The sequence below is a fragment of the Equus asinus genome, chromosome 13 (assembly GCF_041296235.1).
Source record: "Equus asinus isolate D_3611 breed Donkey chromosome 13, EquAss-T2T_v2, whole genome shotgun sequence".
Taxonomy (NCBI): domain Eukaryota; kingdom Metazoa; phylum Chordata; class Mammalia; order Perissodactyla; family Equidae; genus Equus; species Equus asinus.
The window spans coordinates 40,472,691-40,544,779 of NC_091802.1; the positions used below are offsets into that span (position 1 = coordinate 40,472,691).

Here is a 72,089-nt window from a genome sequence, read left to right on the forward strand (position 1 = left end):
TTGGGTTTTTTTTTTTTTACAAATATCTTTTTTCTAAAATAAGGTAAGACTATATTACTTCTCTCTTATAAATAGTATGCTTTTAAATAACACTTTGTATGGGACTTTGCTTCAGCTATATTATGAAAGAAAAAAATTGCCAGAGAGAGTTAAACCTACTTCGTGCGCTATATGGTTTATGTGTGGACAGGGGAGATTGGCCTTGAGCTAGCATCTGTTGCCAATTTTCCCCTTTTTTCTTTTTTTCTTCCCCAAACCCCAGTACATAGTTGTATATCCTAGCTGTAAGTCATTCTAGCTCTGCTATGTGGGATGCTGCCACAGCACGGCTTGATGAGCAGTGTGCAGTGTGCAGCGTGTACCCAGGACCGGAACCAGCGAACCCTGGGCCACTGAAGCGGAGCACACAAGCCCAACCACTTGGCCACTGGGCCGGCCCCAACTCTTACTTTTATTTTTATCCATTTGCATATGCATCAGCCCACACCACCTGTGACTGGACATGTCATTAGCAGATCTTGTTATTTATCACAGAACTGTAAAGTTATTTGCAAATAGATGTCACAGCTAAAATCTACAGTGAAAAATTTTTTATAAACACATGAAGTATTCTTTTACATATGTGTATTCACAAAATTAGTGTATTTTTTGTTGTGGCTTCATGGGGGAGAAGGAGGTTCTTGGATTAAAGTCGTTGGAAAATTGTCTTGTTTACATACACAAGTTTTGCGGTGAGTTAGTTTCTGCTAAGAGTTTCTTACACCAACACACATGATCAAAGTGCGTAGAAGCATTATTTAAATCAAGAGTTAGCTTTATAACTAGAAAGGAATATAAGAATAGTTATTAAGCATGATAATTTTTGTTGTCTTTAGCACAATTCTTTCTTGTGGATGGACCCAAGTGAAAGAGTTAAAATCTCATTAAAATGATTAAAATCATTTTTAATTTTTTGGAGAAATAACTTTGTCTACATGTTATTATACCAATTTTTGGCTAATATTTTTAGGTTTTTGAGATTTCAAATTTAAACTAAAATATGATACAAGAGGGCTATTATGATGGGGTTCAGTCACCCAATCTACTCATTTGTTGGGGTAGAAAAATTTTTGTTGTGAAGACTCCCACATGTTTATGTAAGGGCAGGAGAATTTTCTGGCTCCTCCATCACATTGAGTTGTATGCTTTGGTAGATTATTATATCTTATGATGTGGCCACAGGAAATCAGGCTAGTATTTCATAGCAATTAATTTTTCTGAATTAGATCTGAGGACTAGATACAGATCCTATTGACTCTTGTTCACGCACAAGTCATGAATTTAGAGCCCATTGATGTTCCAGGCTGTTGGATGACTGCCTCTCTAAGTAAATATTTATTAGACTCCAACTTCCTTGGAACTAATAGGAGGTGCATTTTGACCTCTGAGACAGACTCTGCTGAGGGCGTTAATGATTAATATTAAGTATGGCCGGTAATTTGGAGTGTTGTCATAAGCCCTGTAGTTTTCAGAGGACTTTCAACTTTTTTCCCCACCATGGACAAGCCGTTGCAGCCCTTATGTGACACATATAGAATCTGCAGTCTCCAGGGGGATTGTCTTGCCTAGACATCTCAGTTAGGATGTGTTGCTCCCATTGGTTGAGAAGGAGGGCATATAGGAACTGTGGGTATTTGTAGGCATTGTGGTTCTAGATGCCACACAAAGTTAAGTCAGAAAAGAACCATGGCCTCTGAGCTTTAAAAACTAGTGTACTTACTGAAATAGTTACAAGTGAAATGATGTGATATCTTCGATTTGCTTCAAAATAATATGGGATGGAGAAGGAGGGTGGGAGTATAGATGAAGGAAGTGTAGCCATGAGTTATTTGTTGAAGCTGGGAAATGGGTATGTGGGGATTTACTATAATATTCTAACTATTCTAGTATTTGTTTGAAAATTTCTGTAATGAGACATTTTAAGATGCTAATGTAGTAAACTTACATTATTGTATTTTCACAGTTAATCTGGCATATTTAGGTTTTGATTTGTACTTATTTGGTAATTCTGCCCTGCTGTGTTTCACTGAGTTGGAAGATTTGCTGTCTCATAGTGGCTTGAACATAGTAGGCACTTGATATTGACTTGCCATATGAGTGATGGCTGAGTGAATGAGTAAAAGTGCTGATGCCCAGCTTCAAGGAGAGAAGAAGCATTTGTCAGTGTGGGGAGGTTCTCCATGCCCATTGACTGCTGATTCTGCTAGTCATGTTAAGAAAGTAAAAGAGTTGTCAGCCAGGAGTTCAATGTCATGGAGTATGGCAGACTAGATACCCCTAATGTCCCTACCCAAAACGTTTCCAGTGGAAACAACTAAAGTACATTATCTATCTCTCTATCTTTTCAAACTTATTGCAGACCTACTATGAAAGGAAAGATTTCTCAGAGATCAAAAAGGAAATGGGGGCTGGCCCAGTGGCATAGCAGTCAAGTTTGCATACTTCACTTCGGTGGCCTGGGGTTTGCTGGTTCAGATCTGGGCTACAGACCTATGTGCCATGCTGTGGCAGGCCTCCCACATAAAAGATAAAGGAAGATGGGCATAGATGTTAACTCAGGGCCAATCTTCCTCAAAAAAAAAAAGGGAATGGAGGGCTGGCCCTGGTGGCCTAGTAGTTAATTTCGTTGTGCTTTGCTTTGGCAGCCCAGGTTCAGTTCCTGGGTGTGGACATATTCCATTTGTCTGTCAGTGGCCAAGCTAAGGTGACAGCTTACATACAAAAAGAGGAAGATTGGCAGCGGATGTTAGCTCAGGATGAATCTTCCTCAGAAAAAAACAAAACAAAAAAAAGGAAATAGAAACAGGAACCTTAGGAGAGAAGCAAGTGGGAAAGCTGTCTTGCACCCTGTGTGTTTCTGCTCAATCATGGAGGTCTTGAGCTTCCCTTATGATGTCTGTAAGATCACAGAAGATAAGATACAGAGTCTAGGGCCTGACTAAAGTGGGAATACTAACAGGGAACATCCACATAAACCTAGTATCTCAAATAACTATGCCTTCAGAGTAAGGATACATGATAAATAAAGTCATCATGCAGAAGGGTACAGTAAGGAAAAATTTCTGTCTCCAACTTGAACTTGGTGCTTGGTGCAGAGGAAACACAAAACTTCCCTGAGAATTTGTGCCACAGCTGACCTGACACAAGTTTGTTGTCTGTATTTACCTGTGTCTGTGTGTCATCTGAAAATCTTAAGTGTAGTATTTAATTTAAGGTGATCTCTGATCAGTGATACCCTCAGCCAACTGGCATAGGGAGCTCAAATCCTCTCTAAAATAATGCAACTTCAGTCTAGGCTCAAAAAATCCCTTCAGATAAAGTTGTATGGAATGTGAGCATACCAGCACACAGTGGGATTGGACCTACAAAGACTTTAGCTGTGGAGTTATTGGAGGGAGAATATAATATACTCACATTCAAGTGTTTTACTAATCAAAGATAAAGTTGAAAATTGGAGCAAGTACTAAGAGATTATAAAACTTACCAAGAAGACATGAAAAATAAGCAAGAAGAAATAAATACTATAATTAAAATTAAAATTTCAGTGGGTGTGTCCAACAATGGATTAAGCAAGGCTAAAGGGAAAATTATTGGACAAAAATATAGCTGTGAAGACATTATCCAGAATGCAGCAAAGTGGCAAAGAGGAGTCAAAAGACGTGAAAGCTAGCAAAGGAGGTCTCAATATTTTTAATCAGAGATCCAGGAGGAGACAAGGGAAAATGAGAAGAGAAGGCATTCAATGAGATAGCATGAAATTTTCCAGAATCATTTAAAGAAACAAGTTTTCAGATTAAGGGAAACTAATGAATTCCAGGAAAAATGAATAGAAAGAAATATCTATACACATCAGAACAGAAAACTAAACAAAGAGAAGATCTTCCAAGCAGGTAGATGGAAAAGAAAGACAATAACAAAGGAATGGTGATTAGACTGACAGCTGACTCCTCAAGAGCAACAATGGACACTGGAACAATACCTTCAATGGGCTGAGAGAAAATAGCTGCCATTCTGGAATTTTCCTACTCTGTGACATTATCTTTGAAGAATGATGGTAAAATAAAGACATATTCAGGACAACAAAAGCTGTTTGCCATTGGCAGACTTTCACTAAAAGCAATCTGAAAGAATGGATTTTAAGCAGAAGGAAGATGATCCCAGATGGAAGATCTGAGATGAAAAGAGGATGATGAACAAATAAAATACTAAATGTGACCAAACCTAAATGAATATTGGCTATAAAATACTATATGTATTCTGAAGGAAAAACAACACAGAAATAAAGCTGGAAGGAGATGAATGGCGTTAAATTGTTCTAAGGTCCTTGACTGTTCAGGAAAAGGGTAAAGATACACATTAACTTTAGACATTGACAAGATGAAATGTATATTACATTTTTAATTTTACAGTTTTGCCCTTCACATGATGAGTAATGGCTTCTACATTGATCTAGAAATAAACCAATGAATCAGCACAGAGAGATCAGAAACATATCTACTGTTGATGGAAACAATTTCGAACTGGTTCAGCCTTACAAGTCAGTGTAGAAAGTAGTGGAGTATTTCCATATTTAAAAAATGGAAACTGTAGTTCTATCTCAGGCAAAATATACATTTAACATACAAAACTAAATTTCAGACTCTCTGAAGATGTGAATGTGAAAGGTAAAAACTATACAAAGTTTAGAAGAAAATACAGAATAATATCTCCAGGAATCAGGGTAAAGGAGTATTTCTTAAATAAGATACGAAAGGTGCAAACTATAAAGTACAAAACCGATACTAATTAAACAATTTTTATTTATTAAATGATATCATAATTATAATGGAAGAAGCCCCACACAGGGAGAAGATATTTATAATACATGCAACTGACAAGGAATTAGTTTCCAGAATATGAAAAGAATGCCTACAAATCAATAATAAGAAGAAAAACCACCCAGTGGGAAAGTGGGCAAAAATACAAATCGCCTTGCACAGAAGAGGTAAGCTGAATGGCCCATTTCATGCCTGCCAAATGGAATAAATTAAAAAGTTGAACAATCCCAATTGTTGTTGAAGGGAATTCTCATCCACTGATAGTGGTTTTGTAAATATGTGCAGATACTTTAGAAAACGTTTGATATAATCTCAAAAAGGTAAACATGCACATACCTATCATCCAGTAGTTCCATTCCTAGGTATATATTCCAGAGAAGCCCCTTCATCTATTTACCCAAAGACATGTACAAGGATATTCACAGAAGGATTTTTCATAATACTAAAACACACACACACACACACACACACACACACACACACACACAGGAAACTGGAAATGACCCAAATGTTCATCAACAGTAGAATGAATAAATATGTTGACATATATTCATACAATGGAATACTATGCAGCAGATACAAATGGATAAACTACGTTCTTGACATGGATGAATCTTAAAAAGCATAATGTCAAGTGAAAGAAACAAGACACTGAAGAGTATATCCAGGACAATTCCGTTGATATAAAGTACATAAACAGGCAAAAAGACATGATATATGACTAAGAGAGGTACATAGCGATGGGGTGGTGGATTACAAATGATGGTCACAGATTCACACTGTAAGCACACCCCTTTGCAAGTTCTCTTGGAGTCTGAGGGGCCTCTAGACCATTTCCATTTCTCTAGGCTCCTGATACATTAAATGAAAAAAACCCCAAAATGGGGTAACCAAAATGATCATGTTTAAAGTGTTTTTATTTCCTACATATTACTGTTTTCAACACAAAAATATCATGATACGCTATATTTTTACCAATCACAAGATTTGTAAAAAACACTAACTTATTTTAGTGCACTGTAGGCTGGGACTGGTGCACTAGTCCAGGGCTGGGGTACAGTTTGCACTGGCGGAGTGAATATCTTCTTTCAGTCCTAGAGGAGATCACTGAACCAGATAACACCACATTTGAATGTAATGTCCAAAGTCTGTGACTGGGAAGCCTGACAAGTTGCGTCGCCCTCCTCACCCCTGCCATCTGCCCCATGTCTGGATTATTTCACCTAAGTTTGTGGTTACACCAAAGACAACAAGTGGGTACTTATTTTATATCAACTTGACTAAGAGAGAGCCCAACCAAATTCTTCCCAAAACAGGGAAATAATTTGTCTCCAAGACAAATTCTAGCTTCTGTCCTTAAAGTCACAGTTAAAAAATTATTGACAATTTAAAAATAACAGCTTAGCTCCTGCTTCTAGCCATCAATGGTTCCTAAATGTCAAGGTCCAGTCTTAAAACAGCTGCCTACAGATGCAAATCTGATTATTTCACCTCTCAAAAACTCCTGACACTTATGTGGTCAAGTCCGAAACACGGCTCTCTAAGATCTAGCCCTGCCTAACCTTCCAGAGTCCCCTTCTCGCCCCTCCCTGCCTCAAACTCTGCACTTCGGTCACACGTGCTGCTGATATCCCTCTATTCCATGCCTTTGCACGCTCTGTCCCCTTCTCTTCTTCTGGCTATCATTTCTTCCAGAAAACTGTCCCTGTGCTCCCAAATCCCCTCCTTTCCAGGGTGACCAACTGTCTTGGTTTGTCTGAGACTGAGAATTTTTCCATGATGTGAGACTTTCAGTGTTGAAACAGGGACAGTCCCAGGCAAACCGGGACAGTTGGTCACCCTGTTCATCTCCCCTGTGCACTTCTGTCTCTTGGGTACAGCATGTGCACGCTCTTCAGCCTGGGTTCCTTTGTTGAATGAATGGATGTGGGTGTGAGGAATAGGATGAGATAAGGATGGCTCCCACAGTTCTGACTTGGGTGACTGGGGAGTGATGGTGGTGCATTTTACCGAGGGGGCCCTGGGACGGGGCTGGGAGAGGGTCTGGGGAGGGGTTGTTGCAAAGGGGCATGTGACGTGTTCGTTTGTGGACATGCTGAGTTTGCAGTGCCCGCATTAGACCCCAGTGAAGCATGTCTGTGTGAAGATGACTGTTGAATGCTCTGGTGTGGAGAGAACTAGGCTGGAAAGGTGTCCTCTGACCTCGTCGTTTCTCACATTATCCCTTATGTGTAAATGACAACCATAATTCTAGTTCACTCTGTCTTTCAAACTCCAGGGTCAAACCTCTGCACGGACAGACCACAGGGACTGGGGGAAGCGCCGCCTTGTGTAGACCTCATGCTGCCTAGAGGTTTTGTCTTTCTCCAGACTGCTGTGATGCTGCATGACCACATAATGCAGTATTTCGTTTATTGTGTTAACCTAAAAATGTAGTGTTTATGATGCTTGAGTGCAATTTGTGAAGGATCCAGAAAATCTTCCCAGGATTTAGCTAAGGAAATGGTTATAACCAATTAACACTGAACTTTTTGGACAATATTTTAAGGTGAGAAATGATCAGCGATTCAGTTTTATGATGTGTTTTTATGCTATTTGAACAACTCAAACTTAGTATTTTTTATTTTTATTTTTTTTTTTATTTTTTTATTAATGTTATGATAGATTACAACCTTTTGAGATTTCAGTTGTACATTTTTGTTAGTCATATTGTGGGTACACCACTTCCCCCTCCGTACCCTCCCCCCACCCCCCCTTTTCCCTGGTAACCACCGATCGGATCTCCTTCTCAATATACTAATTTCCACCTATGAGTGGAGTCATATAGAGTTCGTCTTTCTCTGACTGACTTATTTCGCTTAACATAATGCCCTCAAGGTCCATCCACGTTGTTGTGAATGGGCCAATTTCGTCTTTTTTTATGGCTGAGTAGTATTCCATTGTGTATATATACCACATCTTCTTTATCCAATCATCAGTTTCTGGGCATGTAGGCTGGTTCCACGTCTTGGCTATTGTAAATAATGCTGCGATGAACATAGGGGTGCAACGGACTCTTGAGATATCTGATATCAGGTTCTTAGGATAGATACCCAGTAATGGGATGGCTGGGTCATAGGGTATTTCTATTTTTAACTTTTTGAGAAATCTCCATACTGTTTTCCATAGTGGCTGTACCAGTTTGCATTCCCACCAACAGTGTATGAGGGTTCCTCTTTCTCCACACCCTCTCCAACATTTGTCGTTCTTGGTTTTGGATGTTTTTGCCAATCTAACGGGGGTAAGGTGATATCTTAGTGTAGTTTTGATTTGCATTTCCCTGATGATTAGCGATGATGAACATCTTTTCATGTGTCTATTGGCCATATTCATATCTTCTTTTGAGAAATGTCTGTTCATGTCCTCTGCCCATTTTTTGATCGGGTTGTTTGTTTTTTTGTTGTTAAGCCGTGTGAGTTCTTTGTATATTATGGAGATTAACCCTTTGTGGGATAAGTGGCTTGTAAATATTTTTTCCCAATTAGTGAGCTGTTTTTTTGTTTCAATTCTGTTTTCCCTTGCCTTGAAGAAGCTCTTTAGTCTGATGAAGTCCCATTTGTTTATTCTTTCTATTGTTTCCCTCAACTGAGGAGTTACAGTGTCCGAAAAGATTCTTTTGAAACTGATGTCAAAGAGTGTACTGCCTATATTCTCTTCCAAAAGACTTATTGTCTCAGGCCTAATCTTTAGGTCTTTGATCCATTTTGAGTTTATTTTGGTGTGTGGTGAAAAAGAATGGTCGATTTTCAATCTTTTGCATGTGGCTGACCAGTTTTCCCAGCACCATTTGTTGAAGAGACTTTCTTTTCTCCATTGTAGGCCCTCTGCTCCTTTGTCGAAGATTAGCTGTCCATAGATGTGTGGTTTTATCTCTGGGCTTTCAATTCTGTTCCATTGATCTGTGGACCTGTTTTTGTACCAGTACCATGCTGTTTTGATCACTGTAGCTTTGTAGTATGTTTTGAAATCGGGGATTGTGATTCCGCCGGCTTTGTTTTTCTTGCTCAGGATTGCTTTAGCAATTCGCGGTCTTTTGTTGCCCCATATGAATTTTAGGATTGTTTGTTCAATTTCTGTGAAGAATGTTCTTGGGATTCTGATTGGGATAGCATTGAATCTGTATATTGCTTTAGGTAGTATGGACATTTTAACTATGTTTATTCTTCCAATCCATGTGCAAGGAATGTCTTTCCATCTCTTTATGTCATCGTCAATTTCTTTCAAGAAAGTCTTATAGTTTTCATTGTATAGATCCTTCACTTCCTTGGTTAAGTTTATCCCAAGGTATTTTATTCTTTTCGTTTCGATTGTGAATGGGATAGAGTTCTTGAGTTCTTTTTCTGTTAGTTTATTGTTAGTGTATAGAAATGCTACTGATTTATGCACGTTAATTTTATACCCTGCTCCTTTGCTGTAGTTGTTGATTATTTCTAATAGTTTTTCTGTGGATTCTTTGGGGTTTTCTATGTATAAGATCATGTCGTCTGCAAACAACGAGAGTTTTACTTCTTCGTTACCTATTTGGATTCCTTTTATTTCTTTTTCCTGCCGAATTGCTCTGGCCAGCACCTCCAGTACTATGTTGAATAGGAGTGGTGAAAGTGGGCACCCTTGTCTTGTTCCTGTCCTCAGAGGGATGGCTTTCAGCTTTTGTCCATTGAGTATGATGTTTGCTGTGGGTCTATCATATATGGCCTTTATTATGTTGAGGTACTTTCCTTCTATACCCATTTTACTGAGGGTCTTTATCATAAATGGGTGTTGGATCTTGTCGAATGCTTTCTCTGCATCTATTGAGATGATCATGTGGTTTTTGTTTTTCATTTTGTTGATGTAGTGTATCACATTGATTGACTTGCGGATGTTGAACCATCCCTGTGTCCCTGGTATAAATCCCACTTGATCATGGTGTATAATCTTTTTGATGTATTGCTGTAATCGGTTTGCCAAAATTTTGTTGAGGATTTTTGCATCTATGTTCATCAGTGATATCGGCCTGTAGTTCTCCTTCTTTGTGTTGTCCTTGTCAGGTTTGGGGATCAGAGTGATGTTGGCTTCATAGAATGTGTTAGGGAGTTCTCCATCTTTCTCAATTTTCTGGAACAGTTTGAGGAGAATGGGTATTAAGTCTTCTTTGAATGTTTGGTAGAATTCTCCAGAGAAGCCGTCTGGTCCTGGACTCTTGTTTTTGGGGAGGTTTTTGATTACCGTTTCTATTTCCTTACTTGTGATAGGTCTATTCAGATTCTCCATTTCTTCCTGATTCAGTTTGGGGAGATTGTAGGAGTCTAGGAATTTGTCCATTTCTTCCAGGTTGTTCAATTTGTTGGCATATAGTTTTTCATAGTATTCTCTTATGATCTCTTGTATTTCATTGGTATCTGTTGTGATTTCTCCTCTGTCATTCCTGATTTTATTAATTTGCGATTTCTCTCTTTTTTTCTTGGTGAGTCTGGCTAGGGGTTTGTCAATTTTGTTAATTCTTTCGAAGAACCAACTCTTTGTTTCATTGATCCTTTCTATTGTCTTTTTTGTTTCAATATCGTTTATTTCTGCTCTTATTTTTATTATTTCCCTCCTTCTACTGACTCTGGGCTTTGTTTGTTCTTCTTTTTCTAGTTCTGTTAGGTGTCGTTTGAGGTTGCTTATGTGAGCTTTTTCTTGTTTAGTGAGGTGAGCCTGTATTGCGATGAATTTCCCTCTTAGGACTGCTTTTGCTGCATCCCAAATGATTTGGTATGTCGTGTTCTCATTTTCATTAGTCTCCAGATAAAATTTGATTTCTTCTTTAATTTCTTCAATGATCCATTGTTTGTTGAGAAGCGTGTTGTTTAGTCTCCACATTTTTGCACCTTTCTCTGCTTTTTTCTTGTAGTTGATTTCTAGTTTAATAGCATTATGATCAGAAAAGATGCTTGATATTATTTCAACTCTCTTGTATTTATTGATGTTTGCTTTGGTTCCCAAAATATGGTCAATCCTTGAGAATGTTCCATGTGCACTTGAGAAGAATGTGTAACCTGCTGTTTTTGGATGAAGTGTTCTATATATATCTATTAAGTCCATCTGGTCTAATTTTTCATTTAATTCTATTATTTCCCTGTTGATTTTCTGTCTGGATGTTCTGTCCATTGGTGTTAATGGTGTGTTGAGGTCCCCTACTATTATTGTATTTTTGTTGATGTCTTCTTTTAGTTCTATTAAGAGTTGCTTTACAAATTTTGGTGCTCCTGTGTTGGGTGCGTATATATTTATAAGTGTTATGTCTTCTTGGTGGAGAGTCCCTTTTATCATTATATACTGTCCCTCTTTATCTTTCTTTATCTGTTTTGCTTTGAAATCTACCTTGTCTGATATTAGTATAGCGACACCTGCTTTCTTTTGTTCGTTATTAGCTTGGAGTATTGTTCTCCATCCCTTCACTCTGAGTCTGTGTTTGTCTTTGGGGCTGAGGTGTGTTTCCTGGAGGCAGCATATTGTTGGATCTTGTTCTTTGATCCATCCTGCCACTCTGTGTCTTTTGATTGGGGAGTTCAATCCATTTACATTTAGAGTGATTATTGAGACGTGGGGGCCTTCCACTCCCATTTTGTGTCTTGTTTTCCGGTTTTCTTCAGTTTCCTTTGTTTCTCGTCCCATGGTTTAATCTGTTCTGATGTAGAGCTGCTACTCTCTGTTGTTGTCCTTCTACTTATCTCCTCTGCTCTTGGTTTTGTAGCCCCTTTCCTTTTTTGGATTTTTCAGGAGTGAGGGTTTTCCTGAGGATTTCCTGAAGAGGAGGTTTTGTGGCAATAAACTCCCTTCCTTTCCCAAATCGGGCATCCGTCAACGGCTCTCTCAGGTCCCACTGGGTTTTGCAGAAGAGAAACGACGGCCCCGGTGCTGTTTCTCAGACGGGCTTCGTGAAGTCCTTAAAGGCGAGTCACAACTCAAGGTCTCTGCTTCGTCCTCAAGGGAAGGACTTTGCATTCTTGAGGGTTGCCGAGGAACTGAAGACACATTCGAGCGTTCTCAGCTTGGGGACAGAAGAAAACCTGCAGTGACGTCCAACCCTATGGGGGATGGATACGGTAGCACCTGGTCCAAGGCGGCATTTCTGAGCTCCTTCGAGCAAGCCCAGAGGCCGCTGCCAAAGGTCCACGGGACGTTTATTCCCGCTCCCTTTTGCTGACAGGGTGACAAGAAGAAAGGACCGCTCGGCTGACCAAGCTAAGGAGGCACAGTCAGCTCGAATCAGCGGGGGGCTTCAAGCTGGGTTTTCATGGTTATGTCGTTTCTGAGAGGCACTCGAGTTGCTCAACCATAAATAGAGGCACAGAGTCGAATGGCTTTTCCCTTTGAAAGGACCGGAGATGTCCGGGGAACGGGACCACGCAGCAGAACACCATCCGACCACACGGGGTGCGGCCTGACCGCACGGGTTACTGCAGAAAGCAGTCCAGCTTCTCCTGGATGCGGGCAAAGGCATCCTGCCCCATGTAGTCTACGTGTCCCTCCTCCCATTTTCTCCTTTCCTCCTCGGGACTCAGTTCCCTGACTTTTTCTTTAAGAGACATCTCGGAAATGGAGACGGCCAGGTCAACGTCTTCAGAATGGCCTCCTTCAGGTGAGGGTGGGGTCTCGTCCACTCCCACGTTCGTCTCTGAAGGATCCTCAGCAGGCCACGCCTGGCTGGACCCCACCGCTGAATCTGCACACAGGTTTCTGGCACTGGGCACAGAATTTGCACACGGCCCCTCAGCACTGGGAGCTGAATTTGCACATGGTGCCCCAACACCACCGAGGCAAGCCGTGCGTCCTGGAGATGCGTGTTCTTGCTCGTCCCGGATGCTTTCGTAAAGAGGCAGGATGCTGCCGTGGTAGATGCCCCACCAGACCTTGAGAAACGATGCCTGGTGCTGGGTGACCAGCTCGGAGCCCTCCTCCAAAAGCGAGCCAGTCTGTGGATTGTACTTGTAGTTCCAAGGCTTTCTGGACCCCAAAAAGTGGACCACCTTTGCACTCGAACCGAACTGTTTGAAGGCGGGGCTGTATGTGTATGCGGTGTTACTACTCAGGTTATAGATAAACGGCAGATGCTTGTGGATATCGGCCGTCGACCAGCTGCTGAAGAAGCTGTTCAATAAGCCTTGATCTGCCCCGTCGAAGCTGCCGTGGTCGGTGGCGTGCTGCAGCAGGAGGCCGTGCGTCTCAAGGGAGGGCTGAAAGACGAAGACGCCGCTGTTGAAACAATCCGGCCAGCCGGGATCCGGGGCTGCAGAAAACTCACCCCTCTCGAACAGCTCATCGATATTGGACAGCACCAGGGTGTCTGCATCCAGGAAGACGCACTTGCTATAACGGGTCAGCGTCCAACAGTGAAGCTTGGTGAGGGTGACTCCTAGCTCCGGTCTATTCAGAAAGGCCAGGTGGATGTAATCGGCACTGTCTATCAGGTTCACCTCGATCACCTCGTCAAACACCCTCGAGAGGACAACCCTGAGCAGGCTGGACACGTGAGGGGTGATCAGCACCACCAGCTTCCTGGTCAGCCTCTGGTTCCTCAGTGACTGCCCCAGGACCAGGGCCCCCTGGCAGTAGACGTCATTGGTGGCCAGCGTGACAAAGGCCTGGTCAGACACCGACATGGTCCGCGGCTCCGCGCGCAGTGGGCACCCTGGGGCCGGCTCGCGCCTGGGCGCGGTGGGTGGGACGGACTCCCCGGCCTCCAGCCGGGCCTAGCAGAGGCGTCGTCTCCTGGGGGCCGTGCAGATTTCCAGGCCTCCTGCGCGCCCAGACAGCCTCTGTGCCTCCGGGCCCCCGCCGCGCCCAGGCCGCCTCCACGCCCCCGGCACTCCTGTGCCCCCGGGCAGCCGCGGCCCGCCTGGTGCTGGGAGGCCCCGAGGACGGCGATTCAAACTTAGTATTTTTGAAAGAAGAGTAAGCAAGTGGCAATTATTTACCAGGTGTTCTTATTTTCATGATGCTTATTTTTAAACTCAAAGAAGTATAAGTTCTCATATCTGGAAGAGATATTGAAAATCGTGTCAGCGACTCTTCTTCTGCCACAAACAAGAAAGCTGAGGTGTTTCATAGGTTAAACGACTTGCCTATAGCAACAGCGCAAATATAGAAAGTTCAGATTAATCAACATAATGTTTGCTCTCTAAATTGATTTTCAGTAAGTTTGCCTGATCCAGGAAAGCTGTCTTGTAAACACCGCCCTGATCTATAAACAGAACGCTCACCAATTAAATTACTGCTGAAAAAGCTAATATAAGGTATATGGCCCACACATTCTAGTTTCCACCCTGGGGCTAAAGATCTACTCTTTCACTGTCTTCTTTCATTCGTTCCTAATAGCACAAAATTGAAATAGATGGTCTAAGATGTGTCAGTGATCACTGGCCCCAGAACATTCCTAGAGCAAGGCACAGAGTATACGGATACATCAAACTAGATGAAGAGATGTATTATTAATTAGTCTTTCAGAACACGAACGGCAGATGTGTTCACATTCAGCTCGGTTGGGTATTATGTCATTACTTTTTAATGTGCACTCATTTAAGTTAAAAAAAACTGTACAAAGCAGAATATTGTTTAAAAGAGAAGCTCTATAGGCTTGTATTTAAAATTTGTTGTAGGGCACAGGATAGAACTTGAAATAAGGGAGAGAGAGAGAGAGAGAGAGAGAGCGAGACAGAGCTCTAGAAAGAGATTCAGAGACGATAAGCTTTTGCTAACGCCTGATTTTGGAGGGAGGAGTTGTAAACAGGTTTTAGGAAAACTGCCTGTAAAATCAACATTTTCTGAACAGGTGCTTGGCAAAGCATGGAATGAAGTTTTGACAACTGGCTTTTAAAAATAGAAAAACAACCAGGTAAATTAACCAATCATTTATTCTTCAACAAGTATTGTTGAATGCTTACCGGGTAGTCAGACACTGCTCTCAAGGAGCTTGTGGTCTAGCAGAGGAAATACTGACATGGATTTTAATTTGAATTTTAATGTGGATGGATGAGAAAGATGAGGAAGTATGGGATGTGAGAGCAGAACACTGAGACCCCAGGGACCCTGAAGGTAAAGAATTGGATGAGTGAGGTCGGTCTGCAGGCTCTGGGATCCACGTTATGTATTAAACGTAGAGCTGGGATGCTGGCATATAATAAGGTAATAAATCCTTAGATAATGAGGCTTGGGCCTCAGAGGGTCGGGAGGAAACAACCCCACTGTGAGAAGCCTCATTTAACCTGATTTAGAAAAGTGACGGCATCGAAACAAGTCTCACTAGTGACAATAAAGATTGCAGATAGTATAGCTTTCTTCAGGCTTGCATTTTCTCCCTGTGATATGTTTCCTAGCCTTATCCCCAGGGGCTGTACACCTTTCCGGGGACTTACTAGGTCTCAATGGAGACTGGGGTTATTAATATTTTTTTCAATAACGAGTTGTTACCACTCAGCTCTCACAATGCAAGTAATATTTTTGATGCCTCATATTCTACAAAGGCCTCCTTGTTTGGTGTTTTCTACTTTTCTGAGCAATGAAAAGGTAGGAAAAGCCTGGAGCAACTTCTTATGTGTTTGACACGTATGTTGAGGGATACTTAACAGTCGCTGCCCAGGGCAAGATATGACAGAATTTCACGGCCAAGTCTTACATTGATAGAATGGACAGGCTGGTAGCTACAAACACTTTTTCAAGACAAATGCACCTCTGTGAAATGAGCTGTCAGGAGGACTATAGGTTTTGGGAGGTCAGAGTAATTAAGGAGCAATATCTTGGTTCTAAGGAACTGACATTAATGTTGACACATGGTGTTTCTGGGTAATTTGATCTGCACCAGTAATTCATTTTGTTCCCTGCTGCAGGACTCATTGGTTCCTAAGTCATCTGAGGCTTTGTTAAAGATTTACCTCGTGGCTTGTTAAAAGCACAGGACTTCGTGGTGTGTTTGGTCGCCAGTTATGTTTATTGAACATAATAAGCATGACATTCGACCAAAGTTCAGGGGTTTTTTTGTTTTTTTTTAAAGATTTTAGTTTTTCCTTTTTCTCCCCAAGCCCCCCAGTACATAGTTGTATATTCTTCGTTGGGGGTCCTTCTAGTTGTGGCATGTGGGACGCTGCCTCAGCGTGGTTTGATGAGCAGTGCCATATCCACGCCCAGGATTCGAACCAACGAAACACTGGGCTGCCTGCAGCAGAGCGCGGGAACTTAACCACTTGGCCAGAGGGCCAGCCCCCCAAAGTTCAGGTTTTTAGTCTCTAATTCAGATCCTCTTTTTCCCCTAGACGTCACTGACATAATGCCTGCACACTGTCAAAGTGGAAAATCTATACAGTAAAACTGACCCCAGAAGCAATGATCAATTAATCGAAGAGTGAAAATGGAAACCAATTATTCTGACCTATTGCACTCATGTGAAAGCCACGATCCTTAATCTGCTTTGTCACAATGATTATGACCATTTTGTCTCCACCATTTTGCATCTTAGTATTCCAGAAATTTTATCCAACGTTTTTAACGTGGAAAGTTGAATGCAATCTCTTCTGGTAGAGCTACAAGAAATCTTTTAAGACTTTGTTCTTTTTACAGTTCTGTCAAAATAGATTTAGCAAGTAGTTTGCATATTATTTCAAAGCATTGGTGTTTTAAAGTTGTACTAAGATATTTATATATACAGGTGATAATCCCCAAAGTAAAACTTCCGTCACAAAATCTTCCTTTTTGAATGAACCAGCTCTTTTGATGAAGAAAGAATAGTCATTAGAAAAAAAAAGACTTCAAATCTGAAACTGACTCAAAATATTTAAATCTGTCTTTCAAAGATCATTCTGAAACTTGTACCTTCATTGTAAAACAATTCATTGGTAATTGATTTTGAATTATTCTTCTGTTTTTTCCTTATAAACCTATTTGCCCAATGAGTTACTCGATATACCACATATTAATAATTGAAATGCAGTATATGTGTGTACACACATATTTGTATACAATCCATATATGTGTGTATCCACGTGTTCACAACATTCTGATATAAAAGAAATGTCAGATTTACATGTTCCCTGAGTTGGAGGAAAAAAGGCTGATGACATTTTTATCATTTATTGAGAAATATATGCACTTAAAAAATAGACTCAGAAAAGGAATTAAAGAATATCTTTGCCTTGGTGGAGATGTTAAAAAGCACTGTTCGAAACCACCCAACATCTCTTTTGCCTCTTGGCTGCACTGGCGATCCTGAACTCGCTGCTAGTGTTATAGATACCAAGGATTGAGAGCACGGACTTTGGAGATCTTGATTTGAATGCTGTCTCTGCCACTTGCTTGCTGTGTGAATGCGGGCAAGGTTCTTAAGCTCTCTGAGCCTCACGTTCCTCATATGTAAAGTGGGGATGGTAATGACACCCAGCATAGCATTGTAGTGAGGATTAAGTGAAATGACGTGTTTGAAGTGCTTAGAACAACACCTGACGTGGAGGAAGCACTCAGTGAGTTGTAGCTACTAGTAGCAGCAACGATCATAGAAGTGCGAGAATTGTGAACTTGGTGACTGGGAAAGGGCCACTGATATTTACCATTTGATATGCACTAGTAGCATTGTGTCATTGATGTTGATTGAGCCCGTGTAGCTAGTACTAGATAAGCTGAAGGACAACCTTCTGCAGGAAAATATAATTGAGAAAGCATATGATAACTTTGAAATATACACAGCGACCTGGAGGTATTAAAAATGGGAGGAGCCATGAATGATTTACATAGAGCACATCAGATATTCATGGATTACCTAGATAATGGACTGTGCTGGGCACTGAGGAATAATGATGCATAAGACAAGGTCCTGTCCTCAAGTCTACTCCACTCCCATGTGTGGCTGTGTGTGAATGTGTGTGTGTGAGTGTGTGTGCGTACGTGTGTGTACTGGGGTGGAGGGAGCCAGAGAAGCAAACTTTGAATGGTGGGACCTTGAGAGATGAATTCAGATATCAAGTTGTTCCCTACCTGGGTGATGTCCAGGTCTAGTCCTACCCTCCCACCCCAAGGAGTTCATCATCAAATGGAGAGGATGGTCAATGAAGTTCCAACTAGAAGAGTGCTAACAGTGAGTTGCGTATGTAGTTTTAAATTTTCTAGGAGCCACATGAAAAAGGAAAAACAAACAGGTGAAATTAACTTCAATAATATATTTTATTTAAGCCAATATATCCAAAACATATAATCAATATAAAATTATCAATGAGATATTTTAATTTTTTTTGGACCATCCTTGAAATGCAGCATGCATTTTACACACAGTGCATCTCCATTTGGACAAGCCACGTCCAAGTGCTCAATAAATCCATGTGGCCAGTGGCTACCTTAATAATGCACAGGGCAATTCTAGAGCTCAACTACTCAAAGTGTGGTCCTTGGCCTCACGATGTAGGTGCCCCCTGGGTCTCATACCCACCTCCTGAATCAGGGTCTGCATTTTAACAAGACCCTTGGTGAATCATTAAGTTTGTGATGTGCTGCCTGATGACTTGGAAAGCTTGTTGTTTGAGATTACACACCCTTTCCTCTAATCATATTTGTGCTGTACATTTCCTTGTCATAGATTGGATAAACCATCTTATCATCATCAGATCAAAGGTGTAGAGTTCAGTTTAGTCCTTGTTGGAATCAGTGGCAGCCAGTTAGGTTTTTCTTAATCAGAAAGTTGAGATATTTCACAAAAAATAAAGAAAAGTCAGGCCAAGGATGAGACAGGGACGCTTTCTTATTCGACAATGTAATAAATGACACCACCATTCTCATCATAGTTATTCTTTTCTGACATATGTTTTGAGAAGGAGAAAGAAGGGAAGAGTGTGAGGGGGTTGGCTTAGTTTTCTAATTCATCAGTTTTTCATTATGTTAGAGTCCCTCCCCTGGGGTTGACTTCACGGGCATATGATCTCAGAAGGGCCTGGTGCATGGTTTAATGCTCTGCTGTTGCACTGTTGGAATTCTTAGTAATTTTTGAACAAGGCATCCTGCATTTTCATTCTGCACTGGGCCCTGTGAATTTTGTAGCTGGTCCTGCCCTCTCCTCAGTGTGAACTTAATATTCACCTGTAGCTATAAGGAAGTAGGTGGATAAGGTAGGTTTTGGGAGGAGTTCTCTTTCACTTCCCCATCACCACAATCTCTATAGCCCAGGAAATAAAAAAGAGATAACACAGACGTTCATGGTGCATAATGCATGAGATAATGGTGTTCTAAACCAGCTGTCCAGGAAGGCTGAATGCTGTAACTATGTAACAAAACACGTTCACCACAGGACAAAGAGTAAGTTTCTAAATCACCTTGTGTAAACAGCCCCACCCTCCCAACCATCTCTGCCAGGTTTACTATTATCTGCACTGTTTGAACAGAGCTGGGGTAGTCTGGGCAGGACAATGAGTCAGCTGGGCCCATTCATGGTGGAATTTTTATATGGGTGAAACAAAATTTTTAACAAAGTGTGAGTGAATATTGGTAGTTTCAGTGCTCAGATCTGAAATCAAATGCTTTGAATCAACTCAAAGCTTGGAGACCTAAGAAAGTCATTTAATTTTATACTAATCTACCTGGTATAATTTGTAGTGACTTAAACTCAAAGTTTGGTCCGTGGACCGACAACATGGACATCACCCGGCAGCTAGTTAGAAATGCAGATCTCTGGCCCACCTCAGATCTGCTGAACCAGATTCTGCATTTTCAGAAGATCCTCAGGTGATTTTGGCTCCTATTAAAGTTTGAGAGGTGCTGTAATCATGGACTCAACAGTTGGTTAGCTTGGCTGGTGGTTGTGGGGTGGGAGTCTTAACCCATTCACAGGTGCATCAGCTTAGTGCCTGAGCCCTCCCAGAGAGTGATGGGGAAGCAAGGGTTCTCAACGAGTGGTCCCCAGGTGGGCAGCCTCAGCACCACCTGGGAACTCGTTATAAATACAAATTCTCAGGTTCTGCTCCTGATCCCCGGAATCCTCTGACCCAGGGGATGAGAGCCCAGCAATCTGTGTCTTAAATCCTCCTTTGAATCCTCCCTTAAATCCTCCAGGTGATTCTGATGTGCTGCTAGAACGTAACGGGAGTAGTGACGTAGGGAGGTGTTCGACTGGTTGTACATTTTAGTTCTGAATACTCAATTTTGTCAAGCAATGTTAAATCAGATGTTTTGTAAGGTGACAGTTCTAACTTTGAAAGAAGCCATGATGCTCTGACGTTTAACTCTGTTCGTTGAAATGTACTTTTATTTTTGAGGCAGATTTGAACAAGGGAAGTGGGTAGAAATAACTAAATGGTTGAAAAAATAAAGTGAATGAAATAATCTGGAATGAATTCACATGGGGAAGTGAAAAGTGAAAAGAAAAGCAGTTGATTCCTACTTTATTTCTGTAAATAGTGAGAGTGCCTTGTCAGAAGGGCTCACTTGGGACAGGAAGAAGTCATTTTCCAAAGTGACAAGCGGGGCTGTGTGTTTTTCATTCAGAACTTCTTGAAAATCTGTTACAATAGGTCCAATGCTGTGATAGATGGTGGGGTTCAGAGATGACCAAGACACTCCATGATGCCGAGGAGGCTGCAGCGTAGCTGGAGAAGCTGATTAATAAATCAGTAATTATAAATCAGTGTGAGTGTTAATGCAAAGTTTGGACATATAGAGGAGGGATTTCCAACTAAAACTGGATGAAAATGAGTCACTGAGGGTCACCTGGACATGATCACACGCCATTGCAGCATTCAGGGGAGAGTAGACCAGCCAGGCAACCACGAGAAGGGATGTAGGGGATAGCCAGTGTGCCCCAAGAAGGCAATAATGAATGACTTTTGGGTAAGTCACATACTGTATATCTGATAATTCATTCATTCATTCCATAAATATTTATGCAGTGCTGAGTATGTGTGTGACACTGTTCTAGGCCACGAGGATGATTCAGCGGGCAAAACAGACAAAAATTTCTGTTTGTGGAGTTTCATTCTAGCAGAGGGATACAGACAAAAAAGATATAAGTAAGTTATAAAATAATGAGTTATAATTATACTGGAAAGGGGAAGAAATGGGAGCTCGAGGTGTGGGGTGGTATAAGAATCTTGTGTCGTCATCTTCTACAATAGGAATTTAGGTGTTTAACGTCACAAATTGAATAATCAAGAAATAGCAGTATAAGCATGTTCTTTAGAAATACGCATGTTAATACCAGAAATAGTTAAAAGATTTTGGAGGGGAAGATTCACGAGTGGGGGGGCCAGGGACTGCTATCGTTCAGTGTGAGCCTTATAGGCTGTTTGATGTTCCATTCATTTGTTCACTCATTTATTTATTCACAAATATCTATAAATATTATAAGTGTGTGCCAGGCCCTGTTGTAGGAGAGGAGAGTATGTCAGAGGATGATCTGTGGTTTGGGACAAATGAAGGGGCCTGGAGTTGGGGTTGGGTGGGTGTACTGTATCTAGAGCAGTTAGGATTGGCCTCACTGTGAGAGTGAGAGTGATATTTGAGTGAAAACTGGAAGTTGAGGGAGAGGGAAGAGCCCTACACTAGTCTGGGGTGGGGCACCTTCTAGGTACAAAGGTCCAGAGGTGTGAGTGTGGGTGGAGCAGCGGGGGCCCCAGAGCTGTTGCTGAGGGATGGAAGGGAGAGTGATGGCAGAGGAGGTCAGAGATCAATAGCAATGGTTTACTCTGTGTAACATGGGAAGCCATTGGACTTTGTCCCTGGAGCAGTTCCTTATATCTTTAAAAAGAGACCTATAGACCATGCTTTATAAATGCTGATTTTAAATTAGAATAACTGATACACCACTCTTTCAAATGTTTCTTTTTTCTTTACAATCATTATTTGAGAAGGGAAAGTAGTATCAGTGGTAACACACTCAGTTTTGAAAGCAAAGAAATTAAAATAAAGCTAAAGAACAAACTAGTGATGATTTGGAATAAGACCCCTAACACCTCCCAAATGGGGTCTGAAGCTTAGGCTTCTGATAACCCAGGCAGAGTCCGGGAAACTGGAGTTGCCTTTCATTCATGCACCTACCCGCTCATCTACCCTCCCATTCACCCGTCAGATCCTTAGAAGTTCTGGGAGCCTAGTGTCATCCGGGGACAAATATGAAGAAGCCTTTCGTCCCCTCGAGAATTTGGTCTGGTAGGGAGGCTAGCATAGGGCTGGCAAGTGGTGTCCATGGCAGCACCTGTGAATGTGGGGAAATAGGTGGGGTCTGGAGCAGACAATAGAATACTGTGCAACAGAAGCCATCTGGCAGAGACGGTATTTTCATCACAGCAGATTGCTATTTGGTACTGATGCTGCTTTCCTATTGCTTAGACAAACGCCTTTCAAGCCTATTCACAGCCTTTGCCTTTGTTCCATGATCACCAATGTTCTGATATCTAATTTAGCTTGTAGGCACATTGGTCATGAAACAAAAGTGGACTGGATAAAGGTAAACCAAAGGCGACAATGAGACTTCCACTGTAAACGAATGGGGCTGTTAATGAGGGTTATATGATTCGTTTCCCTTAGCTCCTGATCAACCCTGAGTGGACTGATAAAATCAAATTTCTGAAGCCTAAAGTTTGAGGACTGGACCTTTGTCAACAAATGTGTGTTGAATAAGTAAACCTATGAGGTGCAGTGACTCTGGAAAGCTCATCAGGAAATGTTCTGTCCATCTTACCCACTCTAAATACAAGTGTACGAGTGTACACCAACAGCCACGAGTGTACACCAACAGCCGGATGAGGAGACACAATACCATAATACTCAGTGTTGTATCCCACGAAACGGGCTACCTGAAGAAGAGGCCGAAACATCCCAAACTTCAATACAGAGCTATAAAGTGATGTTAGGTGAGGTCCGGCAACAGTGTCTAACATAGTAGGCACACAGTTGATGGCAGTAAGTGAATGAAGGAATGAATGAAAATGAGGGGTCCACTTGATCTGTTTTAAAGAGGAAGAAATGTCTTTGCATTTTCCTTAGAAGTCCTTCCTGTTTTTATGTTGTCTACTACCAATTAAAATATATTTTACCATATTTCTTGATCTCAATAAGGAATTTGAATGCATGTTTCTGTAGGTAAATGAACATTAAAAAGTCATTCCACATCAGCTTCATCCTGGGAAAGATCAGGGACCTAGAGTCAAGAGATGTGGGATGGTCCTCTGTGTTACTGGGACCAAGTTTCTTTACCTTTCAGGAAATAACGTCATTGCATACAAAATAAATCATTTGGTCGCTAAAGTCTTAAGATTTCATGTTATAGCTTAAAAAAATATTTATTTACCTCTTGCTCCCTCTGCTGGATGATTGGCTTTCTGCTTTGTTCTTGAAATGAATATACTGTACAGCTGTGGGATTTTTTTTTTTGTACTTAAAGTCCCCAAGCTTATAGTGAATTATAATTAGATGAAAGAGAAACTCTTCAGCCTGGTGGTTCCCATCCTTAAGTTACACACTGGACTCTCCTGGGGGAGCTTGATGTTCTGGGCGAAGGGTATAATTCAGGCTTTTACTGTATTCAGTGTCAGTGTCCTGGAGGATGGCATTTGACGACAGTGTTTTCAAATCCAAGAAATCCAAAGCCATGATTCTTTGTTGTTAACCTAGAGACCCTTGCCTTAAATCATCATGCACGTTTTAAGGAATGCATCGAAGTATTGGACTAGCTCAGGGTATGAGCACCCATATACTCTCTTGACTTGACCTTTCAAATAAGTCTACTTAGAATTTTCCTTTGAGGTCCTGCCAATCTCTTTTAAGACTATCGCGTCACTGAGTTGCTGTCCCACCTTTCTTCTCTCATGGTTGTTTTATTTCAAAGTCTTCTTATAACTCACAGTTTTTGTCACTCTTGTAGCTGACACTCCTGAAAAATGGATAGGGCTGCTTATATCTAGGCCACCGTGGTCGTGAAATTCAGATTCACATCGACTTTACTGCAAAACTCAGATGCATGAATGAGTCTCCACATTAATTTGTTTAGTACTCAGATCTTTTAAATGTTTTGCTTCCCAGATTCTCCCACTTTCAAATCAGAAGTCCCTGCCCTCTTAACACTTGATCTTTGATACCATCTGTGTCTATCCTGGACGCAGTCCTCACTGCTACTGGTCCCCGTAGCATAGCCACCACTGCGGTCCCACAGCTACAGTCAGTGGCGGTTCTACTCCACCCATGAGCAAGCCTTACTGTTCTGTAGGACCTCAGAGAGTGAGATCACGATTTTAAAGTTTCTTCTTCCCTGAAGCTTGTTTATTAGAACACTTGTGTTAAAAAAAAAAAAACTAATTTAAAAAATGTTTATGCATCACGGGGAGCAGAGTTGCCTAAATGACAAGAAGATACCTTAAGATCCCAGCCTCTACTTTCATTGGTCAGAGGAGTTCTGAGGATGCCCCTGGGAAAGTTGTGAGGCCCCGGGGTTTGGGTCCTGTATCCCCAACCTCCAACCACTGTGCCTGTCAGTCAAGAAGAGGAGCCTGCCCCCAACTTCACACCTCCAGGCTCTCTAGTCTACCTTTGTCAGTTGTTGATGGACTCAATTATATTTAGGCTGAACCCTATGAAATTGCTCTTTTTGTGGGTGGGTCAAACAAGTGGAATATCAGCAATTTCATATGGTTCAACCTATTTCGAACAAAATCCTTGGCCAGTATCTATTTCAAATGAGGAATTAAGTTCTTTGTTCATTGTTAAGGGAATTTGTGTTCAATGAGCTGTTGTAGAAGGCTGCGGTTTTATTTTGATTTTTAGTGGGGAAGGGGGCTTCGGGGAGAGAAGTGAGAAGCTCGTGAGTCTGTTTTGGTGGTCGTTCTTTGCTACCATACATGCTATACAAACTCCTGAGATTTAAAGTTGCTGCCATGCCTTGGGCATGAATTGTGAATGTTTGGTATTCCTTCATTCTCTCAGGAGGCTGTGCGGATATTGATTTCTTGACCAACATGAGAGCCCTGAGCAGGAAAGATGATTCCAGGCCCAAATTGCCTCTCTGGTCAGCAGGGGGCGCACTTGCCCTTCAGATCCAGCAAAGGCTAAAGCCCGCCCCCGCCCATCCTGCCCTGCGGCCGGCTCTGGGGAAACCCAAGACTGTGAGTCACCACCGCCCTCCTTCCTGCTCTGTTCAAACCGGCGTTTTGCAAAGAACAGCATTACTTCTTGGTAAGCAACGGTGGACCAATCATCTGCAAAAGCGTTTGGGAAACTCTACAATTTTAAAAGTGAAAAAGCAAAATACGTCCTTTATGTTATTTTAAATTTTTGCCATAAGCATGAATTACGGGGTGGGGAAGCAGATATTTTTCAATCTTTTGAATTATTACACCGACTATCCAGCTGTTCTTCAAATTAGCCCTGTTCGCGATGGGTGGTGTGCGAAGGGATGAGAGCTCTCTCAGCTCTGGGGGAGGTTTAGTAGTCTGTCCCCTTTCCCTGGCAGAGCTGTTGATGTAGACAGGCCCGGCTGTTCCTGTGTAATTTCAACTCACTTTCTCCTGCTCTAGTGTCTACAGATGCGGTTGGCAAATTTCTTCTGCAAAGGCCAGATGGTAAATGTTTTAGGCTTTGTGGACCAGAGAGACTCTGTTTTGACTACTCAACTCTGCTGTTGTCGCCCAAAGCAGAAAAAATGTAAACAAGTGCGTGTGGCTGTGTCCTAATGAAACTTTATTTGTAATTTGGTCAATCTATAGACATCTATAGGTATTAAAAACCCAGTTAATATCGTCCATGTATCTATTATTTTATATTCTTTATAAACTCAAATTCTTTTTCAAGTAACAAGAAAATACTCAAATCCAAATGTCCGCCTGGTTCCACTCCTTTTTGGAATCGATGCCTGGTCCCCCTTACAACATTCCTGACAAGCGTCGGTGCCCTCTGCCTGGAGAGCTCAGGCTCTCCATTTTCCCTGTAAGAAAGGCGGTGGCCCCGGAGAGCAGAGAGGACGATATAAGTCCACAGAAGTTTTTAAGTGGATAACCCAGCAATTTAGAAACCAGTGCTGCTGGAATTGTGAACTTTTAATCTTTTCATTCATCACATTGTTTAATCCATATTTTAAAAGAAAGCTGCCACAGTGTGGAATAACAGGCATGGACTGGCCTGAAATATCCCAGGAAAATCTGGTTTAAGGTTTTTCTAGGAGTTGATCCAAGAACATTTTTCTTTCTGCCTTTTGATCTGTTGAAAGATACACAAGATACTTTGGGTGCCTTGAAGACATAGACGCCAATATGGAAATAAACTCTGACAAGTTGTCTTGTAAAGGGAGCCAGCACTTAGAAAAGGGATAAGTGTGAGGGCAGGAACTGGAGCTTTTTATCTACTGCCTGACCTAAACCCATCTTTGTACTTTTTCTGTGAATGGATTCTGTTTCTTCCAGGTTTGAGTGGGTCTGGGGAAACTGAGGTAACATGATTGCTTCCTGCAGTTTTAGCTTCCTCTTCACCTTCTCTTAACATCCCCTTCCCGTCTCCACTGCTGACAGCAAGAGATGACATGCCCCTTTCCCTCCCCGCAAAGAAACGTTGAGCCGGGGCTGACTACAGAGGAGAGTAGATGAGGAGCCGCCAAGAGAAGCAGTGCTGGAGGTGCTTTTATATCGAGGCGATTTTATATAAATCTATAAATGTCAGAGGTCACTTGGAGGCACCAAAACAAAGGCGGGGGGCCGGAAGTGAATATCCGAGAGGCTCCCAAGCTTCCCGCTGATGTGAGAGCCAAACAAGCACAGCAGCGCCTTCCAGGTGTTGTTTGGATCCTTTAAGCGTAGCAGAGACCACTTAGAAAGTTTTACTTCTAAAGGATTATGGGAGTCAGCTCTGAATTCTCCCTCTTACACACTCTTGGTGCGGCGAGGTGGGGCAGATCCAATTCCAAGCACAACAGGAAGATACTGGAAAAACATATTTGTGTATCAAAGCCTTGAACTCCCAGCCCTGGGCTCCATCCTCCATTCTTCCTCCACTTCAGCTGTCTGGGGGTCCCTCTCATTCAGCCTGCCCAATATCTGGACCCCTAGATGGGTCTCCGGCTTCCCCAGAGGTGCAGGCTCCCAGCTTCCTCTGCCAGCTGCCTGGAGACTCCACAGGCGCCTTTCTGGAGGCTGTGGTTTTAACTCTTTGCCTGCTGTAAAAATAGTTAGCAGGCCTGTGCTTGTCACTGGGGTGGGGAGCTGATTTCTTTCTCTGCTTCTTGTGATGGGGGAGAGAACTGACTCTGGACATCTGCTATTCAAAGGCAGCCCCAATGTGATCTGACACAGAACCCGGTTCTGGTCACTCTAACCTCTGGGTGGAAGAGAGAAGACTTGAGCGCTGTCATCTTCTCCCTTGGGCCATATTGGTTTAGGGTCATTCATGCTAGAGGTGGGAGCAGAGGAGGAAGACAGAGGATGGCTTGTCTCCTGTAGAGAAGTCTCTTCCAGAACCTTCTAACCACCTGACATTGTAGAGGGAAGAAGGGACAGAGTGAGAAATGGAACCACTCATTTCCTGTCTCCACAATTAAGTCTCTTACCAGTGGCTCAGTACCCTGTACATGCAGGAATGATTAAAGATGCTGCCCACCCATAGGTGTCTAAACTCTCCCAACTCTTAGCACCTTAGCAGGTATAGTTCATAAACTTTTAGATGACTATTATACTTGTGTGTATGTTAGACCTTTGAATAACTAAAAGGTAAATAAATTTAGATTTTCCATGGCTTCCCCAAACACTTGAATGAATGAGTTTTCTTGGAATGCCCTTTTTTGGTCAGCCAGCTGATTATTATTCTGAGAGGACACTAATGACAGCCCAGGCGTGATGTCTACAAAGCCCCACATTAAGGCAGCTTGCATTGCAAACCTGCCATTCATGTAATGACTGCCGCCTTCTGGAAAAACAAGCTGGGGCCTCACTAGGGGAGACCATGTGGTAATGCCTGGATGCTTGAGAAGGGTGTGAGGCAAGTCATAGGAGCTGACTTGGTGAAATTGGGCCAAAGGGTCATGGATGGTTTTCTGAAGTTTTTGTTGAGTGTGGGAGAAAATTTCAAGAGGGTGGAAAGGCTTTACTTGAAGAGACATGCTCCTTTTTGTCTCTTGGCTCAAATCAATTTCCTTATCATAATACCAGCAAAGGTAATAATTATTATAACTACTTACCATGATTATGGGTGATGAGAACTGCAGTTGGGCAAAAGCATTGTTTTGTATATTTTAATTTCCTTCTCTGACGTTCTGCCTTCATGTACTTCCTCATTTTGTGTTCCTAATAGTGACTGATTCCATAGTAGGCATTTGTTAGCAGCTTAATAAATACGTCTTGATTGGTTCCTAATTCCAACTCATATGTGAGTTTCTTGAAAACAAAGAATAATGACGTCAATAACAATAATGAAAGCAATCGATCCAAGCTGGTTTAGTTGAGTGTGGAATAGGACATAATTTCACAGAGTCATTGTTATTTTTTTCAAACTTCAGCCATTGTGTGGCTCACTGAATAAAGAAATGGTACTTGGAGAGAACTTAGGAAGAATTTTATAGGTGAATGCTCATATGTAAATAGTGGCATACTTTTTAGTGCTGTCAGCTAATATGATAGACAATGTTGGACGGGCAGTTTTCATCCTCTCCAATGAGTCTGATTAGTGGTGAACTTTTCATGGTTTGTACTAATGTAATGCATTGAGGCCAGGAGTAACTTGAGACAAAGTGGTCGATTCCTTTAGTTTCCAGACTTCATTCTGTTTTCCACTCTTGACTAGAACAAAGAGACACTTTCTTTCAAGGCCTTACTTAATCAGTGCTCTTGCTTCACTTGCTTTGAGCAGGACAGTTCTAATGGGATTCAAGGATGCCACCTTTCCTGCTGTATTTTTCACCCAGTCAAATCTGTATTAAATCTATTGAGACTGGCTTACAGATAAGACATTAAGTCTAGGGCATATATCAAATGGCTGATGGATTGAACTCATCTATAATCTTGCTACTCAAAGTATGGTCCAGGGATCAGCAATCTCAGCATCATTTGGGAGCTTGTTAGAAATGCAGAATCTTGGACCCTCAACCCAGACCTACTGGAAACCCAGAATCTGCATTTTTGACAAGATCCCCAGTTATATGCATGCACATTAAAATTAGAGAAACACTAATAAATATATATATAAGACTTCAGATTAGATGTTGACCTCGAACTACTGCTTCTAGAGTATTGGAAATGATAAGTAGAAATCTTCACAACATGTTTTTATGATGAGACTGGATAAAATACTTCCAAGTGATAACTCTTGAACATGTTTTGTGTAACTATGTCCCAGCCATCATTACCATCCATTACCATCTTCTCTTCATCCTTCTCTTCCTTTCTTCTTCTCTGAGCATTATGAGGAGAGATAATTTTGATAGAAAGTAGGAGTTAGTGTGACATCTAATTGGACAGATGCAGGAGTGAGGTCCTCTGGCCTTGGAACTTACTAAGCTCATCCCTGGTGTTGACTGATAGAGTTTTAGGCTAAGGGAGTGGCAAGTTAAGAGAACATCTCTGCGCACAGAGGATTGAATGCTTTGGGTTTTGGGTAATGGGAAGATAGCTCTTGGTCGTAAAAGTGTGTCCCTCCCTAGTCCTGAGTGTATATTCTGACTCCTGTGTGTTATTCTAGTACCCTGTACATTCAGATTTCTTATGCCTGGATTCTCACCTTAGATAAACCCCACGAGCAAGAGTTCATCAAAATGTGTTGCCTGTGTTTAGGTTTTACGTAACTCTTTCCAACCATTTTTGACTTCATGTGACACAGTTGAAAGAGCAAGTACACTGGGTACAAATTAATGATTCCACCATTTTAGACCACAAGTCAGTTAATTCACTCCAATTGAGCCCCAGTTTCCTCAAATTGTAAAATGAGGATAATAATACCTTGCAGGGTTGTGACAAGTGTTAAATGAGATTGTGAATGCAAAGCTCAGTCAAGAATAGTTGTTATTGTTAAACTTCTTCTAGTGTATGTGTGTATGTATGTCACATGCATGAGGATTATGTTGTGTATGCACACTTTAAAAATTAGCATAAATTGACTTGTAGTTTTTATTAGGTGACTCGTAATTTAAATTTCAAAGAGAAGTTTTGGTGAGTAGGACAGTCTATGTACCAGTATGACTAATACATAAACACATACACACAGAGTTCTTCACTAAAACTTCTAAGTGTGGTTAGCTCATCAGATAGTGAAGTATGTCAGAGACACTGTCTTCTTTTCCTTTTTGCGTGACCTCACTGCAAATGTATTCTAGAAACTCTCTAATCCTCTTCAGAAAGATGGTGACATGTGGATGTGTAAAAGAATAAATGAGAAGGGGAATGAGTCACACATATGAGAATGATCTCAGGCGCGTAGTAAGTCGGAGAAACCAACATTGTTGTGATACACAAATATCGAACAAGACACTTCAGGGGATATATATATAAACAGCAAAAATCTTAAAAGTATTTATTGATTAAAGGCCATATAAGAGTATAGCATTTAATGTATGGCATTGTGAAGAAATATGTCTGGAATGAATGGACAATATTCAAGGGTCTTAATGACTTAAAAACTTAAACGTTATAACTAAGAGCTATCTGATAATCATGACCATCTTAAAGGCCATCATTGTAAAGGCCTTATAGTTCCTTGGTGAAGGAGAACATTGCTTATCTACATTGAAAATCGATCACCTTTCAGTGAAACTCTTGATCTGTGTGATACTTACTGTAACCACAAATATTTATACAGAAGTTGTTAATGTCCCTGGAATGAGGAACTTAAAAGACGAAGTCAAAGGAATGGAATCTCAAAGATAAGAAGTTACCTGGGCATCCCAGCATGCTCTAGAGAAGAGCAGGAGATGGCCTTCCTCTCCAGGTTGAAGTTACTGCTTGGTCCTCATTTTGAAGAGGCAGAGAGGAGCTGTGAACATACATGGGCTTTACTCACTGACATCTCTGAGGAGGGAAGACATTGGTTTTACGTTTGGAAGTGTTGGTGCGTTGTCTTGGTTCTTGGACCAGGACTTCTGTGGAGATCCATTTCCGTGTTAAAATGACTAAAATCCTGGTCAAAAGTTTGGTGGGATGCTAATGGACTAGCCTTAAATCAGCTCTTGTCACTGAGCAAATAATAGACTCTTCCATCTTAAATACTCCGTTTTGCTTATCCACTGCCATATGAAAAACTACCCCAAAACTTACTGGCTTAAAACAATAACCGTTTTATTTGTTCATAATTCTGTGGGTCAGAATTTCAGATTCAGAATACTGGGGATGGCTTATCTCTGCTCCATGATATGTGGGGCCTCAACTGGGTGGCTTGAATGACAGGGAATTAGGTGGAATGGCTTGAGCAGAGCCGTATGTCTGGAGCTTCAGTTATGGCTGTTGGCTGGGTTCCTCAGTTTTCCTTCATGAGGCTTCTCCATGAAGCTAGCTTAGACTTCCTCACAGCATGAGACCTCAGGATAAATGAAATTCTGACATGGTAGCTGGCTTCCTAGAGGGAGCATTCCAAGGGGATGAGCCCCAATGTGTAAGCATTTGTTAAACCCTTATTTGTGTCATGCTTGCTGATATTCCATTGGTCAAATCAAGTCACACGGCCAAGCCGAGAATAAATGTGAGAGAGACTACAGAAAGGCATTAGTCCTGGTGGTAGGGATTCCCTGGGGCTACCAATATCTATTGCATACTCAGAAAATAATACCATTATCTGGTATCCATTTGCTTTTGCGAAAGGCTAAATATGTAATTATGGTACAACATTGCTTAATGTCCATAAAAGGTATTTTTGGAATTACGTTATTTTTATAGAGAAATAGTATATTATTTGACACAATGTAAACTTAAAAAAAAAATTATGCGATGCTTTCTTCAATTCTGATGTTTCCATCTGGCAGAGATGCTACATATAGATAGACAGGAGATCTGAGTTCCAGGCGGGCTTGACTAACCTTTCTGGACGTTAGCTCCCGCATCTCTTAAACAAGAGGTCCCAATCAGTTGATTCCTATGATTTCTTCTAGTGCTAATATTTTTTTATTTGAACTTACATGTGATGCCTGATTAACTATTAAAGAAATATAAAATGTGCATTTTGGAAACAGTAAAACAATATGATATTTGTTTAAGGAAAAATTTACTTAGTTGTTCCTGCAATTAAGCAGAGGCTAAAATAATATGGCAAATTTTCATCATAGAGGCTCATTACAGGAGCCTAACACCTTGGGAAAATATTTGATTAAGCACCTGAAAGAGATTTTACTAGACTTAGGTGGAAGTAAGTTTGCAGAGTTTTGTGAAATACTTTTTAGTATTTGTCTTACAGTTTTTATTCAGCTGTGTTTTCTGGAAGCAGTTCTCTACAATTCTGTAAAATGAAACTCTCTTCACAAGCATTTGGGAGCGACATGGAGGAGGTTCTTATTTTTCTATAAGCCATCATTAATTCTTATGGAATTATTAAAAATTAGTAATATGGGGAGCAAACAAACAAATACAAAAGCACTTGCCTGAAGCTACTAAAGCAGTAGATTCCTAAACTTGGCTGTATGTTGTCATTACTTGGGAATCTTTAAAATATATTGATGCCTGGGTCTCAACCTTCAAAAACCTTGATTTAATTGATCTGTAATGTGATCTGAGCATTAGAACTTTTAAATCTCCCCAGGTGATCCTGAGGTGCAGCCAAATTTGAGAACCCCTGTGCTAAAGGAACATTCTCGAATGTCTCTTTCTTACTTTTTCCTACCATAATTCGAGTCCTTGCTCTCTTTTCAGCTTTATGACCTCTACCCCCAACATACAATTGCTACATTCCTTAATAATGAATTTTTATGAAGTTTAGTTCCCAATTTCACACATCATTAACAGGCTAAATGTATAGAAACATAAATGGAAAAATGAGCATTTAATAAAGGCGTGTATTTAATTGGATTTAAACATATCAAATGGATCTATCCACTCAACCATGTTTTCATACTGTTGGAAAATATGTTGACATAAATATTCAATTCCAAAGTAATGCTTTATACCTCTCTGGATTAGCCAACTATTTGTTTAATTGGGTTTTGAGTAGTGGAAAAGCTGCTATTTACTCAAAGTGTTTCTGTAATGACAACGATAGAATTTATTACCAACTCCTTTATGTGGATTGGGTGTGTGTTGGTCAAAACCAAATACGAATGAAAACTTCTTTGGTTGGTAATTCATCTGGACATATAGGCACTAATCAATTTGTAATGGGTATTTTTTTTTTATTATGTAATGGGTATTTTGAAAGATTTCTCATTTAGATGTGGGAGAGAGGTTATAATATGTTGCCTAGAGCCTAAACTCATGCAGTTGTCTCTTTATTCAGGCCAATTTAATTTCTTTCTACTTGTCTCTCCTTAGTGAAAGAGAGATGCTGTGGGTCTGAAAAATTCAGATGTTGAAATCCTAACCCCCAAGATGATGGTTTTAGGAGGTGTGGCATTTGGGAGGCGCTTAGTCATGAAGGTGGAGCCCTCATGAATGGGATTAATGCTCTTACAAAAGAGACCCCACAGAGCTCCCAAGCCTCTTCCATCCTGTGAGGACACAGGCTAGGAACCAGGAAGTGGGCCTTCACCAGAACACAATTGTTCTGTGCTTTGATCTTGGACTTCCCATCCTCCAGAACAGTGAGAAGTAAATTTCTGTCGTTTATAAGCCACCCAGTCTGTGGTATTCTGTTATATCAGCCCAAATGGACTAAGACAAGAGTAACTCTTTATTGATAGAGCGACAAACCACCCCAATTTGCCTGGGACTGAGGGGTTTCCTGGGCAAACTGGGTTGAATTGGTCACCTTAATTGATACACTGAAAATTAATAAGACTCTAAGGGTGTTTTAGCGCCTTAAATACAAAATTATTCATATTTTATGATTTACTATTACCAAATCATATATAAACTATGATGGCAAATGGAAGAAATTAGTTTCTGTATCTAGTATTATAACTTTACCTTCAGCTTGTCATATTCTTCTTGAATATTCTTCAAAATATTTTGCTAGCAATGTTCAAACTTTACCTTGAGAACATATGTATAATTTTATGCATAATTTCCAGATTTCAGGAATGAAATAATAATGTCTAAAGTAACAGAGTGAATTGGTGCTAAAATAGAGAACAAATTCATTTTTAGATCTGCTTTGAGACTATAGTAACCTGTTAACATGAAAAAGTTCCCATAATAAAATAAAATAGAAAAAGAGAACTATTGAAGTCTAATATAGATCCATTCTTGCCCCCCAAAACATCAAAATTCTCCGTAGATGAATACTGCACAAAGAAAACTCATTGAAGATGTTAGTATATTGGTTATTTTTTGAGATTCTTTGAAGTAATCACACAGAAAAGATAAATTTGTAATTTTACCTCAGGGAATTAATGTATTTTAGTTAAATCAATAACACATTTTTGCAATGAGGGGATTACCCTGGGTTCCTTTTGCCTAGTTTCCTATTGTTAAGGGTTGGTTTTCTATTCTTTGGGGATTAAGAATTAGAAACAGCAGTTATTGCCTTAAAGGAAGACTAATCCTGTTTTGACAATGCCCACTTCACAAAATATCAAAAGCAATCCTTTCCAGGAAAGTATTAAAACACAGAGACAAAAAGTATACGATGCATTGCCAATGTGTTGGATGACAGTGGAACTAAACTACACCACTTTTAGTTTAACAGCTGTTAATGCAGCCAAGAGAGCTGCGTCTAGATCCATCTGCAACAATCCGGTGAGTGAGTGGGTAAATGTCTTTATCGCTCTGGGCCTCAGTTTATTTGTTGTAAAATGGGAGAGTTTGATTAAGCCTGTGCCTATGGTCCTGTAAATTGTTCATATCCTATACTCCTGTGTCCAACATTCTGATGATGTCCTAGTGGATATGATTTCTATCTTCCTTTTCTCCAGCCCTGCTTCTCTGTACTAGCCTTGGAAAAACGGCTCTCGCTGCTACAAGTGGAGAAAACGGCACCTTCTTCAGAGGACAGAGGTGTGTTGTCTCTGTGCTTTAGCCCCTACTACAACTTAGCATAATACTCTGGATGCTAATATTTGCAGTTTGGATCCTGGATAAGTCACTTCCCCTTTTAGGGTCTTGGTATCTATCTGTAATGAGGATTTTTTTCTGAATTTCCTTTTCTAGCTTTAACTCCCTTTTAGGCCCTTAAGTTTGGTTGGTTGGTTATTTATTTTTATGTGGGATAGAATAATTTTTGGGCATCTCACATTCTCAGTGAGGCTTTCTAGGCCTCCCTTTCTCTATTTTTCCCCCTTCCTGCTGGCAGAAGTCTGGAGAGCCTTATGAGCCGCATCTCGTCCCTAGGTGGCACGGCTGCAGGGTAACAATTCTGCCCAGTGTTTGGCTGCTCTGAACATGTTTAAAGCATTACGGTCCCTCTGGATCGTTCAGGGACAATGCTCTGAGAATCCCTCATTAGAATGAGACCTGTAGGTCTTATCTTTCCTTATAATATAAAAAAAGACATGATGCAGCTGGTGGAGAGTTTTATTGACTACAAAACAGATACACAATGATGGGAATCTGAATATTGTACTAGGAAAGCAGAGCTTTAAGCTCATGAACTCATACTTTGATCCAAAAGGTGCAGCGGTACATTAAGATCATTGTGGAACATCTGGTGAGATTGTTACAGAGAAAAAAATAGAAGTTTGAGTTTGATAACCCCAGGGGCACCTCTAAGGACTCACTCATTTGTGTCCGGGCAAGGACTTTCCATTGGGGAAAACAGTTTTTACAACAGGCGGAAACCTTTATTGGCCTCACGCACACCTTTGGATCTCATTCACTTGAGAAAGAATTACTCTCCCGTTGACACTCTCCTGTGTGATGGCCTTGATCCTTGGTGCTGCAGACGCTGAGGGAAAGAGCAATGAAGAGGTCACTGCCGTGCTTCTCCCACCATCTGAACTGTACTCATTTTCATTTCCCTGCTCTCAGCACCTGAAGGCTCTCTGTGCCTTCCAAAATGATCACTAAGCAATGTGACAGGCCTGCGGGAATGAAGAGAGATCTCACCGAGGAAGGATTTCCTCCCACCCTCCAGGAAATGAGGGGTCTGAACAGTGTCATCTTCTAGAGGTCGAGAACTTCATCCTAGGTGTGCCTGAATCACAATCTAGTCTCTGACCATAAGCACTCAAGGAGTCCTTTCTGCTTATGTTGACTTTGTAGCACTTACATCACAGATTCTTTGAGCTTACAGAGCATTAAATGCCATTCTGGGCACCTGATTTTGAGATCTACAAAGCATGCTTATGAGAGATGGGTGAGAAGCCAGGGATGTTTATCATGGTCGCTGTTTTCAAAGATATGATTTATTTGACTAATGTTTTGTTGACACATTAGTAAACTGATTCTAGACCAGAGAGAAGAATTGAAACCATTAATACAGATATGGGGAGAACCTTGTTAAAATCAAACCTCTTGAACAGTAGATTGGGCCACCCTATCAAGTAATGGGTTCCCCATCCCTGGCCATGGGTAAGAGAGGCTGAAGGACCATCTGTCGGGAGCTTGCAGAGGGATAGCAGTTAGATCAACTGTTCTGTGATGGTTACTGGAGCTCTGATTCTCTGAATCTCTAATGCCTTAGAACCTTTTTACCGTAAATGAATAGAAAGTCCCACTTGTTCCGGACTGTGGTTTCTTGGAACTTTTCTGTGAGGTGTTAAAGGTAATCTGAGGAAATGGAGTTCCCAGGTCACATGTATTTGGGAGCACTGTGTTATATGAAGTACAACGTTCCTTTCTTCCCCACAGCAGTGCTTGTTCCATCTTGAACTTACTGACATGCAACATGACTCTTCACGAAGAGGAGAGTGGTATGTAGTGTTCTCAACTGTATCTGGCCATAGAGCACGTCTTTCATAATACACAATTAAAATCTCATGGAATGCTAGTATTCAACAGAATATACTTTGGGAAATTATGTGAAATCATTTCCTTCTAATTTCCTAGGAGCTTAATAAACAGGCTCCATTACTTAATAGTGATGTGAAAATATTAATGATTATTTTTATTTACTGCTTGCAAAGAACCTTCATATCTATGGTTGAGGACAATATTGAGAGCCCATTTTTTTCTGTGTTATCTAACTTAAGTTAATCCAAGATTCCTGGCCATTTGGGAGTAAAATAAAAATTGAACACAGGACATTTAGGAGTACACTAAGGCTTATGAATATTACAGAATGGATAAATGTGCTGATTCATTTAAAAAAGTAGCTTCAAACAATGAAAGAAATTTTTTTACCTTTCACACTCGACTTAGATTCCTCCATTGTCCTATAAAAGTGATAAAGGTTAAAGCTCATTTTAGTATTAGCAACTATCATAAAAACCTCAAGATGAACTAACTTCCTTTGCCTGCTTGTAAATTTGTAGCTCCTTAATGAGGATAATTGTCTGAGCTCTGTAGTCTCAAGGTCATGAGTTCATGGGAGAATCCTCTGGATCCAGAAACCAGTGAGTACTGCCTCCCACCGACCCTGGGGTCAGAGAAGGTTTACCGGACCAGCTCCATCCTTTCAACTGGCTGCAGGTTTCCTCCCCTGGGATCCTTTCCTGGGTCTGGGTCTGAAGCCTGGAATGTCTGGGCTTTTCAGACTGTTCATTTTATTTATGTATTTTTTTAAAACTTCTAACCGTTTCTCTTGAGTCATAGGATGTATGTGCCCTTTTTGTGGACAGCTGTTTTCATTTTCCAAGGTGGTCAGAAGTACCAGATTGAAAATCTAGACATCTCAATCTCTTATGAATCTTTTCCTGCTATTAGGCTAAAATATTCCGCCAATCTTCCCTTTTTTTGGAGCCAAAATCATGTGCATTCCCACTGGGAAGCACTCTACCTGAACCTTGTTGGTTGTTTCTTTCTAGAGACTTTAATATACTAATTTTAACTGTTGGCTTCAAATCTCAGTGTCCTGGGAGTAAGAGCTGATTAATTCTCACTTGCTGCTTAATGAAATACAACCTGATCTAAGTATCTTCAGGAGAAATTCAACATAAATCTTTCTTTGTCTAGAGTGATGATTGCTAAAAGAACCTTAGGGTACATGAATGCACACACGAGCTGGATGTCCTTTGCCTCCTCCTCTCCCCTGCCAGCTTCTGCCTTACCCTTCACTCTCTCCGTCCAGGAGCTGACGGTACGTGGCGATTTCCTTCTCTAGGTGGGTTTTGATGCCCAGGAGGACCTTGTATTCGCTGTTCTGACGCTCCAGGTCATGGCGTAACTGCATCAGTTCCTCCTCATAGTGAGAGATTATCTGTTGCATGTCCTGGAGTTGGCAGGAGTACCGAGACTGGGTCTCTGATAACGTGTTTTCTAAAGCAGATTTCTGAAAAAAGAAATCATGTTTCTTTCCTTAATTGACTGGCGGCTTGATTGATTCAATAAGATGTGCTTGTTAAGTACTTAGGATACAGCGACCACTCAGCTAGGTGTCTTGGCAGCTGCTGGGGATGCAAAGATGAGAAGCAGGCTGACTTATAGGTTTGGGGCTTGGGCAGTGGGGAGTTGAGCGGTGTCAGGACTTTTGAAGCCCGTTTTCCCAGTGTAAAACCTTTGTGTCAGGGAGCTCTTGGCAACTTCGCTGCGCTCCTGTAGCGTTTATTGTTTACACCGCTCCTTTGGGATGGGGCATATGCTGCCTTGCTCTGATCTGTTCCTTACCTCCTCATGCTTACATTTTGTTTCTGCCAGATAGAAAACTCCTAGCGGGAGACGGCAACTGAGACTGCTGTCTGTTTTATCTCCAGAGAAGGGTGTCAAGTAGGGATGCCAGATAAAACAGAGGCCACTTAGTTAAACTCGAATTTCAGATGAGCAACAAGTAATTTTCTAGTACAAGTGTGTCCCAAATATTGCCCCAATATTGCATAAAACATACTCATACTAAAAAAAACTTTGGTTTTTTATCTGAAATTCTAATCTAATTGGGTGTTCTACATTTTAATTCAGTTAATCTGGCAACCCTAGTCCCAAGCAATGCTTTTCGATTATGGCAATGGTAACAAATCGTCATTTTTGAGGAAATTTTAAAAGCTGCAAAATACAGTTGCTGGATACAGGATGCAGAGAACTGAGTTCAAGTCCCTGTTCTGTTTGGTGTTGCCACCTGCTTTCCTGGAGCACCTGACTTTCATCTTAAGGAGAAACTCATAACTGTGCTGGATACTCTCACTTTATCATGACTGCTAGCTTTCAGGGGGCTCTTAATGCTGCCTGGCCATTAAACCACATGTCCCTGGTCTACTTACTCTCCTCTTCTCCCAGAGGGCTATTTCATTCCTTCTCCTCTGTCTTCCAACCTCCCTCCTCCCTCTCCTTTCTCTCAGCCCATGGCCTTGCTTCCTATGTCGTTGAGGAGATGAAAGCCGCCGGGAGAGGACTCCCACAAGCTCTCACCATTACTTACACCCAGGTGGTTGAGTCTGTCCAGGTACTCATTTCCTCCTGTTACTTGGCATGAGCTGTCTGTGCTCCGGTCATCTCTGCAATTGCCTGCCTTCTTGCATCATCAGTGTTCTCCTCGCTACTAGATTATTCCCACCGGCTTTCAAATAGAATAATTTCTCCTACCTTAAAATTTTTCTCTCTTGAACCCATATCTACCTTCAGCTGTCATCCACTTGTTCTGATCGCCTTCACCTACAGCAAAGTTCCTCAAGGCATTGTCTATATCTGCTGTTTCAAATTCCTCTGGACACCCTCCAAGGTTCAAGGCTACATAGTCTGGCTCCGTTGTTACCCCATGGCCTCCCCTCCCTTCCCTCCTCTCCTCCTCTCCTTTCTTCTTCTCTTTGTTCACTCACTGCAGCCACAGTGGCTTCCCTGCTATTCCTCCAACCCATTGGACATACCTGTGCCTCACTGCTTGTGTATTTGCTGTTCCCTCCACCTGGAACCCCTCCCCCCATAGCCACATAATGCACCTCCTTACCACTTTCAGGGTTTTGCTCAACTGTCACCTTAACAGTAAAACCTTTCCTGACCACCTTGTTTAAAATGACATCTATTCACCCTGCCATGCCTTACCTCCCTTTGGTGCTTCATTTCTTTGTAGCACTTTTCTCCGCCTAACATATTATGTATTTTGAAGATTCATGCATTTGTTGTCTGTCATCCTCACTAGAATACGAACTCCTTTATTGTCAAATCTTCAGTGCTTAGAATAGTGTCAGATGGTGGAATGCATGGAAATGGATATAAATGCCTTGCTGACCTCACAGGGTGTTGTGAAATACTGTATGTTAAAATATTTTGAAAGCTATAAAACTGTAATTATTTCTGGGCTCGTTATTATCACCTTGACAGCGCACATTTTAAACGTCTGTTCGCCATCACTGATTCCTACAACAGTAATTTACCATGTGCATCTACAATAAAATGAGCTAGTCATTTCTCCTCAAGACTGAGGGCAGAGTGACACTGGGGAATGATATTGATGAATGATTAGAAGATTCAGATAGGCTACAAAGGTACTCAAAGGATAGATTTTATTTAATGAATTTTGAGTGCTTATGACATTCACACAAAGCATTTTACTAAAAGACCATAAAGATTATAGAAATGACTTAGACTCAAGAACTTGTAGTTTGCTAGGTGATAAGACACATGTACAGTGATTGGAGTCAGCCAGGCCTAGGTGACCTGGAGTCATCCAGGTCATAGGCACATAACTTTTCTTTATTGGAGTTGGGGGGACAGGCTGGTTGTAAGTGGGGAGAGCACTAATAGAGATTATGGGAGTCTAGAGCTGCGCCACCCCCAAAACACCACATGGCTTCACCATTGACCTCTTACTAGCTGTGTGACCTTGGCTAATTTACTTAACTGTTTGGAGCTTTGGTTTACTTGTCCCTAAAATGGAGTTACTAAAACCTACCTGGAAAGGTTAATGTGAGGATTGATGACATTTAGTATAATGAACTCCCTAGCACACCATGGACGTTCAATGAATGATAGCTCTTGTTATCATCCTCATCATAAAACATTTGGGTGGAAAGTGGGAAGTGAGAGATGTCCCAAGGGAGTTGGGGAGATGGGCCCATGAGAGAGGTCAAAGAAGGCTTTGTGGAGGAGGTGGTACCCACCCAGGATTTTCCAAGCTCAGACTCACCCTGTTGCACTGTGCCTGCAGGTCGATCTCCAGGGCCTGGAAAGTACGCTTCAGTTCATGAATGTCACTTTGGCTGCTCTGCACAACTTTTGGATTGGCCGCCTCCTGGGCCATCATCGCTGACTGTGAGACCAAGCAAAGGGCAGAGGCATTGGCATTGGACCGCATGGAAATGGAACCTTCAGGGAGTCTGGGCACCTTTCTTTTACCTGCTCTTTATACCACGTGTCCAAATCTTGATGCTTCTTCTTTATTATAGACTCGTATTCCTGCCTCATATCCTGCAGGACCTTGATCAGATCTTCCCCTGGAGTTGTATCCACCTTCACATTGACCTTGAAGTCATTTGGCACACGATGTTCCTCCATTTCCTGTTTAATAACAGAAAAAGAAAATGAATTGGCTGTAATGATCAGAAGGCTGGAAGTGTATTGATTGGCAGCAGTTAATGGATCTTTTAGAACTTCAGCTTCTGTGGTTGCTACTCTTTCATTGGTTTGGTTTGGTTTCTCAGTTACTATTTGTTGATGACAAAATATTATGTACTTTTTTCTCTTATGCTTATACAGACAGATATCAAACGGCCTTTGTGATTACTGACTTAATTCCTGGTTGAAAACATTTCAGAAAGAATTGTGCTTAATAATGTGTCAAGATTGACTTTCTTTTTTGAGGAGGATTAGCCCTGAGCTAACATCTCTTGCCAATCTTCCTCTTTTTGCTGAGGAATATTCGCCCTGAGCTAACATCTGTGCCTCTCTTCCTCTGTTTTATATTTGGGATGCCTGCCACAGAATGGCTTGATAAGCAATGCGTAGGTCCTTGCCTGGGATCCAAATTTGCGAACCCCGGGCCACAGAAGTGGAGTGTACAAACTTAACCGCTAAGCCATGGGGCTGGCCCCATCTGGTGTGTCAAGAACTCTTCAGCAAATGTTCATGGGTGAATCGACACATTTAAGCAGTTGAACATTTCGGGTTATAGACCAAAGCTTTTGGGAAGCAGTTCAGTAACCCAAAGCCAAAAGACGTAGAGGCTTTTAAAATCTCATCAATGCATTATGACTCTGTAGGACTGATGCCCATAGGATATGAAAACCAAGAAACCACAGGAAAGTTTTAATTAGCAGTCATTATCTGACCAGCTGTTCAGAAACTAAGGCTCTTTGATGTTCGTAAGCAATTTTGTTTGCCTAAAATGGGGACTGTTTTTTTACCATTTTATCAGAGTCTCAGGGACTTTAGATGGATAGTAACTTTTTAAAAGTCAGTTAAATGCCTCTGGAAATTAGGATTCTTAATTTTGCTACTAGTCACATTTACCTTGATCAGTGACAGATTCTCTTTATTCTATTGTCCCTCAATTTGCTGCACATTGGGTCAGTGAAGGAAGTTCAGTCTCACACGTTTGTTCTTACAGTGTAATAAAAAAGTCTGGGGAAATATTGTGTGTTAACAAAATTGTTGACCAATTCATCATTAATTGTGATTATATTTTGGCTGTTATATTTGACACGTGAGTAGATAATCTTGAAGTTGGAAAAATTAGATACTTATGTGGTTCCTTACGATTATTTAGGTTGAAGGACAATAGAACTGGCATTTGGATGGTAATGTCTTGTGTAGGTATTGAATCACTTGAAATGTGCAGGTTAAGAGCAGTACCAGTTATCAGGAGCCCCCGGGGGGGTTATACCTGCTCGTGGCGCTTCCTCATGAGGATGAGCTCCTTCCTCATTCCCTCAACCTCCTGTTCCAGGTCTGTTGTGACAATGGTCAGATTATCCAAGGTCTTTCGGAGACCCTCAACTTCAGCTTCCAAGTCTTTCTTGAAGGAGTGTTCATTATCATACCTTTGATTAGAAGGAAGGGAAGAGCACATCTGTTGTTGGAAGGCTCTGGTCTTTTAAGGATTTACTTTCGTTTAGAGGCGAATCTCTTACCTTTTAGGTTTAATGGGAGCAAATGAATACATACTTTGCAAGCTTCATATGTCTATTTCATGCAGGTTTTTCTGTGATGGTGATTCAAAGTTATTTTTTTTAATTAGAGTAAAATAATAAACAGTCATGTGGCCAGCACTTATATTTAGCAACCATTAACGTTTTGTCATGTTTGCTTATTTTTATATTCTATTTTGTATTTTGAAGTAAATTACAGACATTATGACATTTCACCCCCTAAATACTTCAGAATGCATTTAAAGAAAAAGACATTTTTCTAAATAAGCATAACATTATCACACCTAAAAAATTAATAACAACTCTTCAATGTCATCTAATTATTGCCTCATATTCAAATTTTCCCATACCAAAAATTGTATTTTATAGCTGGCTTGTTTAAACTAGGGTCCAGTCAAGTATTTGTTCTTGTTACACCTTTTAATTATATCTCAGTAAGATTTTACGTGTGGGCAAGTGTGAGATAAGTTTTCCTTCTGCAAAACAAAAACAAGAGGAACCCAAAAAACAAAACAAAACCACCAAACAAAAACCCCCGCACCGTGAAGAAGGAACTTACTTGAGGCTGAAGTCATCCGCGGCCATCCTGGCGTTGTCAATGAGAAGAATGATCTGAGCGTTGGTCAGCTTACCATCCACTATCTGTAAAACACGTGCCAAGAGTCTTCTCAGTCAGACACACACACAGGGGAGCTGCACTTCTGCCCTCTAGTCTCCTGAGAATTTGACTTGTCAGCGTAGATGCCTTCCATTTTGGCAGAGGAACAATGAATAATCAAATCAGTAAATGTTTGCTGAGCGCTTACTAGGTGGAAAGCATCAGAACGATTTTATAGTAAGGATATGGTTGCAGCCAGTTTCATGGTCTTTTTTTACACTGAGCTTTGACCGGCTAGGATTGATGCCACTGCTGAAAGAATGATATGGGAAGGGAAGGAGAGGCATCGTTCAAATGCCTTCTGACTTTCTAGTATGATGAACACGTCTTCATGTTCTGCTTAAGCTCATCCACGTTGGAAGTTGTTAAACGAGGTTTAGGTTCTGACCCTTTTCTTATTGTGAATATTAGTTTGGCTCCCCTAAAGGGCAGTAATTATTTCAGATGGATGTAATTCTTCTTCCCGATAGCATTCGTGTTTCTGCTCAGTGATATTGACCAAAGTGTCACTGAGACAAACTATCGCTGATACTACTTCGTCAAACTAATTTTAAGTATATGTTATAGTAGTCATCACATGACATAATTATTTTTTGCCCAAAGTGACTCTAGCCCTACACATAACTTGTAGGTAATGTGTATGTGTTTCTAACTTAGTCTGTGATGAGAATGCCCCAGTTGTAGCTTTTAAAATATTCACTGAAATAATTCTTTACCTTAGAATGAAGCAGCTTAATAAATACTAACTGTGGTAAAGCCTTCAGGTAAAGACTTTCACTGGATGTTTAGATATGTTTTTACTATAAAGAGAAAAATATTGTTGGAAGTATCCACACGAGCAATCGCGTGTAGATGTGTGATTTGTAAATACGTCTAGGTATTTGTGATCAGAGAAATAGTGCTCATTTGATGTAAGTCACTGTCTTCAGGAAATTGGGTGGAAGATCTCTCAATGTCAAAAGTATAATACTACTTTTGTACCAAGTATTGTGCTGAACTAGGAACTCAGAGATTTTCCTTTTATTTCTTGTTTCTGAACATCCGTGTGAACTTGGCCAGTCGCTCCACTCCCTGGGCTTCCATTTCACTGTCTGTTAGATAAGTAGTTTACACTAGAAACAGGTAACATTAGAGGTCCTAGTCCAAACTTCTGTAACTTGGTTGGACCAGAGAATCCTGTGACATTCCTGTTGTGTTTATACAGATAATTCTGTTATTTAGAAAGGAGTTTTTAGGACAAAGTTATACCTCAATACAAAGGCACCTTTTAAGAATCTGGTCCTATTCAAAGCTCCACTGATAACCTGGAATTTGGTGTCATGAATGCACAATAGCAGGATTCAGAGGGGGTAGGAACACTGGGTCTGGAACTCAGAGAGCAGGACCTGGGCTCCCGCGCCGGCGCCCACGAACTGAGTGAGCTTGCTGAGTCTCAGTTTCTTCAACCACAAAAAGGCAATAAAAATAGCCACTTCATCAGAGTTGTGAGAATTAGATTAGAAGAGATTAAGTAAAATAATGTAAAATACTTAGCATATTCTGGGCATACTGTAGACACTCTGAAAAATTAGTTGAAACTAAATTTCAGAAAAATGTAAATTGTTTAATGTTCTTTTTTCAAATCTAACACTTTTGTAATTAGAGCCAATGTCTGTATTGGATAAACCCCAGGTTTTATATGTTGGGATGCATTCTCAAACTTTTAACTGTTGGTGGTGGAAGATAGCCAGGCTGGCTGCGCCTGCCCAATTTCGTTCTTCGCTTGGTGGATGCCAAATGGTACTGTGACTGCTTCCTTTGCTCTTGTCTCCCCTCCATAGTGCTGCTCAGGGACTTTCTTACCAGCGCCTTTCCCTCCAGCCTCTTTATTCTTTGCCTTATCTAAGCGCATGGGAAATGAAAAGTAGCTCCATCCAAAAGGCCTGAGGATCCCTGGGGTTAGCATTAGTTGTGCACTGAGGTGTGGACTGACATCCAGAGTAACCATGCACTATACACCCCATGGAATCAGAAAATCAAAAATACCGTCTGTGGGCTTATTTGGCTTTTCTGAGTCAAACTGATCATTTATCCATTGCAAGGCCCACGTCAAGAGTCTGATTCCCTAGGCAGCATTCTCATGGTTCCTGAGTGGTGAATTCTGAAATGTACTCGATGTGGAGTACATTTAAAAACTGAAACTATTTCCCACTGTTCGGGTTACCTGATACAATATGATGATGCAGTCCCTGTTTCTGAGACATCCTTCATGGTAATGAATGGATGAGGGTGGATTGAGCAATAGTATATGAGGCATAGGCTTTGCATTGTATGTTATAATTAATCATCTTGATTCTCCCCAAGGCCCTGAGTTCATTCTTTTAAAAGAATCTAGTTGATGTGTTAGTGCACCATTTTCACCCCAGGGTGTGTAATCTCGTCCCAGGGAGAGGAAAATAGAATTTTTGACCATGAACCAAAATCCCAAATATAGCAGTGTTGTGAGCTATTCTAATATTCTAATACCCCTATGACTGTGTCCAATTCTGTGTTTCAAAGGGATTGGATTAATTTTTGAACTCAATTTCTTGTAGACTTCTTGAGTAACGTTTAATACCCCTGAAGTGGGGGTGGGAGAATGCTGTGTCTACTCAGAACACTTCATCCAGGCCCGGGCAGGGGTCAGCCCCAAGTGGTTGTGGGAACTCTTTGGGCCTCTATTTTCTCACCTGCAAACAAGGGAGGTCGGGATAGATAGACAAGCTCCACGTCGGTTATTTTCTTCAAACAAGGAGAAAATACAGCTGAAGTAAGAAATCCAGAAAAGAGTAGAATTTGAAGCTGAAGAAGCTTCCCATTGAATGTCAGAACCTAGAATCCCGGGCTTTTTGGAGACGGGGCAAGCCACCCCCTCCTCGTCATTGCCCCCACTCACACGTCTCAATTCTGCTCCAAGGAATTTAGGCAGCCACTTGGTCTCAGTCTCCTCATCTATAAGTCAAGGATAGAAATACCTGCCTCACAGAGTGAGATAATGCATATGAAATATGTGTTGCATGATTAAAAATGCCAATGTAATGCATTATCTTTATTAATAAATACTCTTATTTTTGTATGAGGTGTGCTAGTCAGCACGATGCTGTATGGAAATTATAAGGCCATTGAAACAGACTGGGGTTAGAATTCCACCTCTGCCTCTTGCTGGTGGCTTCGGATGGCTACTTCACTTTTCTGAGTTTCAGTTTCTTTCCAGGGTTGTTGTGAGAATTAAATTAGATGATGTAGAACATTTCCATCAGTGCAGAAAGCTCTTGGACAGCGCTTATATGTGTATTAAATAACCAGCATGATGCCTGGCATACAATAAGAGCTCAATAAATATTTCCCTCCCTTTTCCCCCTTTCCCTCCTTCTCTCTGCTGTCAGCTAGTGAATTATTTGACCAGGTCTAATCTCGTATTTCCTTTGGGAGTTATGTTCTCAGCTGTCCATTTGCAAAAATCTCCTATTGTCTCCATTCTAAAACCAAAGCAACTTTATTAATGAAAAAGAATGGTGAGGTGTGTTGAGTCACCTTGTTTTTTTCATAAAGACAACCAAGTACTATATAGTTAAAGTAATTACACAGCCAGTTATCAGGTTGATTATTCAATAATTAGGGTTCATTATGAGGACAGATTTTTATTATCTTGATTGGTCCTTCCTACATTTAAGAAAGGACGACTGAGTGTTGAGAAATAATACTGTATAAATATTGGAACCCCATGATGCCCTTTCTAGGACAGGTTAAATCATGATCTTACAAGGAGTTTCCTGGGGTTACTTTCCATAAGAAGGAAGTTACATACCTTTAAAAAATAACATATGAAATGACTAGATTCCCTCTACTTCTAGCCAATGTTATGAGACATCCCAGAAAGTATAAGTTTAGCTTTTTTAATATTTGGTTAAAAAGTTACTTATTTTTTGAAGAAGTCTCCATAACCCACCCTAACTCTAAGCTTCCAAAAATTATGCTCATTTTACTTTTTCTTCTAGCAATGTGCCATTTTCAGAACTGTGAGCAGTTAGAACTCAGAACTTCCAGCAGCCCTCAGAAGGAAATAGCCAGGGGTGTCACAATGATGTATCTGCTAGTGGAGTGACATTTTTTAGGTGTGATCTCCAAAATAGTATAACTCAGCCTTTTTTGGGTGGATAATTACACCTTCGCTAGGATTTTGAAGTGGAGCAGAACTGACGTAATGAGCAGTAAATGCTCTCTTGTGCCTTGTGCACTGAGCATGTGGAATGAATACCAGCCCTTATCATTACTGTTACATGGCCGGATCATAAGTGATACCGGACAGCAGCTGATGCCCTTACATTTTTTAAGTTTTCTGCATAATTTATGTATAGAAAAATAAATATAGAGAACAGACTTTCCCAAGTCCAGATTTAAGGTATAAGAAGAAAATCTTCTTGAATACCTTTGTTCACAATTACTTTAAGGTCTTTTGCCATTCTCCTGGAAATTGTTTTTTGTACGGATCTCTCCTCCCATGGGTCCCCTGGAAATGCAGCACCCTCTTGAGTTCCAGGGTCACCCAGGATCTTACCTGCTCCTGCAGGTGGCTGATGTTTTCCTCATATTGAGAGTAATCTTGCTTACTGCCAGGGTCTCTCTCCTGATGCCACTTCAGGATGCGACTTTCGAGCTTCATGTTGGCCTCCTCCAGGGCACGCACCTTGTCCAAGTAGGAGGCTAGGCGGTTATTGAGGTTCTGCATGGTCTCCTTCCCATTTCCACCTAGGAGGCAACTGCCTCTTCCAGACCCCCAGGACCCTCCGGGGGGCGGGCAGCTTGGTGAGGTGAAGGAAAGGGAGATGCGGACACCTCCTGCTCCACCATGGACGCTGGGAGCCCGGGGGAAGCTCCCCGGCCAGCCCCTAGTGCCATATGCTCCCCGGCCAGACCATGTGCCATGGAGGGAGCCCGAGAGGGTCTGGCTGAAGCTGTGGCTGGAGTTCATGGTCCCATCTGTGTTTGGGGCAGGGCCGGACTCTGCTCCACTCCCTGGCACCACAGAACTGCGCTGCCCCAGACTGCCCCGGATGCTTTTATGCCCTTTGCTGTGGGAGTTCCCTTCTCTGACAACTGTACCAACAAGATCATATCGTTGTGCAACATGTGTTTCCTCTTGGTCAACCCTGAATTGCCCCTGGGCCTTCACACCCGTTGTTGTTGTTTAGAGCCACATCAGTGTATCAGTTTGCTTCTCCCTTCCAGTTGTAACCCGGAGGTGTGGTCCACACCTTAGGGGGGTGTCAGTCTCAGGTGTCTTTCTAATCTTTCCATGGAGTTTTTCCATTGTTCATTTATCAGTGAAGAGTCAGATTAAAGACCACAAAAAGGTTATTTGGTGTAGTATAGATTGCCTTTTAAAAAGTAGGCATTAAACACACAGACTCACACATCCACACCCCCTAAATAAACACACCCCAGCTCTAAAGCGAAGGTGGGAGAGACTCACAAGGGAAGAGCCAGATCAGAACAGAATCTCTGATCCTGGAATGAAAATACTCGCACTGAGGAAATGGAGAATGTTCTGAATATCTGATGCCTTTGTGGCAGTCGCTGTCTGATGGAAAGTAATTTCAAAGGGATGGTTCTTAAGAACAAACCCTCAATTATAATTAATTAATGAATGACCGAGCCTTCCACTTCCAGAGTGCCTTTCATCCCTAGCACACCTCAAAACCAAACAACCCTGGCCTGTGCTCAGGACTTCTCTTGCTCCTGGGAGGAATGCAGCCTTTGTTAAGTGGCCAGCAGCCCTGTCCCGGCTGAACCCTGCATAGGCTGGGCTCTGTGTGTCTGTGACCTGCAGAGAGGACGGAGGAAAACAGGAAATGTGCCATGGGTTGTCTAACGTGCTTGATGAATATTATGGTTCGTCTGCCAAGGTAAAGGTTAGGAATGAATAAAGAAATAGTCTGGGGGTGGGGAGCCATGTGGTGGTTACTGGCAACAAGATTTAAAGGGGACTTAGAAATAAAATGTCGACATCGGAAGGGACTTTAGCGTTCCTCCGTTCAAGCCATTAATTTTACAGGTGAAGAAAACTGAGGCCTGTCAGGAGTAGGATATGGCAGAGGACTGATGGTGGGTTAGTGGCAAAGCCAGGGCCGGATTCTTTCTGCCACACAACACTGTTATCATTGAGTTGAATCTTGATGGAGTTCTGTGCAACACTTCTTTTTCATAATAGTGATAATGGAATTTCCCAGTTTACATAGCCCTTTGATATTCTTTATTTAATACACACAACAACTCTTGATGTAACCAGGCAAGGGTTGTTGTCTCCATTTTACAGGTAAAGAATCAGGGGCTCATGGAGGTGAATGATTCAGAGCTGATTTGCATGTGCAGTGTAATTCAACACACGAATTTGTGGGTGTCGTGGACTTATCTGTACTGTTTCCACTGCTTGGAAAGTCACTGCCTGTGCTGCCCATGCCTGCTCCCCGCCTTAAGATGTGGTTTGAGGGTTACCTCCTTCAACAATTGTTCTCTGAATTTTCCCGCATGACTTGGGTGTCCCTTCTATGACGAAACCGCCTCTTCTGGATCCTAAGATCCTCCAGAGGAACAGACAGCTTGGTGTCCCTGCCCCACTGCAGAGGCTAGGAGTCCCCAGCAGGGCCCCGCCGCCTCCCTGGCCCTAAGTCTATCCCTGTTCTCTCACTCACCACTGCATTTGTCACACTCCTCTGGAACTGCAGTCTTCTTGAAAGCAGGGATTATGTCTTCCGTCTTTCAAGCATCAAAGTCTGGCTTCGTATTGGCGTTTCATAAGTGTGAGTTAACCCAATAATGAACTTTTTAGAGTCAGGATTTTAACTCAGGTCCTCTGATGCAGTTACTTCCTGCCCCTTTGAGGAGTGTGAGATGTAAAACCAGATAGTAGAATAAAGCCTCTTCAAGGGGTGAACTAGCCAGCCACAAAGGCAAAATCATTCCTAATTACAAATAAAATCACCTAAAGCACACCAGCTCTGCTTGTCTGCCCTGGCAACAAAACCTTGCAAAAGTCCTCCGGACTTTCCTCATCTCACTGTGCACAAGATGGAAAAATTTAGTCAAGACTAAAGGAAGCCTTGGGGGTGCTTAGAGGGAGCCCTCTGTTAAAGTGTTGTGCAGTCACTTACATCTGAACATGAGAGGAAGACAACAGGGAGATGAGGTAAAAACAGAGCAAATGAGGGAAACGTAGATTTGCTCAGACGTGTGGTGCAAGCCGTGTGTTGACGGATGGGGGTGGTTCCTGATCATCTGTTTTGACTCAAGGTTGGGTCGGCTCTGGTTTGAGTTCACGTGGACCAGCCTCACAAATGAGAACATCCATCTTAGGACGTGCAAGAGCCAGGCTGCACTCCGTTTCTCTAAACTCTCTCGTGATAATCTGCAATGGAACCGATCATTTCTCTGCCCATTTCAGGCATGTCTGAGCGGCAGTGACTTATTAGCCCTGTAAATTTTGCCTGTGCATCATTTTACATGAGTATGTAGGAGTCTGGATTTATAGAAGTTAGCCTCCAGCAAAATATTTCCTGTATTATAGCAGCACCAGGGCACGGGAAAATTGGTAAAGAGATTTGAGAGGACTAGAGAGAAGTAATCTCTTCTAGAACTCTGGTACAATGATTTTCCATGTAATTTACAATGTGTGGAGTTCCACTGGATTTTAAAAGAAATGGTGGGGCATTTTTTTTGGTAAAAATGATATATGCTTATCATAAAAAATTCAAGTAATACATAAAAAAGTATAAGAAAAAAGATCTTGAAAAACTTCTTAATTCTACCATACAGACAACCATTGGTGAGTTTGGTGAACGTTATTTCAGATACTCTCCACAGGTGGATGGCTAAAATAATTTTAGAAAGATGAGTTCATACAGTTTATTCTATTTTAGAAGAAGTAAGCTAATTAAAAAATTTAGTTGACAGGCTAAAATGAATTCACTTTAGTTATGTGTTTTCTATAGGAATTTTAAACATTCATCACATTATTTTTATAATTTTTAAAGAACATAAAATGACCTGTAAATGCCAGTATTTGTGGAATGACAGAACTGGAAAGGCCAACAACGTCATTTATTGCAGCTGTCTGCTTTTAGGTAGGTCAACTGCAAATTGCTGAGGGTATTTTTTTTTTTTTTTAAGATTTTTAGTTTTCCTTTTTCTCCCAAAGCCCCCGGTACATAGTTGTGTATTTTTAGTTGTGGGTCCTTCTAGTTGTGGCATGTGGGATGCCACCTCAGCATGGCCTGATGAGCAGTGCCATGTCTGCGCCCAGGATTCTAGCTGGTGAAACCCTGGGCCGTTGAAACAAAGTGTGCGAACTCAACCACTCGGCCACGGGGCTGGCCCCACTGAAGGTATTTTTAAACTGTTTTTAAAGAACTCAAGGAATAAAGGATCAATTGCAGTCTCAGTAGATGTCCAACATTTACTCGTCCTTTTGGTCAATGAGCATTTCACCTGTGATATGGTTTCATGATTTTTAAAAAAATTTCTATTGAGTTCAAATTGTTCAGAATATAAATTGTTCTTCTTTGCATGACTTTCCAGCTAAAAGATTTGTAATTTTCACATTTAGTTCATCTTTCTGATGAACTGAGATGTTGTCATTAAAACGAAATGGGTATTTTGCAGGGGGTTGAGTGGTGAGTGAACGAATGGGGTTGCACGTGGGTGCATTAGGGATCAGATGGGAGCCCTGTCAACAGTTAGTTGTCATTAACTGAGAGCACAGTGTGTTTGTGCCTTTTAAAGACAATCATTCCATCCCTGAAGCGTTCTATAGGCCCCCTCTTCTTCATAGTGAGAGAAGAATGGCCAAAACAACACCCAAATAGACTTTTACTATGCATGACATTTCAGAACAGATGAGTAGTAGAGCTTCAGGAAAAATTGCTGTGTCATTATCCTGTGATTTGGAGGGTTACATAAAAAGACTAGATGTTTATAGAAATAAAACACAGCTTCTGCAATGACACCAGGTCAGACATTTTATAAATGCCTAGGTTTATCAAACTCTGGCCAAATCAAAAGAAAATTTTCTCATATTTTGATTTTTCCAGAAAAAAGAGGCCAACAGATAAAAGGTTTAAATTAAAAAGTATCCAACATAGTATTTCAGACGAGGAGGGAAGGTAAACCAATGTAAAATTGCTTCCAAATAGTATCTGTATATATTGACTGATATACAGGGAAAAATAATTAAAAACACACACAGGCAAAAAGAGTTTTAAGATCACAAAAGGAAATTTCCTCAAACAGTATGTCTTGAGATAAATGTGTTGGAAACCCTTCTTAATCTGATTTTTAGAAGCTGGAGAGAATTAGATAAGGATGCAGCAGTAGACAGAGCCTTGTAAGTGACCACAAACGAATAGCATTTGGGGCCTTAAGAGAAGAGTTAGGAAATTTGAAGAAGAGAAGGCATCAGAGAAAGAAAGAGAAAGCAGATTTCAATTAAATAAGATCTGTTTTGACAGAAATCTAATTCAGCAAGTATTTATTAAGATCCTAATCCATATTAGCATCTTTTTGAGCAATACGAAATGTATAAAAAGTGAAGCCGTGTTTGCTGCACGTCCTGCGCGTCAAGCAACTGCCTAGTTATCCCAGAACTTAATCGTAAGGAAGCTTAAAGGCCCAGGGTATGGCCAACATCTTCAACTCCTCAACACTTTCAGTTTACAGAGGGCTGTGGCAGGCCCTCCGTAAATGTTTGTGAACCTTGGTCTTGGGAAGAATATAAAGTCGTAGTGGATTGTGTGGGATAGAATAAGTTAAGATAAAAAGGAGAAGAAAAGGAAGGATAATTGTGGGCAGGTGTAGTTAAAAAAGATAAGCCTAAGTGGATACTTAAGGGACCCTCATGGTTGGGAAGGAGCAAGAGGTCCTAGGTAGTAGAGTCAGAAAGAATGGCTGGAAAGGAATGACAACTCCTGTAGAATTTCCCAAATTCTAGATTCTTCTGATTGCTTCCCCGTGGTAATTTTTTTAGCATGGTTCTCTGACCGCTGTATTTCTTTGAAGGTAATAATGAGAGCTAAAGGCTTTATTAGATTCCAGTTTGGCATTTTGGGCAGGAATGCTTCGTAGGGAGTGTTATGCACTTCCTGTTGTTCACACTGCGAATCAGTGCTTCCATTTTAGCTGAGCTCTTTAACTTGGAATTCAGTGGGTAGACTTCAAGAAGTTGGTAAAATCTCTAAAACTGTTTACAAAATTTTGTTTAAATCTTGACATGTTCACTCTTCTGAGGGGGAGGTGACAGCTTTCATTAACTTTTCAAAGAAGTCTACAAATAGAAAAAGTTGGGAGCCAATGATGTAAAACTTTAAAGGTTCCTTCTCTCTGTTGGCCTCTAGTTACCAAGAAGATGTTTAGGATTTTCATGTTCTATAGGAACATGATATTGGACTTTGAAATGAACCATATTTACCATCTGTCTCATACCCGTCATTTTACAGACAAGAAACAAAAGAAGGGAATTCCTTTCGGCAAGGGCCCGTGGCTAGTTAATAGCAGAGCTAGGATTGGCAGTGGGATTCCATGACGTTGTAGAGCTCCCTAATTTCTTTGCTTTATTATTTTTTAAAGCCATAGAGATGATGCTTTAGGTTCCCTAAGATTTTTGCAATTGTGGGATGTTGATTCATGCACCTGTTGATTTACAAATGTCCAGCTGTGTTTAAAATGTTTCTGTTACTTTTTTCTCCTATCCCCACACTATGCATTTCGTCTCTGATTCCATTGTTGGTTAAAGTCTGCAGCCACAAATAATTAGGTTAAATTTAATTCACTTAATTATTTAATTTACTAATTTAATTACTCTAATTTAATTTACTTAATTGTTTCTTTTGTTGAGAGTTTACTTTAGAGGTACTCTGGTTCTGTGAGTAGAGAGACTAATAAGACGCAGTTCCTACCTTCCAGGATCCTCTAGTCTATAGATATGGGAGTTTGTTTTGTTTTGTTTTTTGCAGATTTAGTACCCTGCCAGATGAACAATGTGTTACGTTAGGGTCTGTTCTGTGGTGCTTAGGAGCAGTTACTGATCTTTACTCATTTATGCCTTGAATTCAGAATTGCCAGTTCTCAGGGAGACATGGAAAGTTAGCATTATCACCAACAGAGACAGCTTCATTTTCTTGGTTGTTGGGCTCTTTTCACCTGGTGGAGATGAAGTCTTCATCATTTGAGTGACATGTTTGTCATTCAGCACCTTAGTGTGAAACTTGGGAAGAGTGGGCCAGCCTATCCCATAATACTGGAGCTGAATCTCATTTATCACTATCACCTTCAAAAGAGGAGGCCTATCTCTTCCCTTTTCCCAGCTGACACCATACCTTGCTGAGAAGGTAAGAGGTGTTCCAGCCAGATCACTTCTTTGAAAGGAGTGCCGGGACAGCCTGGCTTAAGCCTGATTTTAGATAGATGCTTAAGTCCCTTTGCACTGCCTCTGGCATGGCACCAGGGCTATTGGGGTGATTTTGTTTATTTAAGGCTACAGAAGAAAAACAGGTCCCCACTAGTGGGTGGGGAGTGCTAGTGCAAGACTGAAATGATTTCACTCTTCTTTTTTCTCCTTATTATCATCTTAATCCAAAGAACATGATAGGTAACCAAATAAATCCCTTACACAAAGGCTGTTGTCACTGGTAATCCTTGAATTAACCTGCATTTTACATTTTAAGTAACTGGTGTTGGTTTACTGAGACATCATCTCATGCAACTTGCCGAAATCTTGTCTTGGTAGGTTTCCCCTTTAGCCCAGTGTGGTTCTTGTTGTGTTAGGGTCAGTGTGTGGAGGCCTGTGGGAAGGTCCTTGCACACCATGATTCTTCCTCACTTGACAGTTGTTGGTGCCTGAAATGCAACATTTGTTTGTTTGGTTCACAAAGATATTGCTTCCTATTAAAAAAAACACCTTAATGTATTGTTCAACTTTTCATTCATCCATTCATACAACGAATATTTACTGAATACCTACTCTAAGTGACTGGAGCATAGAGAGCAAGGGGGAAAGTAGGATGAGATGAAGCTGGTGATGCATATAGGTGCTTTCCCACCTCTGCTAAGTATTTTGATCTTCAACACAAGAGCCATGGAGAGCCACAGAAAGATTTTAAGCAAAGGAATGCTGTACCATGATCATGTTTGTGTTTTAAAAAGATAACCCTGGCAGCTTTGTGGAGAAGAAATGAGAGAGTAAACGTGTGGGGATCAGTTGGGAGCCTATTGCACCCGTGCAGAAGAGAAATGATGGTGATTTATTTGTTACTTTTTGTAGAAGAATGATTTAGTGAAATATGCAGAGGTATTAGAAGAGTAACACAGCTTTAGTTAGTTTTCTGCCATGAAAAAGAAGTCATCATAATAAAATTCAATTTATCGTTGATTCTTACGGCAACTATAGTGTGCATATGCTGCAATTGTCCCCTCAACAGGATGATGTAATAAATATACTGTTTATTATGCTATCCTAAACTGTATGTGTTTGATACATATCCTAATCAGTACACTTTTAGACAGGAAATATAGTAATAATATATTTTGCTAAAGTACTTTTTAGTTCAAGGCTCTTAACTTGTTTAATGGACAAGTAACTACCATGATGGACTCTCTTTTCTAGACGAAAGAATTAAAGCAGTGGAAGGAGAAAGACTTGTCTAGGGTTGTCCAGTGGGTCAATGGCAGAGAGGCCATGGAGCCCAGCCCCTACGTCACCACTGGCTTCATATTTCATCCATCTGTTTGCAGTGACTTCATGTGTCTTTACAGTATCTTTGCAGATTTATTTCTCGGTTGCTCCTTCTGTATTTGTAGGAGATATTCTCCTTACCTATTTTCTTGCTTATTAATTATTATTCATGTGTTGACTTTTAGATGGAAAATTAGATTGATTCTCTCCCCATTCTCTCTTTTATTTTGGCTAGGAATGATTGCTTTTTCTATGCTTCCAGTTTCAAAGAGTTCTGCCCTTCCTTTTTCAAAAAATCACCCTGATGATGCTGTATCTTATCTCTATGTTTGCTACAGTGTGAATTAGTGGAAAGGACTTTAGGCCAGGGGTTCAAGTCTCTGCTCTGCTATTAACCCACTGGGTGATCTTAACCTCTCTGGTCTCAGTTTTCTTATGGTTAAAATGGGACTAACAATAATCTTCCCTGTAATTAATAGGGCTGTTGTGGGGAGTGAATGAGTTAAAGTACATACATGAACTTTGTAATCTGTATGTAATAGACATACATGAGCTATATAATCGGCATGTAATATACACATGTGAGCCTTGTAATCAGCATGCAATGTACATATATGAGCTACATGGTCTGTATGTAACTCACATACATGAGCTGTGTAATCCTTATGCAATGTGCATACATGAACTATGTAATCTATATGCACTGTACATAACATGAGCTATGTGATCAATATGTAACATACACACATAAACTTTGTAACCTATACATTGTAGTGTGCACAGGAGGACAGAGGGTGACGATGCTCGTAAACAACCCTTCTCTACCCTGCAGCTGTGATCCCACAGCTCCGGAGAGAGAAGAGACCATTGAAATTGTCAGGAGGTCACACGCGCTAGATAAAAAATCCTAGCCTAAAAGGCATACTTCTGTCTCCAGATGAATCCAAAGATAAACGTTAACTGCAAGAGTTCATATTTTATAAACACAGTCCTTGTAAAGGTCAGTCTAAGTTCATGCTGATGAATGTTCTGGTTACAAGCTCGAAGTTCAAATTCTGATTGTGCCATCTGCTGCCTAACCCCTTAGGCCTCAATTTCCACACCTGTGAACTGAGATTAATGCTCACCCCTGATTGACGGAGTTATTGTGGGAATTAAATTAGATAATCCATGCATTGCACATAAAAAGTGCTCAGTGTCACTATTATTCAAATACGTTTGTGTGTGTGTTTTAGAATACTCTATTTTGGCCAGGTAAAATAAGTCCATATCACTCTATGTTCTGGCTTTGGGTACAGTTTGTTGGGAAGTTAGATATTTTTTATAGAATGCCCTAAATTTATAGGATTTGTTTCAATATCCTTTGTGCCTTTTAAATTGTCACTTTTCTATATACATCATATCCTAAATATAATCCCCAATTTCTTTGTTTGGTATTTTTATTCTTATTCCTACTATGTTATGTTTATTTATATTTTAGGATGGACACTATTTCCACTCTAAGGAAGTCACCGGAACATTCCGAATGTTATGTTGTGTTATAATAACTGGGCTTTAAGGTAGGATGGGAGACAGCCAGCCAGTCTTATAGTTCTTCCCTAGGAAGGCTTGAATTTGTCTTATTGCTTTTGAGCAGGTGAAAGCTTTCCCAAACGCCTTTTGTTAGATCTCACTCGCATTCTCGCTCCTCTGTCTCCCTGTCTTCCTCACTTCCCCCGGACTATGACTCTTTCTTTCTCTCCCCTCTTTGTTCTCTCCTTTCTCTCTCAGAATTAGAGGAGAGGTCCGGGGTGGGGGGGCGGGGTGGTTGCCCAAATTTCCTGGAGGGATAGTATCATTCCAGCTAGTTGTCCTTTTTCTTTAATATTGAGATCATGACAAGTCAATTAGGGAATAAATTCTTGCAAAATGTATATTGGTTAAAAAAGCAAGAGGTAGTTTTGCATGATGGTTAAAAGTGCAGGGTCTGGAGTCACACAGTCCTGGCTTTGAACTCTGGCTCTGACACTAACTATCCACGTGACCCTAGTAAGTTACAAACATCTTGTTCCTCAGGCTCCTCATCTGTAAAATGAGTAGTTGTGCAGAAAATGCGCGGAGACAACGCTGAACACTTTTTGTTATTGGAAGTGCTCAGTAAGGTTAATTGTTGTTATTGTTGCTGTAAAAATATGGCCCCTACAAGGGTACGTAATATGTTTACATCTTCAAACTGTTATTTAAGGTGTTCGCCTAAATATATACTATCTTTACATCAGCTGTGTTCCCTGAGGCTTGAAGTACAACATGGAAATTTGATTGGTTGGTGGATTTTAACACTCATGACTTCATTACTGTCTGCATCAATCTCCAGTTTTGGTCTTGGTGTTTTATGAGATAACACACGAGAGCTCTCTCTCCCTCTCTCTCGTTTTCCTTTGGTTTAATTGTAGGCAAGTGTGGTAGGCAGAATAATATCCCCCCAGAGGTGTCCATCTCCTAAGACCTAGAACCTATGAATATGTGTGTTATATGGTAAAGGGGAATTAAGGCTGCAGATAGAATTAAGGTTGCGGATAAGCTGGTCTTGAAATAGGGAGATGATCTTGAATTCCTCAGGTGGGCCTGATGTAATCCTGAACGTCTTTAAAAGTGGAAAAGGGAGGTAGAAGAGTCAGTCGGTGTCGGAGAAAGACCTGTGATGAAAGTGGAGTTTGGAGTGATGAGATTGCTGACACTGAACCTGGAAGAGGAACCCAAGCCAAGGAATGGGAATGGCCCCTAGAAGCTGGAAAAGGCAAGGAAGCGGATTCTCCCCTAGGACCTCTAGGAAGAAGCAGTCCTGCTAGCACCTTGATTTCAGCCCAGGGAGACCCTTGACAGACTTCTGAAATAGAGAACTGTAAGATAATAAATTTGTGTTGTTTCGTTGGTTTGTGCTAATTTGTTCCAGAGGTCATAGAAAATTAATATAGCAAGAATGTGTGTGTGTGTGACATGGAAATAGGAACTCTAGTGACTGATTTTTGCTGAAGATTAAATTAAGGTGAATAAAATATTTTTCCATGTCATTTATAAAATATATATTTTCAATACACATATTTAATATGGATATTTAATTATCAGCATAAGAGCAAACATGGTTGTTGTGACTCAATTTCATAGACATTACATTAGCCAAATTATAGACAGATTTTTTTATTTTCAAATTAATTTGTATAATACATCTCACAAAATTATAGAATTTAGATCACATTCAATTAAATATTTCACAAATAATTTTTATTGTAAAGTATAAAAGTCATAAAATCAGGGCTTCTCCTGAAGATTAAGGGCATACACTTACTGTAATTAGGATAGATGTGAATATTTGTCTTTTATTTACAGCCCAAGCCCAGCTCCCTCCTGATCCCACCCTCTTTCCTCAGCTCTTTTTTTTTTTAAGATTGGCACCTGAGGTAACAACTGTTTCCAATCTTTTTTTTTTTTTTCCCTGCTTTATCTCCTGAAATCCCCCAGATACATAGTTGTATATCTTAGTTGCAGGTCCTTCTAGCTCTGGCATGTGGGATGCTGCCTCAATGTGGCCTGACAGTGGTGCCATGTCTGCGCCCAGGATCCGAACTGGCGAAACCCTGGGCCACTGCAGCAGAGCGCGCGAACTTAACCACTCGGTCACGGGGCCGGCCCTATCCTCAGCTCTTGAATTCCCCTATGGACCATCCTCTCAGATGGAGCTACCTGCACCATGGGTTTCTCCATTACTAATTGCTGTTTACTACATAGGCTTCATATCATTACTATGAAGAGGTGGTGATGCCTGCAGTCAAGTCACTCGGAACATTCTGCTCTATTTGGGTGAGCTCCAAATGATCTCTTGGCACATCTCACCCTGTGGCCACAAGAGCATACCTATTTTCCTCCTTCTTTTTATTTTGTCTGTTTCTCTCAGTGCCTCCTATGAATCTGCATCTTCTACTTTTAATATCTAAACCTAATACATTTGATTTTGCTTCTGATTGCTACCCCCCCCACAATTTGTAGCCTTTCTTAAAAGGGATCCTGGGGGTGGACTTTCAATATTCTATCCTATCACCTTTTTCCCTGTTAATCTTAGGATGGATCAATACCAGGAAGTCCCCTGGAGCTTCAAGAACCCATGACTGCTAATGAAGCCACAAATCACGTGTTGGACACGTGGCTATCTGGCAGCCATTGTTTTGACTCTGTGCTCACTATGAATATGAAAAGGATTGGAAATGAGAACTAGGCTTTCCTAATGCTAACCATGACCTCTTGGTTTTATCTCTAGTGGAGCTGAGCTATTCCATGCCGATCTTCAGACAATTAACTTCACATGAACCCCACAACCTAACTGCTATAGGTGGAGTGGGGTGAGCTGGAGGTGCCATCTAGTTAGGCTGTCTAGTCTCCGAGGCAGAGCTTCTCGGGATGACACTCCTCTGCGCAGTCACAGTGGTCGTGTCTGTTCTCAGGCTGGGGGTTCAGAGCACCATTTTCATTAGTGCACCAGATCCAAGGGATTCTCAGGAGCTGACTGGCAGTAAGCTAACTCTTAAAGGCCAGATGAGTGAGCCAGAGTGCAAACTTATTAATTTAACATGCAGAGATGATCCATTCTGCAACCACAAAGTTCCCGTCTGCAAATCAGAGCACCTTCTTTGTTGTATTTGAGTCTGAGAGAAAGCAAATTGTGATATGGATTTGTTTGGCAAAATGGAACCAGAAGAGAGATGTGGGGTCTTAAGGAATGAGGCACGAGTGTCTCGACTCTCCATGTGCTGGTGTGAGTGCGCTCAGCTTCACTCCGTCCTGGATTGGGCTGGGTGTAAACACTGTCGAGTGGCTCTTAGGGCTCATCTTCTTTAGGACTCCAAGACAAACACATTATTTCTCTAACTATTTATGTCTTTGATCGGGCTACAGATATTATATTGTCAAACTGAAGTGATTAAGACCAGGGCATTTGGAGTACGGAAGACAGGAATTTGTTCAAATTTTAACTTTACCATTTACTAACTGTGTGACACTGAGCAAGTTAGTTCACTTCTGTAAGCCTTGGTTTACTTATTAGTAAAGTGGGAATAATAATAGTATTCCAGGGTCCTTGTGAGGACTGAGTGAGGTAATTCATATACAGCACTTGGCACAGTGTCTGATAATATTCAATCAATTTTTAATTGGATGGAAGAAACATTACTCTTTTTACCTGTTGGCCCTAGGAGGCACTGTGGCTTCTGCACATTTCTAATCACTTTGATTATGCGTTGGCTGTACTGTGTTAGCTCTGAGAGTTTTCCGGCAGCCTCCCTACTGCTTTCTCTACTGAGCCCATGACCTGACTCCAGGGAACATTAGGGCCATAAGAGACAAGGTTAACAGATGTTGTACTAGGAGAAGGGCCGCCAGTCCTATCTGAACTGCCCTATCACGTCCGTTCTCCTCCAAAGTGGTCCTGTTTACAGGGCTGGCTTCAAACGCTTCTCCCTCCTCCTGGGACGCCGTCTTCCTAATTGGCTGCCAAAGAGTGTGAAGGTAGATATGTTATGGGGAAGTCCTTTCCAGCTGAGTTTCATAAATTCTGGGAAATAGAAGAGTTGGACCTATATGTGGTAATCATTTCACTATGTATATGAATATGAAACACCTTAAATATGTATAATTTTTATTTAAAAAATAAAGGAAAAACGAAAAGTTCCATCGTTAATCTACTGCTTTCATTAGTTATCATGGTGGCTTTGCATGACTGTGCCACTGTTGGCTCCGGTGAAATACTTCATTAGCTTGAGCATGATTGTTTGCCAATTGAATGTAAGCTCCTCAAAGCAGCACAGTAAAATCATACTTACAATGTTACTGGGTACCAGGCGTACTCTAAGAGTTTTGCATGCATTAATTAATGTCATCCTCTCAACAGTATGAAGTAGATGCTATGAATAGCACCATTTTAAAGATGAGGAAGTGGAGATAGAGAGGTTGAGTAACTTGCCAAGATCTCACAGTAGGTGACAAGGCTGGGAATCCAACTCAGCTGGTCTAGCTTCAAGCATCTGCTTCTTGACCAGAGATGGCCAATGTTCTCTCCTGGCTTTTCTAATGACTTAGCAGGGGGCACTTTGAATTTTCTTCCTAGTCTCCTTTTCTCCCTCAAGTTACAGAGTTCACTTAAATGTGTTGTGAGTTTTATTTGCCTTGCACTGTGAGATTTCTCTCTGCACCCACAAAGGCTATGCTGGGAGGTGGGGAGGGGGGTGGTCTCTCTGACTGTGGCAGTGAAGGAGGAGGGCACAGTTATTTATTTCTGATGGGTCTGTGAACAATGAGCTGACAAACAGTTATTCCCCGCTGAGGTGCAGAGAGAAGGCCTCTCTACTCTTACATACAAGCTGGGGCTAGGCAGTTCTCTACAACCAACTACATGGATTTGGAGAAACTGAGCCAGAAGTATGGTCTCTCTCTAGGTCTTCTGGGTCAGTAGAGTTAAGTTGCTTCTCCAGTGGCCACAGATATCAAGTGGATTTGTATAGTCCTCTCCAGGGTAAATCTCAAGCACTTGCTTGGCCCACTGGGCCACCACAAGGAACCATAATATCAGAGATTTTTGTGCCTGGCTTTCTTGATTTTCATTGTTGTTGTTCTTTAGAGAAGGACACAGAAAAGGGAACCCCAAACCTGCTCTCTTTCTAAGAAATAGTGAGATAAACTTTAGCCACAGATGTTTTCTCTAAGTACCATCAGTATGTCCACCTTGATTGTTAAGTTGTTCCAGACTGAGAAGGAGAAAAGAGAGAAAGAGAGAGAGGAGGGAGCAGGAGGGGGAGGGGAGAGAAGGGAGGAAGGGAGGATTTTCTTGTTCAGAAACTTTGCTACTGATGACACCTTAATTGAGATATTTAGAAACATTGTCATATTACCTATTTTCTTATGTGCATGTAAGTGGTCGTCTGTGGCTTAAAAGCATTACCTAAGAAAACCCTCCAAATATAATGTTCAATCTGAAATGACAATTCAATTACGTAAACTTTTTCAATGTTGCCGAATAGGGTTGTTCCCATTTGAACTGGGTGTTGTTCTCCTGAAACTCGTGAATCATGCATGAACACACTGACCAGATATTTTCAACCGGCCACATAGCCAAAGGATTCATTTCCTATGAAAGACATTTGATCACAGTGTTGAAACAGTGCATTCCAGGCTTGCTCATGCTGATACTAACCCACGGCACTGTGTCACAGAAGGTGGTTGCCTCAGCCTAGAAATTCTTCCCAGCATGGATGGTACTCTTCTCTTCTGGGATACTTTCCTTTTCTCCTGAATTTTAATCTCTCTCTCCCTCCCTCTCATTTAGAAAGGGCATTTGCTTTTAAAATAGTTTTTATTATCAAAACTTTCAGTTTAAATAAAAATGGGCAGAATTAGGATAAACCTACTCAGGTAATGAATAAGATACTTTTCTCTATTGTTTGATAAATGGAAATTATGGGAATTAATAATAATAACAGCATACAGCCATTTCTTCTAGAGAACTTAAAGATCTTATTGATAGCATCTAATTGCCTTATTTTAAAGACACCAGAGAGAGAAGGAGTTGGAGGATGTTATTTCTGGTGTCATTTCTTATTTGCAGATGCAGAAGAATAGACACAATAAGCGAAGTAACAGCAGGGATTGGAAGAGAGACTTAAACTGTTAGATCCAGAAATCCCTGGGAGTACCCAGAGTCCAAGCACAGAGAGGTCAAATGATGCTCCTAAGAACTAGAACTGAAGGTCACTGCATTCTGGCCCAGGGTCATTTCCACCAGACCCAACTCCATCGCTGTCTACCACACATGTGATGGAGAATGAGAAGTAGAACAAAGAACACTGGGTCCTCTCACTGACCCTGTAGTCATGGATGAGTCACCTTTCTCTCTGGGCCCCAGTTTCTCCATCTCCGATATGAAAAAGGCTCTTATATGCCATCAAAATACCTTTCTAAAAGGTGCTGCTACAACTGATGTCAAAGCGTGTACTGCCTATATTTTCTTCCAGGAGTTTTATGGTTTCAGGTCTTACATTCAAGTCTTTAATCCATTTTGAGTTAATTTTTGTGTATGGTGCAAGACAGATAAAAATTAGACTATTGGTGGTGAGCACTTTGCAGTATATACAGAAACTGATAAATAATAATGTACACCTGAAATTTCACAATGTTATGAACCATTATGACCACAATAAAATTTAAAGAAATCCTTCTAATTTTCAAAGAGATATTAGCCCTCCCATCTTTATTGTGGAACTATTCACAATAGCCAAGAGGTGGAAACAACCTAAATGTCTATTGATGGTTGAATGGATAAAAAAGAATGTGACACACGCACAAAATGGAATATTATTCAGTCTTAGAAAAAATCCTGCAGTATGAGACAACATGGATGAATCTTGAGTACATTATGCTAAGTGAAATAAGCCAATCCCAGAAAAAGAAATAATGTGTGATTCCACTTACATGAGTTAGGAAGTACTTAAAATAGTCAGACTCAAAAGAGCAAAGAATAGAATGGTGGTTGCCAGGGGCTTGGGGGAACGAGAAAGGGAGAGTTGCTAATCAGATGGTATAAAACTACAGTTATGCAAGATGAGTAAGTTCTAGAGATCTGCTGTACAGCATTGTGCTTATAGATAACAATACTGTATTCTTCACTTAAGAGGGTAGACCTCATGTGAAGTGTTCATACCACAATAAAATAAAATTAAAAAATAAAACTCAGTCTATGAATTTGTGGACAAAGAGAAACGCTCAATCCTCGTGGCATAAAGACTCCTTGGATGGATTCTTTCTAGAAGCAGTGACAAGCAAGCTGGAGAAAGGTGCTTTGAAGAGTTGAAAACAATCTGTTGCTACTGTGAACCATTTCTATCCTTGGGGACTGATTATTTAATGTATCATGTATTTAATGAATTGCTAATTCAACCTTCCTAAGGAAATCAAAGAGCTTAAAATTCAGTCTTATTATTGTGTGGCATTGGGCAAGTCATTTAACTTCTCTGTCCATTAGTTTCCTCATCTATTAAATGAGGATATTGATAGTAGCTACTTCATGATAGTGTTGTAAGGATTAAATGAGTTACTCATTAACTTTTTGTTTAACCCCGCTTCGTAGACAGGTGGATAGATATGTAGAGGAGGAATTGTCCGCCAGTGTGGTCATCTATCAAGGTGGTGTTGGAACCTAAAAGAGAGCCTCAAAAGGCATCAGGTCGTCAAAAAAGGGCACCAAACCAAGTCACCAAACTAAAAGGCACTTGTCAATTAGAAAGCAGTGACTTTTGATTCAGCACACGTGCTTCAGCTGAGAATTTTGTTAAAAGTTGGCTTCTCAGGTCACACATCTGGAGATGCTACTGCAGAAGGTCCGGCGTCGGCCCCAAGAATCTGGATTTTACAAGCTCCCCAAGGGATCTGGTTTCTGGGTAGTGGTTTCTGGGTCAACTAGAGAAATCCTGGAGGCAAGTAATATAAGGGGTTACCACGAGCCGAGCTCTTGAGGAAAAATTTTGGGGAGGCTTCTTCTAAGCAGAAATTGATGGAATTAATCCTGGAGTTGAAGACAGAGAGGTTGTGGGCCATGTCTAGGGGCTAGGGGGCAGTTAATGGTTGAGGGAAAAAGGGGAAGAAAGAAATGTAGTCACTCCTGCATTCGGAAGGGTTTAAACCAGCTATTGCATTAAGGTGGCATCAACATGAAAAAAGAGAAAATCTAGAGAAAATATACCTCCATACGTCCCTTGTTTAGGAATATAATTATGGTCCACCAAATGGGTTCTGACACCCCTTCCCTTTCTGAGACAGGCTTCAGCAAACCTAATGCCATCTTGCTCCATGGAGTCAATGCTCTGCGTGATTGGGTCTCATTAGGACTTTATAGATTTTGGGAGAAAGGAACCTGGTATTATAACTGCTTACAGGACTGGGACTCACAGATTTCTTGGCTTCAAGTATCTCTGATTCAGCCTAGTGTTTAAGAGCGTGAGTTTGAGAGTCAGAGAGAGCTGAGTCTGAATCCTGGCTCTGCCACTTCCAGTTCTGGGAAAGTCATTTACTCTCTCTGAGATTTATTTTCATCTTATAGAGAGAAGAGTAATATGAGCTGCCTTGTGGGGTTGTGGTGAGGAGTAGAGGCTGTGCATGTGAAAAAGACTCCGTGCAGGGCCTGGCACACAGTAAGGGCTCAGCACACTGCAGCTATTACTGTTATTAACCCCTACAGCACTGTCTCCCAAAGAGGCCTGCACTGGAGCCACATTTATGGCAAGTAGTTTACATGCTTTAGTTTATTTCAGTCTCACATTGATTTGATGGTAGGCACTACTAATATCCCCATTTCACAGATGGGAAAAGTGAGGCTCAGAAAGGTTCAATAACAGCTTGAGGTCTCACACTGAAGAAGCAGAGGTGGGATTTGAACTCGGGTTCCAGAGACCATGCTATTTCCTGATTCATGGTTGTCTTTTGAGCTGTGCTAAAATTATACTTGTATTGAATTCCCCCTTCCTTCTCCATCAGCACCTTTTCTATTCTGCTGCTGGCCTTTGCTAAACTATGTTAAAAAAAAAAAACACCTTTAACTCCCTCCTGTGGCTGTATAAGATACTGGTTTAGCTTCCTGGTGACAATCCAGACCCTGTATCGCCTTTAAAAGGTTTGACTACTCACATACAGTGTCCAGCAGATGGTTTTACATTCCCTTATACAGAGAAAACAATTAAAAAATCTATAAGCCTTTGAGTGGTCAAACCCCCTCTTTACCATGCAGTTTATATAATTTATTTTGATCATGGAAGGCATGAGGGGTACTTTGCTCTGAGTGGGAGGAGGAGATCCTACTTCTGGGATAAACTGAGAATGGCATTGCTGCATCAGCCTGAGTCCAGCGAGGTTCCTCAACCCTGAGCCCTGTTGGAATCACACTCAGAGCAGACTGAACGTCTCTGGCCTCTCACCAGTTGGTTTCCCAGTTAGCACTGATGGTATGTATCGGTTCCGCCGGGAACCGTCACTGAACCGGACACAAAGGAGGAAGTTATAGAAGGAAATGACGTATGCCTGGTTTTCAATTTAGGGAGTAAAAACTCCCTTCTGTGTGGCACTTTATGGTTTGCAAGACTCTTTCACCATCATTGTCTCATTTAATCCTTCTAGCCACACAGCCAGCAGGGCCCATGTTGTTATGTCCTTTTACTCAAGGACACACACGCAGGCTGGGTTGAGACTCTCTCCCAGGGTTTCTGAGTCCAAGCCTCATGCTCTTTCCATATTTCCGCACTCCAATCTGAGATAGTAAGCAGTTAAATATTGACTAAGGATAATCTGGGCGTTCAGATGAGAGAGAAATTATTGATGGAAAACACTTCACTTTGGGAGTTCTGCATTCCACGTGCTTGTGTAAGTTGTTACTTGTCTGGAGGAAGTGGATTGCTGAGCTGTGAGTTGGACAATGCTTTTGTCTTTGATGTGGTCATCCGCCACCAACTTGATATCTGATACATACCCTAAGACTTCAAAAATGCTTTATTGAGTAGAACTGTGGGCTTGATCACAGGAGATCTTGTTCTCTTCTTCCCCCCACCACCACTCCCAAAACCAAACACTATTAAAAGTTAAAAATCATGACTGGATAACTAAATTCATGGAGAAAGAATTTTAACATGAGATAATAATGATACAATGAAGTCTAGGGCTGTAGCTAAAAGCAAAGCTTACATAAAAATAACATTTTTGTAGACCAAGCAGCATTACCTAAACAATTTCATTAGATCTTCACAACAACCCTGTGAAGTAGGCATGATCCGCGTTTAACAAACAAGGAAATTAAACTTGATGAAGGCTAAATGTTTTGCCCAGGGTCACCATTAGGAAGTGGCAAGTTCAGGACTTCAGGCCTTTGACTCCACATTCTGTGTTTGATTTGGAATTATTTACTAAAACCTCTGGAAACGTCAAATAATTTTTGTAGGGAATTCCTTAAACCCTCTGTGCCCCTACTGTAAGAAGCTATGATAATGGTTGGTACATAAAAGATGCCTTCTCACGCTGGGTCTCCCTTGGGCTTACAAGCAGCAATTAGTCATGATTCCTTTTCTGCAAAGTTTGTGGATATCAAGTCTATTTCTCTCTTATGGTTAGATTGAAGCAGGAATCTAAGTTATTTGTTTTCATGGTCACCCGTCTCAGAAAGATAGAGGGGCAGGGTTATTTCTTGAGAGTTCCAGCTACATGTCCCTTGTCAAAAAATTGGAACCAACTTCCACTCCCTAAAAAATAGAAAGAGAAATAGCAAACATTTGGTGAAAGGATCCATGCTATTTCTTCAGAATGCTCTAGATTTTCTCCCCAGAACTATCCAGATTCTTGATGAAAATATTTGGAGAGCCTAATGGCTCATGAAGTTTTGGAGAACATGGACATCTTCAAAAATATCTTGGGGATGGTAAAGTATGAGTATGGATAAACAGTAATTGAAACAGCAAAGTTCAGCAGGATTCAGACTTGTGACTGTGTGTTCAAGGGAACGAAATGTTCCCTATTCGTGCTTTTCCCCTACAGGCTTCTTTCTGCATCCAAAAAAGGAGTTTAGAAGGGAAGGTTGTAGCTTTTCACCTTCAGGTGGCATGGCCAAAAACAATCCTAGAACTTGTCTGACTGGCTCTAATGAAGAGCATAAGTAAACAAGACTTGAGTAAACAAAAGAGAAACCTGCCTATCACCTGTGGAATCACGTAATGTAGGTCACCTTCCTGGGCGCTTACACATCAGCTTCGTCCCTCAGATAAATGGGATGTGTGCTCCCAGAGAAATGTCATTTTTTATCATGTTGGCAGTAGCAACTTAGGGAAGGAGCAGAATGAAAGATATTCTGTCTATCAACGGGAACCCACTGTAGTGGTAAAGAAACGAAGTACCTGAAGGGACTGGGGAGTTCTTAAAACTTTCTGGCAGGAGGAAGAATTGGCCTCTCTTTCGCGAATCAGGGTCATTTTCATCATCTTGGGATGTTAGACTGTGGCGGGTCTGGTGATGAAGCAAGGCCGCACATGCTCATGAGAAGAAATGACTTTCCCGTCCTTAATCTCCTTGGTGATGGTGCAGATTTTAACCAGGATCCGGGACAGGCCTCCACGGGCTCTGCAGGGCTTGCGTACCCCACGGGGGGCTGAGGATGATGTGTAAACTGGGGCTGTGCATTCTATGGCTCTGGCCTTCCTGGATATGCAAGTTGAAGGCTCACATTTGGTGGCACATGGCTTACAGGGAAGCCTAGAAAAAAAACAGAATTTTACCTGGGATTGAGGGCAGGCAATGATGGCCATGGAGAAAAATGGCAGTGGTTAATTTTCCAGTACTCAAAACAAGTGCTTCCTAATGCTTATTCACTCATTTTATACAGTCTTTAGTGGAAGAAGAAGAATCAGGCTAGATCCATGGGAAAGCAGCATCCTAGGGTTAGAAATATTTAGATTATGTAAGCCGCCATTACAGTCGATGCCACAGCATTGTGGACGACCACACCAGGAGTCAAAGACTGGGGTGGAGCTCAGCTCTGTCATTTGTCAGCTGGTGACCTCTGGTAAGTCAGCTAACTTTCCTGAGCTTTAGTTTTTCATCTGCAGAATGGATATAATGGGAACTAAATTGATAGAATCAACAGTGATAAGGGACAACTGGAAGAGATTATTATCTGAGGAAAGGAAGTTAATCAGATATTTTCCTTGTCAGGGAGTCATTCATAATACTACTGATCCTCATCTGTGGAAGAGTCCTCAGTGCTTCATCAGGAAGCTCCAAAGTGCCTTCTGGGTGTCTCTAAATGAATCATCTTTAGAGAATTGGATTTGGAAGCTGTTAACAGCAAGAACTCCTTTTAGAAAGCCTCATCTCTCTTTGATGATTCCAGGCACTCTGGTATGTTGTAGCTCCTCGAAGCGATAGCACTGGTTAACACTGTGCTAGCAGCCTGTGGACATGCCAGTTAAGACAATGCTGTGAGCAGAGTTCACTGATTTTTGGGGGGGAGGGAGGTCTCCTTAGCAACTATAACTAAGTCTGCATTCGGAGTGTTAGTTTGGAGTGGGTTGCTTCAAAGGGCTCTGTGTTCTAGGTCAGTTCCTTAGGGGTTGGTTAGCTTCTTATCATTTAAAAACATTACAACTTCTACAAAAAAAATGCTGACACATGCATGTGTACATGATGCTATTGGCATCAAGGACAAGCGGGTGGACAAGATTAGGGGTTTCAGCGTGAGCAGAATATTAATACAAAGGGAGCAGGGTTGTCCTGTACAGTCTCATGAAATTCAGACGTCGTCTCAGTGGGGGAAAATCTGTAAGTTGCCAGGAATGTTTGTCTTTGGGGAAACTATTTTTTACCTAGTAATTTTTTAAAACTCTAAGAAGCTAAAAAACCTATAAGGAACTAAACTGGTGCACTGGCTCTTCAAAAGAACTCAGCTCAGCTAGACTAGGTGACAAGTGTAGGTGCCCAAACGCACAGCTGGAGAGAGTGTATGGACCTTTCCATCCAAAGCTCCCCATTACTAGCAAGAAGATCAAAGCACTTGTCCTGTGTTGCCGGTGGTAGTACATATGTGTGAGTGGGCATCTTCTTCATAGAAGTTGTTTTTATTTTACATACTTGCCGTCCAAGCTCTCCAGAAGGCTGCGGTATGCGGTTATCTCACACTCCAGCCGGGACTTGACATCCAGCAGAATCTCGTATTCTTGGTTCTGTCTTTCCAGGGCACATCGGATCTCTGCCAACTGAGCCTCTAGGTTATCGATCAGACACTGGATCTGAGCCAGCAAGGCCGAATAGCGGGTCTCCGTCTCCGCCAGGATGCATTCCTGGGAATCTCTCTACCACGGAGGAGAAAAGGAGGATTTATAATGAGCCCAGGTCACTTGTGATCTGTATCATTTTAAACAGTGGTTTCTTTATGACAGGTAGTAATGAATCTCCAAGCCCTCTTAGTACATCCTAACCGAATAAATCCAAAGACAAAATGATCAACTATGCTAAAGCTTGCTTTCCTTTAGCCTCTTTTTTTTTGGCCTCCCTTTAAGTGTTTACTTCTCTTCCTCTTTCTTAATCACTTGACAATCTCCTACCAGATTTTCCTACTACCTACGTGAGAAAAAACATTCCAACTTATTTTGCACCTAGTATTAAAAACACTTACCATGGCACCTCATTCTATGAGTGTGTGTACCTTAAAAAGGAAGGGAGCAGCATTTAGCCGTAAATAATTCTCTCCCCGGATCAATTCCTTTCTATGTAAAATATAAGAGTTGAAACTTTGATCATTAAAATTCTTTCCTGCTCTATCATTCTGTAAGTCTGCACATAATGGAATTTCAGGTTTTAATAATCTATTGTTTGCATGATGATTCCAATTTTTATAGATGAGAAAACTGAGGTTAAATGAGTTGGTCAAGGTCACGTGACTAGCTGGTGACAAAACCAGCTTTGGGGTAAGGTCTTCCTAATACCCTTAATATCAGAGCATTTAGAAGTTTTCTACTTCAGAGAAGCAGTAGAATGAGGCAGAAGTGGCTCCAGCTTTGGAACCTGCATTCTGGCTCAGACCCTTATTTCTTTTCTGACTTTTGACGAGCTACTTAA

At 41.2% G+C, this 72,089-nt stretch overlaps 2 protein-coding genes, 1 long non-coding RNA gene and 1 pseudogene across 3 annotated transcripts in view; all 4 read right to left on the reverse strand.

Moving 5' to 3' along the window:
* Positions 1 to 11,704: 11,704 nt before the first annotated feature.
* On the reverse strand, positions 11,705 to 13,783 carry LOC139039977 (glycogenin-2 pseudogene; annotated as a pseudogene).
* An 11,609-nt stretch (positions 13,784 to 25,392) lies between these two features.
* LOC123276230 (uncharacterized) lies at positions 25,393 to 34,917 on the reverse strand. The gene is made up of 3 exons (XR_006512540.2): positions 30,721 to 34,917; positions 28,036 to 28,231; positions 25,393 to 27,330 (listed from the first exon to the last, which is right to left on the reverse strand). It is a non-coding gene; the product is annotated as an uncharacterized lncRNA (long non-coding RNA).
* A 501-nt stretch (positions 34,918 to 35,418) lies between these two features.
* Positions 35,419 to 48,752, reverse strand: KRT23 (keratin 23). Its single transcript, XM_014833573.3, has 8 exons — positions 48,267 to 48,752; positions 43,592 to 43,674; positions 42,768 to 42,924; positions 41,282 to 41,443; positions 41,073 to 41,195; positions 38,068 to 38,288; positions 37,202 to 37,233; positions 35,419 to 35,804 (listed from the first exon to the last, which is right to left on the reverse strand). The coding sequence occupies exons 1-8, from the start codon at positions 48,678 to 48,680 to the stop codon at positions 35,710 to 35,712; spliced, it is 1,287 nt and encodes a 428-aa protein (XP_014689059.1). The 5' UTR covers positions 48,681 to 48,752; the 3' UTR covers positions 35,419 to 35,709.
* A 19,213-nt stretch (positions 48,753 to 67,965) lies between these two features.
* The window catches only part of KRT39 (keratin 39), an 8,013-nt gene continuing 3,889 nt past the window's right edge, over positions 67,966 to 72,089 (reverse strand). The window contains 2 exon segments of the mRNA XM_014833929.3: positions 67,966 to 69,728; positions 71,103 to 71,323. Coding sequence (XP_014689415.2) covers positions 69,467 to 69,728; positions 71,103 to 71,323 — 483 coding nt within the window. The 3' untranslated portion in view covers positions 67,966 to 69,466.

Excerpts from the sequence above, each read along its gene's own strand:
- KRT23 (XM_014833573.3), bottom strand. The coding sequence starts at position 48,680 with ATGAACTCCAGCCACAGCTTCAGCCAGACCCTCTCGGGCTCCCTCCAT. Across the intron at positions 42,925-43,591 it reads GCGGATGACTTCAGCCTCAA|GTATGATAATGAACACTCCT; the intron begins GTAAGTTCCTTC and ends TTCTAATCAAAG. Across the intron at positions 35,805-37,201 it reads ATCTAAGTCGAGTGTGAAAG|CGTCTGCAGCACCAAGGATC; the intron begins GTAAAAAAATTT and ends TCTTTCCCTCAG.